The following is a 72,089-nucleotide window of genomic DNA, read 5'->3' as shown; positions in this document are numbered from 1 at the left end:
CCGCGGAGGAGAAGTACACCACCAAGTACGACAACGTCAACCTGGACGAGATCCTCGCCAACGACCGCCTGCTCAACAAGTACGCCCAGTGCCTGCTGGAGAACGACGAAAACAACTGCACAGCCGACGGAAAGGAGCTAAAGAGTAAGTTGCCTGTAGCGCCCGACAACGTTCACTACCTCCCATGTCCTGAAGAGCTTAGAAAATGCATAAATATTCACTGACAATTTCGATTGCAAAGTGAAGATTCTGTAACTAACTAACTTCAATTAGATGCAGAGACTGAGTGATTTTGAGAACTGTGTAAAACATAAAACAGAAGATACACAGAAAACTTGTAGTATTATGTTACTTGATAATAATGAAAAAGTAATACAGAGACGTAGTATGAAAAGATGACACATGAAACAGTGGAGAAAAGGCCTCTGTATAAAATGTGTAAGAGGTGTGTATACCACTCCTTCATTAACGGGTGGATAGCTTGGCGCTAGATGATTAAGGCGAAAAAAAAAAAAAAACATGAGGACTAAATCAGAAAAGACGACAGCTGACAAAGTTTTCCATTAAGTTACACTGTCGGGTGTGAAGTGTCGAAACAGCAGGTTTGCTGCTTCAGGGGTTTATAGGAATTTTAACGGTAGTAATAATATAAGGAACATGCTTCTGTCATGCAAATTGTCATCCCGCGGTAAGTGAGGACTAAAATTTTACAGACACCAGATTTGTATGGATGAGAAGAGGTTCTCCAAACAATTTTCTACGATAGCTGATAGAGGTAAACTTAGTAGGACATAAGAAAGGATCCTGAGTGGGTTGGGTTAAGGGGTAAGTGGTGACATCTCTGACCAAACAAAGTGTAGGTTTCAGATCGACAGGTTCGAAGCTCTCACGATGCACAGAAACCTGACAATGGATGGTAACGGGGAATAACATTCCTTGGCAGAGAAAGGATGTACCGATTTTGGCTGCGAAGAAAAGATCCAGTAATGTTTAATTGTTATTGAACATGGTCTTTAATGGCCATCATCGAACTTAAAAAAAATAATCGCAGCATTATCAGTGCCGTATATAAAAAAGAAAATTTTGGGGAGCAAAATAACTGATGATGGTCGAAGTAGAGAGGATATAAAATGTAGACTGGTGATGGCAAGGAAAGCGTTTCTGATGAAGAGAAATTTGTTAACATCGAGTATAGATTTAAGTGTGAGGAAGTCGTTTCTGAAAATATTTGTATGGAGTGTAGCCATGTATGGAAGTGAAACATGGACGATAAATAGTTTGGACTAGAAGAGAATAGAAGCTTTCGAAATGTGGTGCTACAGAAGAATGCTGAAGATTAGATGGGTAGATCACATAACTAATGAGGAGGTATTGAATAGAATTGGGGAGAAGAGGAGTTTGTGGCACAACTTGACAAGAAGAAGGGATCGGTTGGTAGGACATGTTCTGAGGCATCAAGGGATCACAAATTTATCATTGGAGGGCAGCGTGGAGGGTAAAAATCATAGAGGGAGAGCAAGAGATGAATACACTAAGCAGATTCAGAAGGATGTAGGTTGCAATAGGTACTGGGAGATGAAGCAGCTTGCACAGGATAGGGTAGCATGGAGAGCTGCATCAAACCAGTCTCAGGACTGAAGACAACAACAACACATAAAAAAGCAGCATGGAAGTTGTTTCAACTTGTAGTTGACATGCAAGAGACATTTCTTCTTCAGAATTTAATTCTTATGTAGAAACAGATTTTTTTAAGTGTGTTGCCGTCTATTGTGCAGATCAAATTCGCAACCAGAATTTCAGTAAACTTGCTGCTGCTATATAACCGTGAGGATTCAATTTGAAAAATATTTCACATTTATCCCTTTACTTAAACGAAGAAATGCTTTCCGTAGGCGTTACCACTGTGATGTTAGCTTGAATTATTGATGTACTGTACTGTACTGGTACGTTTATAAGAGCTCTAATTACAATGTTTTCATGCATTATTCATTTCCCTAATATAATGTTTGAAACACTTATGAAATATTAGCAGTATTTAGATAAAGCTGCTAGGCAGAAAGGAGATCCCCTATGTTTCCCATATGTTCCATCCAATACTTCGTTCCTGTATCACAATTATATTTTGACTATTTCTGTTCATATGGTTGTCTCTGTCTGTCTGTCTTTTTGGACATGCTTAGTACTATCACTTGACCTAAAGCACATACTTCTCTGCAGTACACCAAACATAAATAACTTAGAATTTGAAATTTCTAAAACACTGCTGATCGACTAAGGTTTCTTTTAAATATACCCTACTTCAGCTGTGACGTATCCGAAAGTAGAATTCATTGTTAAAGAATAAAGGCACTACGTTAGTTTCCATGACGAATAGAAAATGCGTACTGATTGGAAATACATAGCACAGTTGCAAGCAAAGAGTTGTAAGGACGGAGCGTTTTATTCACTAGTGAAATTACGAGACTCTACTTTGCATCTGACAAATTCTCAGGTTTACTCAATTGTTTTTCTGCCTGCAGGTGTCATCCCCGACGCCCTGAGCAACGAGTGCGCCAAATGCAACGAGAAGCAGAAGGAGGGCACCAAGAAGGTGCTGAAGCACCTCATCAACCACAAGCCCGACCTCTGGGCGCAGCTGAAGGCCAAGTACGACCCTGAAGGCACCTATAGCAAGAAGTATGAGGACAGGGAGAAGGAGCTCCACGAATAAAGGCTGTACTCCCATGTCTCTGTTGTATAAACGTTCTGTTATAATAAACTGTATTCTGTTACCACCCGCATTGTCTTTCAGGCAATAATTACTATTTACATCCAAAAACGAAAGAACCAGAGCTGCATTTATTAAAACCCTGAGAGATGCAAATTTTCACTCACCATAATTGTTTACCTGTAAAACATTGTCAATATTTTGTGTTTGTCTTGTGTGAGAAGAGACATCGTACAGAGCCTGCCAGCTTGTGTCACCTGCCAGCTTGTGTCACTGCATACCTAGACACGTTGCAAAAGAGGTTTAATATTGTTTTTCTGACACATGTCAAGGGCTTTCATAAAGTAATGCAATATTAACGCTGTGTATTCAAGTTTTTAATAGTAATTAATAACGCATTTCTTTCTGGGAGGAGGTTAGTTTTGTTCAGGATTCCAAACCGTCATATTATTACCCACATTATTGGCAACAAAAAGAATGTTTTTAAACATTATCTGAGTTCACTTCGATGGCGTTACTCCGCCTTAATGGTAGGGCCTATATGCCGTTATGGTATCACTCAATAGGTCGACGTCTGAGCCAATCAGTGTGTAAGCACTACCGACAGAGACGTCCAGTTGAGCAGAGAGTTGTTTGATTGTGATCAGTCGATCACCTTGAATGAGAGTGTCCGCACGCACCAATGCTGTAGGAGTCACAGCTGTGTGCGGCCGACCGCACGTTGGAGATCGGACACGTTTGCGCGACGTTGTTAGGATAATGACAGACGCCTAGCCCAATGACTCAATGTGCTTTTGTTCACTGCCAGGGGTCCGTAGACATTCTGCAAGCCGTTATGATGGTCAAAACGAACTCAATGACAGCTCTCTGCCTGGAACGCATCTCTATTGCAGACGCCATTTTGAAGGCTACTTACAGCGCCACCACTTATTTGAAATTCATGAAACTACAGGGGCTGCAGCTGGAAAATTTCACGAAGTGCCACCACTAACTTATCATTTTTTCTTCGTAAACTTTCAGAGAAAAAACTGTGTAGCGTTAACTATTGAACGTCCACTTACGAACATTGCTCTCATCGACATAAAATGCTACATGCAAATGACCGTTCCTGTTTTATCTGATATTTTTCTCTGTGACGTCAGCACAACTTATAAAGCGCTGTAGTCATTAATCATCTTTATAAAGAAGATAACATTAGTGGTCTTGGAGTCTCTCATGTAAGATACTCAGGTGGTTCAATGGATAATGTTAGTTTCGCTGTGGAGATGTCTGTCATACAAGATATAGAGATGGTTGCATTATACATCATCTGCATGCCACTGGTATCGGATTCCTACGACTCGTTTCCACATGTACATAGACAACTGTATAAAATTCCCATTATTAGTGTGATCTGAATTTAAGAAAGTTATTACGAAGTTTGAGTCGGAATCAGCAGCACAGAAAAGTGGAAAGTGGCTGTATGTATCAGTGCATTTGTGACTGGAACGAGAGTAAGCGGCAAGGGCGGCAGCAACGCGTTTTCTTAGTGTGGGTTGCCTATATCATGTGTAGGTATGCACTGAGGGGCAAACCTATTGTTCTCCTTTATTTGACAGGAAATTAACCTATTGTTCTCCTTTGATTGACAGGTCCTTATCCTATTGTTCTACTAAAAGGATCCTTGCTTTTGATAGACTAGCATTTGAGATATTCTTCCCCCCTCAGCATGCCCCCCTTCCCCTTGGGAAACCTCCAATACACACCATCCCCATCGCTGCTAAAGGGACACGTTCAGGTCTGAGTTACTGGAGTAGCCCCTCTTACTCTTATCAATTTGATTGGCTAATTAATTAAATTGATCAATTAATTAACCTCTCTCTGGTAAACCCCTTACACCCCCTGTTTGCCTCCCAGAAATTGGCGGGAAAAGGGCTCAGTTGATCGTTCATTTGGAGAGAATTCGATTGCAGTCTACGGAATAGTGTTAAAAAATTTAGACAATGTTTGGTATACTGTTTATTTAAACAATTTATGTGATTCAGGACAGTGTGTGGAATATAGTCTATTTGTTTAAAGAATTTTTCAGGAAATCTATCCCCCCCTCCCCGCCATCCCATCCCTCCTTCTTCCCCCAGGATCTCACAAAGGGATATTTAAGAGGTAAATTGTTAATTTATATAAAAAATAGTTTGCAGGGCTTACATTTCTCTTGTTCATCATTCTGTGCTGTTTGCAAAGATGCAGGTCTGGTAAGAAATAGTTAAATCGATCCCCATTCTTTTAATTGCGATCACACAGGAAATATTGTCATGAAACACCTATCACACATAATTACACTGTTAAAAACATTTCGATCGCGAAGCACTCACCGCCCACTGTCCCCTGTCCACTTGACTGCACAGAACGCCACCGCACACACTCCCAAGAGTCAGGATGCACATGCGACCCGACAGAGTGATGATGTGGCCGTCAGCTGCCGAATCACAAGCAGGAGTCAGGTCGGGTCCCACGAGCATCAGGTGTCAGCATCCCTTTCATACTTGACGCACCTGAGAAATACCTGTCATAACACGTGTCTACCTAGACACCATTGCTGGATCCCTGATGCATAGCCTTTGCACGTGCGGTGTAGCGTGACGTTCGTATAGAGGATCATCCACAGCGACATGTTTCAATAGCGGCTCACAGGTGCAGCTAAAAGGTTGTTAGGGGTATACTGACGCCACACGTCTATGTAAATAATAGTCAACACCTTTTGCAATGGGCTATAGAGACCTTTTGCAATGCTCCCCAGAATAACACAGGATACATTCCCGCTAGCGATCCTAATGGGACAGCCCACCAGATACTGTTGGTATGCTTCAACATGTCTTTGAACATTTGCTTTCTCAGAACTTTCCATACATACCTTGCTTCCATCTTGTTCGAACCAGTTTGTAGAGGCTCTTACGCCCCAGCACAAAGGACATCTTGCGAATGAATGGAGTATTCTGACTGGCTCTTACTGAATTTACCGTCCAAGTTACAGATGGTGCCATTGTGAGAGCACTGTCCGCCACTTTTTTCTGCAGACGAGACTTTCAGTGACAAAACTATTTTGTACAGATCGCCATATTGCACTGAATCTTAAACCCAGCAAAAGTAGTTTAAAGACCATCAAATACATCCCACTTACTCACCATGCCATTTTGCAGCACTGATGGAGGAAACTGCCGCCGTCAAAGTGGCCCATGACCACAGCTGCGGAAGAGCGTGTCGGCCAGAGAGAGTCCAACTGGCCGTGAATGACCCCACGCCCCAGGAGAACCTGAGTGGTAAGAGTTCGAAAAACACTCGTCGTATTGAATCTTCTCAAATGTGCGCAGAGTATACACGCGACAGACTTGGTCCCGATGGTGACTTAATGCAAACTTGGTCTTAGTTCACTATTCACCCATACAGCGGCAGCCGCGAGCTAAATTGCCATAAGCCAGAAGCTTTCGTGGACTTTCTGAACTGGTGCGCAAAAGGATGGGCAAGCCCCATCTTCGAACAAAAGCATCTGCTGAGATGGTGTTTCCTGTTCCGACCTACTTTTTTGATACTGTGCTTTCTACGGCTATCTCCAGACTCACAAGAACCAGGCGCATATTTATCAGTGTCACTACAATTAAATATTAGGATTGCTGCCACAGTCTGACACGGATCAATGTACGGGAAATGTCTCCTCTTGACGGCCGTGGTTCTGGAAAGATTCTCAATATCTATAGGCACATAATTTTCCATGTAAAAAATATCTTTCATTCCCCTTATGGCTATCGATGTGCTGAATCTATACCTACCTCACGATAGGACACACAGTAGGGACCACCAGACTCCTGTTCATATACCGTGAAGGTTGTTGTACAAAGGCTGGGTCAGTTCACCTCAGCACAAAGGCGTCACTGTTTATGGCCCCAACATGCTTGCTTGCTTTCTACACCCAACTCCAGCCTCTGGGATTACAAGAACACATGTATTTTCACATGATTTGCCAGAATATTATACCACTTACGCGATACTTCTCGATATCAGGCACATAGCAATATCGCTTGAATAGCAGTATCGTTTGCACAGTGTAATTCCGAAGATATAGACTGGAAATTATTTCTCTTAAAACCAAAGACTTAAGCGAGGTGCAGCATGCTGTAAAACACTGAGTTACTAGAAACTTAGCCCATCTGCGAAGATCTTATCGTGAACACTTGAAATAATAGAGGAAACTGATATTTCCACTCGCGAACACCGATGACGGCGATATAACAGATTCAAAAGTGAGTGGTGACATGCTTGCCTCCCACGCAGCAGGCCCGGGTTCGATTCGCGGCCAGGTTGGACATTTTCTGGGCTGGGTGTTGTCCTCATCATTATTTCCTCGCTATAAATGGCTCGCAAGTCACTCAATGTGGCATCAACGGAAATAAGAATTGCACTCGGCGGCTAAACTTCCCTGGATGGGGCCACCCGGCCAACAATGCCCCACGCTCATTTCAACAGATTCCAAATCATTCTTATAATTTAAAAGTCAACTAAGGTGTTTCTCGCGTGTAGAGAACCAGAAAACGTGTCTTCAACCCATCTTTCACCTGCTAGATGGGCACGACACGATCGATGTTCTCTCAACCAAATAAAGAAGGGAAATATGTAGAAGTAGTTAATCGGAAAAGGTCTCTTTAATTTTCCTGTAGGCAGTATCTATCTTACCCCTAGTGAGATAAGCCTCTACATGCTTACATTTGTCCTCTAGCCATCCCTGCTTAGCAGTTTTGCACTTCCTGTCGATCTCATTTTTGAGACGTTTGTATTCCTTTATGTCTGCTTCATTTACTGCGTTTTTATATTTTCTCCTTTCATAAATTAAATTCAATATTTCTTCTGTTACCCAAGGATTTCTACCAGCCCTCGTCTTTTTACCTACTTGATCGTCTGCTGCCTTCACTACTTCATCCCTCAGGGCTACCCATTCTTCTTCTACTGTATTTCTTTCCCCCATTCCTGTCAATTGTTCCCTTATGTTCTCCCGGAAAGTCTCTACAACCTCTGGTTTAGTCAGTTTATCAAGGTCCCATCTAATTAAATTCCCAACTTTTTGCAGTTTCTTCAGTTTTAATCTACAGTTCATAACCAATAGATTGTGGTCAGAGTCCACATCTGCCCCTGGAAATGTCTTACAATTTAAAACCTGGTTCCTAAATCTCTGTCTTACTATTATACACTCCTGGAAATTGAAATAAGAACACCGTGAATTCATTGTCCCAGGAAGGGGAAACTTTATTGACACATTCCTGGGGTCAGATACATCACATGATCACACTGACAGAACCACAGGCACATAGACACAGGCAACAGAGCATGCACAATGTCGGCAATAGTACAGTGTATATCCACATTTCGCAGCAATGCAGGCTGCTATTCTCCCATGGAGAAGATCGTAGAGATGCTGGATGTAGTCCTGTGGAACGGCTTGCCATGCCATTTCCACCTGGCGCCTCAGTTGGACCGGCGTTCGTGCTGGACGTGCAGACTGCGTGAGACGACGCTTCATCCAGTCCCAAACATGCTCAATGGGGGACAGATCCGGAGATCTTGCTGGCCAGGGTAGTTGACTTACACCTTCTAGAGCACGTTGGGTGGCACGGGATACATGCGGACGAGCATTGTCCTGTTGGAACAGCAAGTTCCCTTGCCGGTCTAGGAATGGTAGAACGATGGGTTCGATGACGGTTTGGATGTACCGTGCACTATTCAGTGTCCCCTCGACGATCACCAGTGGTGTACGGCCAGTGTAGGAGATCGCTCCCCACACCATGATGCCGGGTGTTGGCCCTGTGTGCCTCGGTCGTATGCAGTCCTGATTGTGGCGCTCACCTGCACGGCGCCAAACACGCATACGACCATCACTGGCACCAAGGCAGAAGCGACTCTCATCGCTGAAGACGACACGTCTCCATTCGTCCCTCCATTCACGCCTGTCGCGACACCACTGGAGGCGGGCTGCACGATGTTGGGGCGTGAGCGGAAGACGGCCTAACGGTGTGCGGGACCGTAGCCCAGCTTCATGGAGACGGTTGCGAATGGTCCTCGCCGATACCCCAGGAGCAACAGTGTCCCTAATTTGGTTGGAAGTGGCGGTGCGGTCCCCTACGGCACTGCGTAGGATCCTACGGTCTTGGCGTGCATCCGTGCGTCGCTGCGGTCCGGTCCCAGGTCGACGGGCACGTGCACCTTCCGCCGACCACTGGCGACAACATCGATGTACTGTGGAGACCTCACGCCCCACGTGTTGAGCAATTCGGCGGTACGTCCACCCGGCCTCCCGCATGCCCACTATACGCCCTCGCTCAAAGTCCGTCAACTGCACATACGGTTCACGTCCACGCTGTCGCGGCATGCTACCAGTGTTAAAGACTGCGATGGAGCTCCGTATGCCACGGCAAACTGGCTGACACTGACGGCGGCGGTGCACAAATGCTGCGCAGCTAGCGCCATTCGACGGCCAACACCGCGGTTCCTGGTGTGTCCGCTGTGCCGTGCGTGTGATCATTGCTTGTACAGCCCTCTCGCAGTGTCCGGAGCAAGTATGGTGGGTCTGACACACCGGTGTCAATGTGTTCTTTTTTCTATTTCCAGGAGTGTATAATCTATCTGATACCTTTTAGTATCTCCAGGGTTCTTCCATGTATACAACCTTCTTTCACGATTCTTGAACCAAGTGTTAGCTATGATTAAGTTATGCTCCGTGCAAAATTCTACCAGGCGGCTTCCTCTTTCACTTCTTACCCCCAATCCATATTCGCCTACTATGTTTCCTTCTCTCCCTTTTCCTACTCTCGAATTCCAGTCACCCATGAGTATTAAATTTTCGTCTTCCTTCACTACCTGAATAATTTCTTTTATCTCATCATACATTTCATCAATTTCTTCACCATCTGCAGAGCTAGTTGGCATATAAACTTGTACTACTGTAGTAGGCATGGGCTTCGTGCCTATCTTGGCCACAATAATGCGTTCACTATGCTGTTTGTAGTAGCTTACCCGCTCACCTATTTTTTTATTCATTATTAAACCTACTCCTGCATTACCCCTACTTGATTTTATATTTATAACCCTGCATTCACCTGACCAAAAGTCTGGTTCCTCCTGCCACCGAACTTCACTAATTCCCACTATATCTAACTTTAACCTATGCATTTCCCTTTTTAAATTTCCTAACCTACCTGTCCGATTAAGGGATCTGACATTCCACGCTGCGATCAGTAGAACGCCAGTTTCTTTCTCCTGACAACGACGTCGTCCTGAGTAGTCCCCTCCCGGAGATCCGAATGGGGGACTATTTTACCTCCGGAATATTTTACCCAAGAGGACGCCATCATCATCTAACCATACAGTAAAGCTGCATGCCCTCGGAAAAAATTATGGCCGTAGTTTCCCCTTGCTTTCAGCCGTTTGCAGTACCAGCACAGCAAGGCCGTTTTCGTTAGTGTTACAAGGCCAGATCAGTCAATCATCCAGACTGTTGCCCCTGCAACTACTGAAAAGGGTGCTGCTCCTCTTCAGGAACCACACGTTTGTATGGCCTCACAACAGATACCCCTCCGTTGTGGTTGCACCTACGGTACTGCCATCTGTATCGCTGAGGCACGCAAGCCTCCCCACCAACGACAAGGTTCATGGTTCATGGACAGTAATTCTCTGTTAGTCCACTGTCGAAGTTAGTGCGAGCTCTGAGTTCCCTTATTTTATTACGATGATAGTTTCTCTCTATGTAGGTCGGCGGCAACAAAATATTTTCGTACTCGGAGCAGAAAGTAAGTGATTGAAAATTCATGAGAAGGTCCCGCTACAACGAGAAACGCCTTTGTTTTAATGATACCGGCACCAAATCCTGTATCATGTGCGTGACACTCTTTCCAGCATTTGTCGATAATAGAAAACGTGCTACCCTCCTCTGAACTTACTCTATGTACTCCATTGTTGCTATATTTCAAAGATATCACATCGCGGCAGCACTATTTCAAAAGGGGAAGGACGAGTGCAGTGCAGGGAATCTCTTTAATAGATCTTTGCATCTTCCCAGTATTTTCGATTTGGTTAGATGCACACTGAAAAAAAAATCATTTCAATAAGATGACGTTAATCCATGCCGACTAGCCAGACGAATTGTTTATTTGGGAATTTGAGGTTTTTTAATTTTTATTCAACCCAAATAATTTGCAAGCTTCTCATGGTGTTCACGTTCGAACCAGTGCAATCCAAATATTCCAAAGAAAATGAAGTTTTTCAACATTACAGATTAAAAAAAAATTTAGGCATCTATCATGCATGAAGTAATGCTGCGGAGGCCTGCCAGACAAAGTAAAATGTATAAATGTGATACTTCCGAGTTATGAAACATAAGCTTCTCTGTTACCACAATAGGTTATGAAACGATAACACATGCTGTACACTAGACAATGTCACACCGAAGTGGTGTCATAGTATAGTGGGACGCGATTACTACGCACATCTGGGCACTTTTTTGCGATTTACGTGATTTTTTCCCCTCCGAACGCAACTTAATAACTTTTCATGAACAATGCTCAATAGCTAGTGTAGAAAATCTTGCTCTCTCCCGAAAAATAATGCACTTCGAAGCAGAAGATAAGCACTTTCACGAACGGTTAATTTTACTTCCCGTATATTATACACTACTCGCCATTAAAATAGCTGCACCACGAAGATGACGTGCTACAGGCGCGAAGTTTAACCGAAAGGAAAAAGATGCTGTGGTATGCAAATGATTAACTTTCCAGAGCATTCACACAAGGTTGGCGCCGGTGGCGACACCTACAACGTGCTGACATGAGAAAAGTTTCCAACCGATTTCTCATACACAAACAGCAGCTGACCAGCGTTGCCGGGTGAAACGTTGTTGTCATGCCTCGTGTAAGGAGGAGAAATGCGTACCATCACGTTTCCGACTTTGATAAACGTCGGATTGTACCCTATCGCGATTGCGGTTTATCGTATCGCGTCATTGGTGCTCGCGTTGGTCGAAATCCAGTGACTGTTAGCAGAATATGGAACCGTTGGTTTCAGGAGGGTAATACGGAACGCCGTGCTGGATCCCAACGGCCTCGCTAATCACTAGCAGTCGAGATGACAGGCATCTTATCCGCATGGCTGTAACGGATAGTGCAGCCACGTCTCGATCCCTGAGTCAACATATGGGGAGGTTTGCAAGACAACAACCATCTGCACGAACAGCAGCATGGACTATCAGCTCGGAGACATGGCTGCGGTTACCCTTACGCTGCATCACAGACAGGAGCGCATGCGATGGTGTACTCAACTACGAACCTGGGCGCACGAATGGCAAAACGTCATTTTTTCGCATGAATCCAGATTCTGTTTACAGCATCACGATGGTCGCATCCGTGTTGGTGAACGCACATTGGAAGCGTGTATTCGTCGTCGCCATACTGGCGTATCACCCGGCGTGATGGTATGGGGTGCCACTAATTACACGTCTCGGTCACGTCTTGTTCTCATTGACGGCACTTTGAACAGTGGATGTTACATTTCAGATGTGTTATGACCCGTGGCTCTACCGTTCATTCGATCCCTGATAAACCCTACAATTCAGCAGGGTAATGCACGACCGTATGTTGCAATTCGTGTATGGGCCTTTCTGGATACAGAAAATATTCGTCTGCTGCCCTGGCCAGCACATTCTCCAGATCTTTCACCAATTGAAAACTTCTGGTCAATGGTGGTCGAGCAACTGGCTCGTCACAATACGCCAGTCACTACTCTTGATGAACTGTGGTATCGTGTTGAACGTGCATGGGCAGGTGTTCCTGTGCACGCCATCCGAGCTCTGTTTGACTGAATGCCCAGGCGTATCAAGAGGTGGTTGTTCTGGGTACTGATTTCTCAGGATCTATGCACCCAAACTGCGTGAAAATGTAATCACATGTCGGTTTTAGTATAATATATTTGTCCAATGAATACCCGTTTATCATCTGCATTTCCTCTTGGTGTAGCAATTTTAATGGCCAGTAGAGTAGTTTAATACTTCCAGCACTTCTCTATTTCGTAGTAATATGTGTGCAGTAATTTTGTGTTTCATACCTCTTACTAAAATGACGCCTTCCTTGGCACTGCGTAATCGATGTCAACATCTTTGACTGCGACTCCAAAGTACGTGCGACACGATCGGAAATAAATAAACAACTGACTGCACCGCAACAACACTGATAAGTGGAGGGGACGTCTGCGCGACGTCTGTGAATATTCATGCTCAAGTCGACACAGGTGCAGTGCTGCGGCCGGAACAAAATTTTGTACAGCCTTGTTTTATAGTCATTTAGACAACACTCGAGGGTGACTACTCAAAAATACTGAAGTCTGAAAAGGAACACCCTAGTGAGCATTGCATGTTCCTGCCAATGTCTTTCCCCATAACGCTGGTGTTGAGCCCCTGAAAAGCTGTTATGGGAAGTTATTTGGAAACACTATATTATTCTACTGTGTTTTAGAATTGTAACAAAATGCCTTACGCCTCGTTGGAGTTATTGTCGCTGCCTTATATGGGAGAGACTGTGGGTACGATCGTTCAGGGCAAACATTCATACATATATGTTTTGACAGATATGGTAAGATTGTATTAGGTGCTCTGGCTGACGTATAGTAGATTCGTTTTTAAACCTGGATGTGTTTTTAAATTGCCGTCAATCCAGATGTTGCCTCAGTGCAGTTTCATTACATTTTAATTTTATGACAAATATCTTGGGCCATGTTACCTGGTTCCTAGTTTTAATTGACAGTTATGGTCTTGAATTTTGCCTTGACTGAAAAGAGTTGGTTTGTTATAATAGTGGCACAACGATGAAGACTTTTCCGCAGCATGCGTTGGTTTGGAGAGTTCTATCAGAATTGTCTTCGGACTGAAGGTCGCAGCCAAAACAACATACCTTGTTCACAACATACTACGTCCTGAGAGCCGATGTCTATGCACTGTTCAGTGATGTTTCCAGTTTCCATTCAGGAAATCAATGAATAACAGCCACAGCAACTTACGCATTCATACTTTACAGTAATGTTACTGGGAAGAAGTGTTGGCGGATACACTTGGACATGCAGTAATAATCTCACCTGCTTCAGTGAATGTCTGCAGCTCGCGGACCTATCCTATACGTGTATTTTTACATTAGACACAGCCTAGAATTCTGCCAGAAGTCTTCTGCACTCTTCAACTTCGTCCAGTTGGCGGTGGTTGATGCAGTGAGACAATTAGATGAGAGAGAGCTGACACACTGTTTTCTTTGACGAGTAATTAATCGCACATCTGGTTGAGGAATCCAGATCTATAGCTGGTAAACACAACAGGATGTATGCTGTGTATCGCAGCTGTCTGAAGTGACAATTTTTAAACCATCAGCTATCGTTTTGGTCATGAACGACAGTTACCTGCAAATACAAATAGCGCTGCGCTACGGAATCGATGTCCAACAGCCCCATTCCCTGAACTTCCATCAGGACAATGGAAGTCACAATACAGTCCGAAATCTCCAAGAACCCATTTAGGTAAAGAATTACGGAAGGAAATGAGTCCATGCCAGTCTCTTAAAGAGATTTAGTGAACATGGTAATATATCTGTTTCAAGGAGGGTATTTAAATGTAACCTCTTTCTGTCACTAGCTAAAGCATAATGTTACGAACCACATCCAGGAAAATCTTGCATTATATCAGTTGTGGAACACCTTTCCCCGGTATTTGCTACAGTTTTGTAAATATTTGATATTGACAGATCGACTGCACTTGCCTAAAGTACAGCTAAAGACACGGAGACTGTTTCATTTTTCTCTAATAAAGTGATGGAAAAAACCATTTTAGAGGCTAGTTCGTAGACTGGCATACATTTAGTAACTGATACAGAAATCCAGAATAGTCGAGGAAAATAATTTACAAGAGTGCACATAAAATACACAAATCAGCAGGGAGGAAATATGCAAATAAACTTGAAAAAATGAAAATGTATGTGCCATCTTGTACACAGACTATTCTAAATAAGGAAAACATTCTCTGGCCAAGATCAAATGTAATTTTTAATTTTGTTTACATTTGCAGACTTTGAAAAAAACTTGTTGTCGTCATTTGATCTTCGGAAATTCTCATTAACATGCATACATGCCACCAATACAGCGAGAAAGAGAAAAGTGTTCGCTTTCTATTGGTGTTATGTGCTCACGTCAGTAAGGATTTCTGAAGATCCGATGATGACAGCAAGAGTCTGTCAAAAACTGTCATTTTAAAATAAAATAAATGCAGCAACCGAACTTGGTTGCAGAGGATTTTCCTGTTCATCAGTGAGAGATCTCTCCATTCGAACCACTGCAACCTAAATTTTCCAAACAAAATGAATTTTTCAACGTTACAGATTATAAAGTAAACTTATAGGAATCCATAATATATGAGGTAATGCTGCGGAGTTCTGCAAAATGAGCTAAAATGTACTGATGTATTACTTCTGAGTTATGGAACATAAACTCCTCTATTACCTCAAAAAGTTATGGTACGAAAACACATTCTGTGCACTAAAACACGTCAGACCACAGTGGTGTGACAGTACAGTGGGAGGCGATTACTACTAAACATATCGCTCTGGGCCTAGTCCTGTGAAATCGTCCTATTGGCTGTGGTGGCGCCAGAGCCTGCAGATGGTGGGTGGCAAAATCTCATTGAAGACAATAAATGATAACGTTGAAATGGTTCGGGGCCGTAGTCATGTAATAGTTTTTAATTGAAAGTTCCTCCATTTGACTGTATACGTCGTTTATTCTGATGTACAATAATGAATTCGGCCTTTGGCTATTTTCAAGTACGACAGTTCTGGGCATGATCAGACGTCTATAAACGAAGTCATCGTCGAAATATGTTAAATATAATTAAATGATGAAGTTGTGACAGCATAAAAACGGTACTATCTTGACAAAATGTTACCTTTTATTTCTGCCATACATTTTCTGAACGTGTTCTCGTTTTTATGCTGTGGCTCCTGCATTATGTAACCATATTTAATATGCAGGTTATTTCGACGATGGCCACTTTTATAGAAATGTGATCATGACCAACAGTGTGATATCTGAAAATGCGAAAGGGTCGAAATCAAGATTGTACAATAGAAAAAACCAATCTATACACTCAAATGGCGGATCTTTCATTAAAAAAAATAATTTTAACTGTTACCATCTTTCATCTGGAGGAGATTATCGGTAGGAAGTGTTAGAGCCTGTGTACTGACAGTATGTGGCGACCTTCCTTTCCATGTAAAACTAGATTCATAAGTCTGTAAATGCCTGTACGTATGAATTTTGTTTCGTTCTTATTCTTAAACTGTAATATTATCACAAGGCCAATTTTCTCGTAAGAGTTACCCACACATAAATAAAACTACTACTACTACTAATAGCTTTTGCAATCTTTTAGTCGGATCTGAGACGCTATGTGGAAGTAGTTGTACAGGAGTAGTAGCAATTTTAAGTGGGCCTAGGAGGCCAAAGAGAGGCTAGAAGACGGTTAATAAAGTGATTTAATAACATAGAGCGCAGAGAATATATCTTAGCCCGTCAATAAATACTTCGGAATAATCCAGTGAAGCAACACGTCACATAATTTGTGCCATGAACCATAAACCGGTAGAGTGTATGAATTCTGGACACAGCTAGAGGTTGAACTTCGAGTTACTCTACGACCTCTCCGAGGGCGGGACGAAATAAATGATTCACCTAGTCAGATAACACGTACGCTGCTGCAGCAAATTGTGAGAGGGTATGGAATGTCAAATTCTGAAATACTTGAAGTTATGCTTCTCAGTTAATAAGTGAAAGCTCACCACCCACTAACCGGAATGTCGATATCACAGGAGAAGAAGAATGAAAGATAAAAGCGCATATGGTGAATGCTTTGCATACTCGCAAAAGATGGATCAGTTACAACTGACATTCGGAAATATTAAGGAAAGCGTACGTGGATGGCTGTAAACTGGAATGGAAAAACACGCCACGCTGGTGACGCACGAACACCTCCCAGGACGGCAAAGACGCGTGCAGTTGCGTGGTGGGGGACCCGCCTGCTGTATATATACTGGCAGCAGGAGAGTGTTGGCATCAGCTGTGAACCCCGCACTGCAGACTCACCTCCCAGCAGACATGAAGGCCGCCCTGGTACTCGTCTCGGCACTGGTCATCATTGTGGTCGCCGCTGCTGAAGAGAAGTACACCACCAAGTACGACAACGTCAACCTGGACGAGATCCTCGCCAACGACCGCCTGCTCAACAAGTACGCCCAGTGCCTGCTGGAGAACGACGAAAACAACTGTACGGCCGACGGGAAGGAGCTCAAGAGTAAGTTGCCTGGAGCACCCGATAACGTTCACTACCTTCAATGCTCTGATGAGCTTAGAAAATGTATAAATATTCTCTGACAATCTCGGTTGCAAAGTCAAGATTCTGTAACTAACAAATTCGATGCAGAGAATGAGTGATTTTGAGAACTGTGTAAAACATAAAAAAAAGATACACAGAAAACTTTTGTAGAACTGTGTTACTTGATAATAATGAAAAAGTAATACAGAGACGTAGTATGAAAAGATGTCACATGAAATAGTGGAGAAAAGGCCTCTGTATAAAGTTTCATTAACGGATGGGTATCTTCGTGCTAGATGATAAAGGTGGAAAAGAACGATGTGGGATTGTCTTGTAGAAGTTGTTTAGGATTCTATCTGATACGTACACGTAGTGAGTGTATTAGTGATGAGTCGTACTGAGAACTAAGAATAGACGATAGCTTACATAGTTTTCCGTTAAGTTACGTTCTCAGGTGTGAAATGTCAAAACAGCAGGTCGTCGTTTCAGAGGTTTATAAGAATTTTAACGTTACTAATAATATAAAGAATCCGAAAGTGTTACTGTCATACTAATTGTTACCCTGTAGTAAGGGACTACTAAACTTTTATGGGCATCAGTCCGGGATGGATGTGAAGAGATTCTCAAAACACTTTTCTACGGTAGTTGACAATAGACGTAGGACATAAGAAAGGATCCTTAATGGACTGGATTATATGGTGATATCTCTGCCCGACAAAGTATAGGTTAGAGATGGACAGGTTTGAAGCTCTCACGATGAACAGAAACCAGACAGCGGATGGCCACAGGGAAGAAAAAATCTTGGCAGAAAAACGACATACAGATGTTGGCTGCAAAGAAAAGACCCAGTTATGAGTAATTGTTACTGAACATGGTCTTTAATTACCATCATCGCACTTAAAAACAATAATCGCTGCATTATCAGTGTCGTATAAAAAAAAAAGAGCAGCATGCAACTTGTTTCAACTTAACTTAATTCTTACGCAGGAACATAACTTTTCAAGAGTGTTACCGTCTGTTGTGCAGATCAAATTTGCAACCAACTACGTCAGTGAACTTGCTGCTGCTATATAGCTGTAAGGATTCAATTTGAGAAACTTTTCTCATTTATCCCTCCACTTAAATGAAGAAGTGCTTTTTGTGGGCGATAATACTGTGCTGCTAGCTCGAATTATTGATGTACCATACTATACTAGTACGTTTATATGAACTCCAATTACATTGTTTTCATGTATTATTCATTTCCCAAATATAAAGCTTGAAATACTAGGAGGATATTAGGAGTGTTTAGATCAAGCTGTTGGGCAGAAAGTAGATCCCCTGTGTTTTCTATATGTTTCATACAATACTTATTTCTGTTCATTTCTGTAACTGTCTATGGCTGCGTATCATTTTGGTCTTGCTTAACACTATCATTTGACCTAAGGCCCATACTTCTGTGCCGAACACAAAAAATAAATAACTCAGGAATTGAAATTTGTAAGAAACTGCTGAACCTCTAAAGTTTGTTTTAAGTATGACCTACTTCAGCAGTGAAGCATCTGAAGGTGGAATTCATTATCAAAGTATAAAGTCACTATATAAGTTTCCAGAGCGAATAAAAATTGTGTATCGATTGGTAGTACATAGCACAGTTGTAAGCAAAGACTTGTAAGCAAGAAGAGTTTTATCCACAAGTAAAATTAGTAGACTCCGCTTTACATCTGAGAATCTCTCAGGTTCAATAAAATGTTTTTCTGCCTGCAGGTGTCATCCCTGACGCCCTGAGCAACGAGTGCGCCAAGTGCAACGAGAAGCAGAAGGAGGGCACCAAGAAGGTGCTGAAGCACCTCATCAACCACAAGCCCGACGTCTGGGCGCAGCTCAAGGCCAAGTACGACCCAGACGGCACCTACAGTAAGAAGTACGAGGACAGGGAGAAGGAACTACACCAATAAGCACTGTACTCTCGCGTTTCCGCTGAATAAATATTCTGTCGAAATAAACTACCTTCTGTAATTACCCGAGTTGTCCTTCCAACAATTGTCAATAATTACATCCAAAAATGAAAAAAATCTGAGTTGCATTAATTAAAAATGCTGATAAATCCAAATTAGACTCTCCAGAATGGTTTACCTGTAGAATTTTGTCAATACTTTGTGTTTGACTTGTGTGAGAAGAGACATTGTACAGAGCCTGCCAGGTTGTGTCACTGCAAGCTAGACGCGTTGCAAAAGAGGTTTAATATTGTTTTTCTGACACACGTGAATTGCTTTCAATAAGTAATGCAATATTAATACTGTGTATTCAAGTTTTTAATAATAATTAATAGCGCAACACATTTCTTTCTGGAGGTTAGTTTTGTTCAGGATTCCAAAACGGCATATTATTACCTACTTTCTTGGCAACAAAACAATGTTTTTAAACATTATCTGAGTTCACTTCGATGGCATTACTCCGCCTTAATGGTAGGGCCTATATGCCGGTATGGCATCACTCAATAGGTCGATGTCCGCGCCAACGAGTGTGTAAGCACTACCGACAGAGATGTCCAGTTGAGCAGAGAGGTGTCTGATAGTGGTCAGTCGATCACCTCGAATGAGAGTGTCCGCACGTTCCAACACTGCAGGAGTCACAGCTGTGTGCGGCCGACCGCACGTTGGAGATCGGACACGTTTGCGCGACGTTGTTACGACGATGACAGACTCCTAGCCCAATGACTCACTGTGCTTTTGTTCACTGCCAGGGGTCCGTAGACATTCTGCAAGCCGCTATGTATACCTTACATGCTCTGGCTTTGACCAAAACGAACTCAAAGACAGCTCTCTGCCTGGAACGCATCTCTATTGCAGATGCCGTTTTGAAGGCTATTTACAGCGCCAAAATTTATTTGAAATTCGTGAAACTACAGGGGCTGCAGCGGAAATATTTCACGTAGTCTTACCACTTAGTAGTTTTTCGTAGTTAATTTGGCGAGAAAAAATGAGTAGCATTAAGTATTGAACGTCCACTTACGAACATTGCTCTCATCGATATAAAAGACTACATGCAAATGACCGTTGCTGTTTAATCTGATATTTTTCTCTGTGACTTCAGCACAACTTGTAAAGCGCTGTAGTCATTAATCATTAATATAAAGAAGAAACATTAGTGGTGTTGGTGTCTCTCATGTAAGATACTCAAGTGGTACAATGGATAATGTTAGTTTTGCTGTGGAGATGTCTGTCATACAAGATATAGAGATGGTTGCATTATACGTTATCCGCATGCCACTGGTAACGGATTCCTACGACTTGTTTCCACATGTACATAGACAACTGTATAAAATTCCCATTATTAGTGTGATCTGAATTTAAGGAAGTTATTACGATGTTTCAGTCCGAATCACCAGCACAGAAAAGTGGAAAGTGGCTGTATGGATCAGTGCATTTGTGACTGGAACGAGAGTAAGCGGCAAGGGCGGCAGCAACGCGTTTTCTTAGTGTGGGTTGCCTATATCAGGGGCTGGTGTGCACTCAATGGCAAACCTATTGTCGTTCTCCCGAAATAAAACTATTGTTCTCCGTTGATTGACAGGTCCTTGACCTACTGTTCTACTAAAAGGATCCTTCATTTTGATTGACAGGTGCTTGACCTATTCTTCCCCCCCCCCCTCTTCTTCCCCCCACAGGAAACCACCAACCTACGCTGTCCTACTCGCTGCTACAGGTACATTTTCAGGTCTGAGTTACTGGAAGTGCCCCTCTCACTATTATCAATTTGATTTACTAATTATTTAAATTGATCAATGAATTAACCTCTATGGTAATTACCCTCTCTGGTAAACACCCTGCGCCACCCCCACCATACCTCCTGGCAATTGGCAGGAAAAAGACTCGAGTTGATTGGTAATTTGGAGGGAATTCAATTGCAGTGTGTGGTATATTGTTTAAACAATTCAGACAATGTGTGGTTTATTGTCTATTTAAACAATTTATGGGATTCAAGGCAGTGTATGAAATACAGTCTATTTATTTAAATAATTTTTCAGGAAATCTATCCCCCCCTCCCTGTCACCCCATCCCTGCCTCTATCCACTGGATCTCATAAACGGAAATTTAAGGGGTATATTGTTAATTTACAAGAAAAATTAGTTTGCTGGGCTTGAATTTCTCTTGCTCATCATTATCTGCTGTTTAAAAAGATGCAGATATTGTAAGAAATAATTATATCGAATGCTCTGTTTTTAATTTCGATCATACAAGAAATATTGTCATGAAATACCTATCACAAATAATTACACAGTTAAAAATCTTTCGATCGCGAAGCATGCACCGTCCACTGTCCCCTGTCCACTGGACTGCACAGAACGCCACCGCAGATGCTCCCAAGAGTCTGGACGTACAGGCGGCCCCCTCAGAGTGACGATGTGACCGTCAGCTGCCGAAACACAAGCAGGAGTCAGTTTGGGTTGTTACACGTGTCTACCTGATCACCATTGCTGGAGCCCTGACGCATAGCCTATGCACCTGTGGTGCAGAGTGATGTTCGCTTAGCTTAGTGGATCATCCTCAGCGAGATGTTTGCATAGCGGCTCACCCTCACAGGTGTACCTAAGAGGTTGTTTGTGTTATACTGACGCCACATGTCTATGTACATAACAGCCAAGCCCTATTTCGATGCGCTATAGAGACCTTTTGCATTGATCCCCAGAATAACACAGAAAATATTCTTCCTAGCGATCCTAATGGGACAGCCCATACATTACATATCGGTCTAATACCGAAAATCTGAATGTGTCCCAGAAATAGTTAACAGTCGCTTTTGTTGTTTTTGTAGGATCTTTCATGATGTCTCAGCTTGTATGCATGGAAATTCTTGTCCTAACAGGACCTGTTTACGAAAATAGCCCAGAATAACACAGACTGCATTCTTCTGATAGTCCTAACGTGGCATCACGTGTTCCCTTCCTGGAAATGGTGATACCATACTTTCAACATTTCTCTCACAAACGGTAAAGGTTCTCACCGCAAAAACCTTTATCATATCTAATCCTAAAAACATTCTTGTTGTTTGGAAAGAGAGCACTGTCTAAGCATAGACAGGGAAATCAGAACAATAATGCAAACAGAATTCGAAACACTGTCCTACAGAAAACAAAATTGGCGAGAATTTTTGGTGTCCTACAGCTGCTGGTCTGTAGATGTCCTAATGCTACAGTGGCGGATGAGTGACACCATCCCCACCAGATATTGATAGTGTGCTTCAACTTGTCTTTGAACACTTGCTTTCTCAGAACTTTCCATATATACCTTGTCACCATCTTGTTTGAACCAGTTTGTAGAGTCCCTTATGCCCCAGCGCAAAGGACGTCTTGTGAATGAATGGAGTATTCTAATTGGCTCTTATTGAATTTATCCGCCAAATTACTGATTGTGCCATTGTGAGAGCACTGTGAGCCACGTTTTTTTCTGCAGACGAGACTTTCAGTGACAAAACTATTTTGTACAGATCGCCATATTGCACTGACTCTTAAACCCCGCAAAAGTGGTTTACAGACCGTCAAATACATCCCACTTACTCACCATGCCATTTTGCAGCACTGATGGAGGAAACTGCCGCCGTCAAAGTGGCCCATGACCACAGCTACGGAAGAGCGTGTCAGCCAGAGAGTGGCTAGCCGGCCGTGAATGACCCCACACCCCAGGAGAACCTAGGTGGTAAGAGTTCGAAAAACGCTCGTCATCTTGAATCTTCTCAAATTTGCGCAGAGTATACACGCGACAGACTTGGTCCCGATGGTTACTAAATGCAAACTTGGTCTTAGTTCTCTATTCACCCGTACAGGGGGAGCCACGAGCTAAATTGCCATAAGCCAGAAGCTTTCGTGGACTTTATGAACTGGTGTGCATAGGATGGGCAAGCCCCAGCTTCGAAAAAAAGCGTCTGCTGAGATGGTGTTTCCTGCTCCGACCTGCTTGTTTGCTACTGTGCTTTCTACGGCCATCTCCAGACTCACAAAAATATTTGGAACCAGGAACATATTTATCTGTGTCACTACAATTAAATATTAGGATTGCTGTCACAGTCTGACATCGAGCAATGTACGAGAAATGTCTCCTCTTGACCGCCGTGGTTCTGGAACGATTCTCAATATCTATAGTACACATTACTCTCCACGTAGCTATCGATGTTTCGAATCTATACCCCCCCTCACCATAGGACACACAGTAGGGATCACCAGACTCTCGTACATATACCGTGAAGACTGTTATACAAAGGCTGGGTCGGTTCCCCCAGTACATATGCGTCTCTATTTCTGGCTCCAACATGCTTGCCCCAGGCTCTGGGATTACAAGAACACATGTATTTTCACATTATTTGCCAGAATTTTATACAATTTACGCGATACTTCTCGATATCAAGCACATAGCAATATCGCTTGCATAGCAGAGTCGTTTGGACAGTATAATTCCGAGGATATAGACTGGAAATTATTTCACTAAAAACCCAAAAATAAGCGAGATGCGGCATGCTGTAAATCACTGAGTAACTAGAAACTTAGCCCATCTGCGAAGATCTTATCGTGAAAACTAGAAAAAAATAGACGAAAATGATATCTCCAGTCGCAAATACCGATGTCGGTGATATAACAGATTCCTAGATGAGTGGTAACGTGCTTGCCTCCCATGCAGCAGGCCCGGGTCCGATTCGTGGGCAGGTTGGAGATATTCACCGCTCATGGGCTGGGTGTTGTGTTGTTCTCATCATCATCATCATTTCCTCGCCATAAGCGGTACGCAAGTCACTCAATGTGGCATCGACGGAAATAAGACTTGCACTCCGCAGCTGAACTTCCCTGGATGGGGCCACCCGGCCAACAATGGCCCACGCTCATTTCAACAGATTCCAAATCATTCTTATAATTTACAAAGTCAACTAAGGTGTTTCTCGTGTCTAGAGAACCAGCAAACAAGTCTTCCACCTGTCTTTCATCTGCTAGATGACCACACCATAATCGATGTTCTCTCAACCAATTAAAGGCCAGAAATATGCAGAAGCAGTCAATCAGACAAATTACATGGGAGGGAAGAATGATCCAGGGCAAACACACATTCACATTAAATCTTCTCAAATTTCCACAGAGAACACACGAGATTGCGCAGGCTGCCCAGTACATAATCAGTATTAATTCGCTATTCAGCTGTCTAGAGGACAACACAGTTATGTCAGCTACATTCCTGTACCCAAACCGGTCTTTCCATTCGGACGGCTCCTGCCGTCTGTGGGAAACGTGAATCATTCCCGCCACAGATCACCGCCGCCGCGCGCCACGCACCTCCAGACAGAATCGTCCTAGGAAATCGGCTACACATATATTTGATCACTGTACTTGCAATTAAATATTACGGTCACAGTCGCATTTGGACGACATTCACAATGAACGAACTATCGTAAATACACCTGCTGACGGCAGTGGCTCTGGAAATAGAGATATTTGTACCATTCTTATGACTTGACATACTTTCCCTAGTAGAAAAAAAAAACAAAAAACTTTCATTCCCTTTGCTATCGCAGTATTCAAGATCAAATACTTACCTTCCTTATAACCGGTCATAGTCATTTCCTTTGCACATGTTGGAACACACACATTCTTACTTTTTAAGCTAGATGCTCAAGGGGAACCTATCACACATCACCTAATATTAAGTATAATACTTCGCCAATAACTGATTCCTGGCGACTAGAAACAATACTGAGCGAAAATCAGCAATGGGTGCACATGTGCCATAAGTTTTTCCTGCGAGTGTAAGAGTCTTACAAGCCGCCAGATGTTAAAAAAACACGATCGCAGCATCCATGTTACTGTCACAAGCGGTTTTGTTTCACAAGTATACATGTTAAACGCTATACTGGCTTTATAAATCAAGGTACTGCATTACCTACGGATGAAGTGGTTTTTCCAAACAAATACCACGACACTGACTATAGACAATGATCGCCGGAGTGTATATTATCAGACCAACAGTGCGGTTACACTTCGCCGACCGTGCAATCTCGTAATAAAATCATCAAATTTAGAAAGTGATTCGGCTAAGGAATGCGGTATGAAGCCGGTATTTGCAACTCCCTCACGCCGCCGCTAGATATTTCTCCAGTGTTTATAATGCTTTCTGTCTCGATGCTATGTCATAGGTTTTGTGGTATATCCACTGGGTTATAGGCGATGGTTGATTGAGAAAGATCACAAACAGTAGAAGGTGTGCTGATTGAGGTCGTAAGAAATGTGCACTAGCTTTTCAGATCTCTAGTGCTATGCTTTCCAGTAGAAATGATGTCTGTAATTTGGAATCGTCTTTCAACCAAGTACCTGCGTTGGATCTTATGGAGAAGTCTTTTAATGATTAGAGCCACTAGTGTATCATGCAACTGCTGCCATTTCTGCACCATGTGATTGTTCCAGGTTAAGTCGGAACTGAGCAGAAGTCGGAGAGAGCTTTATCTACCTCCTTCTGCAACCCGTGTAGAAATAGATTTACCGGAATTAGTGCGACAGGACCGTGTTTTGATCATTCGGTGGAAATGGGAACATGCTGCAGCAGCTCCGCCAACAATGTACGATATGTAAGGTCTGCGCCAAATGAAGCCTGTTCCTGCAAGACGACCGAATCGTGCCTCGGGCATGGATGTGTGTGATGTTTTAGGATAGTTAGGTCTAATTAGTTCTAAGTTCTAGGCGACTGATGACCTCAGAAGTTAAGTCGCATAGTGCTCAGAGCTATTTTTGACATAATCACCGTTTCTGTCGATGTATTTTTGTAGATTCTGTGGTCGTTTTTGTATGCCCATGTCATAGCAACTCGAAGCCATGCTGTTCAGAAAGTTATGAACCTCTTCTTTCACCTCATCGTCGGAGCTGAATCGCTTTCCAGCCAAATGTTATTTTTACTTAGGGAACAGGTGATAGTCACTCGGCGCCATGTCAGGACTATAGGGTTGGTGGTTGATTATGTTCCACTGAAACTGTTGCAGGAGAGCAACGGTTTGCCGAGCGATGTGTGGTCGAGCGTTGTCATGGAGAATGCGTACGCCGTTGTTCAACATTCTTCTTCTCGGGTTCTGAATTGGCTGTTTGAGTTTTTTCAGAGTCTCACAGCACCTGCCAGCATTAACTGTGGTCCCAGTGGGCATAAAGTCGACCAACAATATCCCTTTCCGATCCCAAAAAAACGGGTGTGTTGACTTTACTGGCAGACTGTGTTTGTTTGAATTTCCGCGACTTTGGCGAAGGATACCACCACTAGTATTAGGTGTAAAGTGGTATGGCCAGATTTCGTCACCTGTGACAAGTGGGTCCATAAAGTTGTCCTGTTCGGCTGCAAGGCGGCGAAGAAATGCGCGGGAAGCATGAACTCGTTGCCGCATGTGGTCCTCAGTCAGCATGAGTGGCACCCATCTTGCGCACACCTTCTGGTAGTTCAATGTTTCCGCTAAAATTCTGTGAGCGGTGCTTTGGGAAACCTCAGGAATCAATGTACAGAGATCATCCGGGGTGATCCGCCGATCTTCACGCTTCCTTTGCTCAACCTTCAACACTGTCTCCTCAGAAATTGACGATCTCCCGCTCCTTTGTTCGTCGTGAATTTCGGTCCGACCATCTGCAAACTGTCTACATCACTTACGAACATTTTGACATCCATGCACGACTCACCACATATTTCCGTCAATTGGCGATGGATTTCAATCGGCGCAGTGCCCTTTGCGTTCAAAAACCGAATAACTGCTCACAGTTCGCACTTGGCGGTAACATCCAGCAGGAGCTCCATTCTCAACGGCTGCCAAGCCAAGACTGAGCGCCTCAGCGCGGCGTGCGCAAGACTACACACAGCGCGTGAAGATCTATTCATAACACTGTAATCAACTGCCACAGAAAGAGAGTTCTGTACTTATAAAAAAATAGGAGACCTTAATTTTGGGATTACCCTCGTACATACAGGTACTACAGTCCGAAGCAGATCCGAGTCGTTCATGGCCCATTCACGTCTATCACCCCAACATGCTATCATCGTTATTCTGTACCATCCAACAGAGAAAAATTACGAACTATAAAAGCGCTGCTTACTTCATCTGATAGAGAACTCAATATATCGAAAACATATTCCGTCTGCATGCTGGCATCGAGCACTTGTGACGATCCTATTAATTATACAAGTACTCATCCATTGCACAGACCAGTGCAAAGTTTCATCACCTGTACTGTAGGAGAATGACCTCATCCCACAGACTATACTATAAGTCGCAAGAGATGCTCCCTGTGACCCAGTGTCATTGTCGGAAACATTGTTTTTTTCTGCTGTAACACGCTTTTTACTATGCCAACATTTTGTTTTTTCCGCCAAAACATCAAAGTCGGTCTCAGTTTCTAAACTGACACTAACACGTTCTGATCCATTGCCTCTCACAGAAAACTAGCCGTTGCATGGCGTGAATAATGTTCATGCTGCTGCTACCATAACACACCACACACACTGGATGATTTTAAATAAAAGAAGTTACAACATAAGAAAACTGCAAGAGTTTGGCGGCGTTGTCGAGTCTTTCCAAACTGCTGTTTGAAGGTGATTGACGACCTCTGAGCCACACGGAGTAACCACGCAGTTTCAGGCGTCATGTCATGGACTGCCTGGCCCCTCCCGACAGAGATTCGAGTCCTCACTCTAGCATGGGTGTGTGTGTCGTTCTTAGCATAAATTAGTTTAAGTAGTGTGTAAGTCTAGGGACCGATGACATAAGCTGTTTGGTCCCTTAGGAATTCACACACATTTGAACATTTTTTGATGACCTCTACATTTAAACTCATCCGTCACGGTGATGGGATAGCTGATGACTCTGTGTTGCGTTTCGATTGATTCCTCATATTGCAGTCATGTACATGATCACTGATTTGGTGCTAGCCATCCCTAGAAGGTTTTGCCCCTCCACCAAAATTCTTTCTCCATTTCAAACAAGCTCTTTCTCTATTTCAAACGAGCGATGTCAGTCAGTCATTGTTTGGTAACCAAAAGCATACCAGTGGACACATAGGATGAACAAGACACCGCCGATGTACTGTAATAATAAGCATCACAGTTCATAGCGATCTGTCTCTTGGCAGATCGGAGTCGCAGGGCATTCTCGCAGTCTTAGGATAAAATTAGAGACTGAAAGATCCCCTTGCACTGATCAATCCGCCCTGCAACGCCATTACCAGTTTAATCTGAAGCTAACCAGAAGCAGGCCGCTACATTCTGCATCTCGTGAATGAATTAATGCTTGCCGAGTGCTCACTTATCCAAGTGCACAGATTTCTGCAGATGCGCCCATGTCGAAGAGGTTAGCACCCCATATCTTAGTATAGTAGTAAATTTGAAAGTTTTGTGATGTAATAGCAGGCGGTTAAGAAGAACAATAAACGGGTGCTTTTTATGCATGATGGAGCTCCAGACAGATGGAGTAAGAGGCATTCTACATAAATTAACTACGATATCTATTTAGAGTATTGTTCTATGGTCTGGGGTCAGTACTACGAGGGTATTGGGAAGATAGAACATAAACACACGTTCTCCCAAGGCTACACGGTTCTGCACTTAAAACAGGCTATAATGTAAGGTCGCTTCAGTTTCCGACCTATTAGTCATGTGGAATAGAGCTCTGTTAATATTTCAATGTAAGAAATATATTTCCAGCGCATGACATACATTATTCTTGCAGGTTTCTTTACGATAAACTATGGTAACAAACTGTAAAATGAAAAACTACTTCCTTAAGATGTCTGTGTGATACTTGCACACCGTAGCTATCCAGAGATGTATTGCGTCCACTGTTGACATCCGATCACGGTTGAGAAATTATACTATGCTCGCATCAGTCCTATATAAAATGATCGTTAGTAACGGAGAATACCTCTTACAAGGAAACAGATAAACGCATAGCAGCGGTGTCCGGCATGTGAAATTACACGTCATGCCGCCACTAACTCTGTAAACAATACATCTGTCAAGCAAATGTATACACGGGGACTACAGTGCCTCACATTCACCTATCGCTAACTTACTATCAACTTAGTTATGAAACTGAAGTCTCGATTTTTATACCCAAGATGCGACAGGGGAATTGAGTAAATCACATAAATATTCGTTCATTAAGAGGAATGTGTCGAAATAGGGTGGTCGTATTTCATCTGTTTTTTGTTAACGATCGCAAGAAGACAGTGCTCTAAGTCACACACAGAACACGTGGTTGTGTACAAGTCGAATACAGGCTACGTCACACGACTGTAGCATCCTGACAGAACGACGGAAAAGAATGGTCAGATGACCTACTTCTCTAGAATGCATCATCAGTCTGCCATTAAATCGTACACTGTTACAGACCTATCTCAACCGATCACTCCGTCCACTCTCAGTTATCCTTTAACGCAGACGCATGTAAGTTTTGAACCAGATGGTTCTCTGTTTTCCTGAAAAGCGTCGAATACAGTAGTCAACTCGTGTGTATCACCTCAATAGACATACAGTAGAACGCTGGCTCGACAGAAAAAAGTAAATGCCTCCCTTGTTCCCTTCGCTTCCTTGTCGACGCTTTCTTCTATTCCTCCTGCTGTCGCATGCTTGTTCTCATGTACAAGAATTGTTCTGCTCCAACCAGAAGACATGCAAGCACTTCCTCAATTTCGCCGCATTTCGATGTATTTTACCTCAATTTATGCGTATTTTCCAAGGAAGTGCTTTTTCATCCTATGTGTCCACTGGTTTGCTGTTGGCTACCACATATTGACTGACTGACATCGCTTGTTTGAAACAGAGAAAGGACTTCTTTGAATGGAGAATGAGATATGGTGGAGGGGCAACACCTTCTGGGGATGGCTAGCACCGAAACAGTGATCACATACACGACTGCAGTATCGAAACGGAACACAGAGTCATCAGCTATCCCATCACTGTGCGGATAAGCTTAAATCTAGAGATCGTCAGTCACCTTCAGACAGCAGTTTGTTAGGTCTCGCCAACGTCACCGAACTCTTCCAGTTTTCTTGTGTTGTAACTGTCATTTACTTAAAATCATTCAGTGTGTGTGGTGTATTATGGTAGCTGCCTATAAGCCAGTGGATATATCACAAATCCTGTGACATAGCATTGAGATAGAAAGCATTACAAATACTGGAGAAATATCTAGCAGCGGCGTGAGGGAGTTACAAATACCGGTTTCATAATGCATTCCTTAGCCGAAGCACTTTCTAAATTCGACGATTTGATTACGAGGTTGCACTGTCGGCGACGTGTTACTACACAGTTGGTCTGTTAACATACACTCCAGCTATCATTGTCTACATTCAGCATCGTAGTATTTGTTTGGAAAACCCACTTCATCCCGACGTAATACAATACCTTGATTTATAATGATAATAAAGCGTTTAACATGGATACTTGTGAGTACCTATAGAAATAAAACCGCTTGTGATGGTAACATGGACGCTGCGATCGTGTTTTTTAGCATCTGGCGGCTTGTAAGACCCTTACATGTCTCTTTATAAGATATAGTGGTGCCACCCGCAGGAAAAGCTTATGGCACATGTACACTCATCGCTGATTTTCGCTCAGTATTGTTTCAAATCACCAGCAATCAGATAGTGGCGAAATATTATAAATAATATTAGAGGATATGTGATAGGTTCACCTTGGGCATCTGGCTTACAAAGCAAATGTCTTTTTGTTCCAACATGTGCAAAGGAAATGACGATGTCCAGTCGTAAGGAAGGTATGGATTTGATCTGGAATAGTGCGATAGCAAAGGGAATGAAAGTTCTATTTATTTTTCTGCTAAGGAAAGTATGTCAAGTCATAAGAATGGCCGGCCGGTGTGGCCATGCGGTTCTAAGCGCGTCAGTTTGGAACCGCGTGTCCGCTACGGTCGCAGGTTCGAATCCTGCCTCGGGCATTAATGTGTGTGATGTCCTTAGGTTAGTTAGGTTTAAGTAGTTCTAAGTTCTAGGGGACTGATGACCTCAGTAGTTAAGTCCCATAGTGCTCAGAGCCATTTGAACCATCATAAGAATGGTACAAATATCTGTTTTGCCAGAGCCACTGCCATCTGCTGGGGTATTTACGATACTTCGCTTATTGTCGAATGTCGTCCAAATGCGACTGTGACCGTAATATTTAATTGTAAGTACAGTGATCAAATATATGTGTAGCCGATTTCCTAGGACGATTCTGTCCGGGGGTTCGTGGCGCGCGGCGGCGGTGATCTGTGGCGGGAATGATTCACGTTTCCCACAGACGGCAGGAGCCGTCCGAATGGAGAGACCGGTTTTGGGTACAGGAATGTAGCTGACATAACTGTGTTGTCCTCTAGACGGCTGAATAGCGAATTAATACTGATTATGTACTGGGAAGCCTGCGCAATCTCGTGTGTTCTCTGTGGAAATTTGAGAAGATTCAATGTGAATGTGTGTTTGCCCTGGATCATTCTTCCCTCCCATGTAATTTGTCTGATTGACTGCATCTGCACATTTCTCGCCTTTAATTGGTTGAGAGAATATCGTTTGTGGTGTGCTCATCTAGCACGTGAAAGACGGGTGGAAGACACGTTTGCTGGTTCTCTACACTCGAGAAACACCTTAGTTGACTTTGTAAATTATAAGAATGACTTGGAATCTGTTCAAATCAGCGTGGGAATTGTTGGTTGGACTGCCCCATCTGGGAAGTTCGGACGCCGAGCGCAAGTTTCAGTCGATGCGACATTGGGTGATTTGCGTGTCGCTTACGAGGGTGGTACGATGATGAGGACAACACAACACCCAGTCCACGAGCGGAGAAAATCTCCAACCTGGCCGGGAATCGAACCCGGGCCCGGTGCATAGGAAGCAAGCACGTTACTACTCAGCTTTGAATGTGTTAAATCATCGACATCGGTAATCGCGAGTGGGAATATCAGTTTCCTCTATATTTTTACGAGTTTTCCCCGTAAAGATCTTTGCAGTTGGGCTAAGTTTCTAGTTACTCAGTGGTTTACAGCATGCTCCACCTTGTAGTGGTACTTGAATTACGTAACAATTACGGCACCTCAACTCAACCTCTCGATACCAGCGATATTCTAATGTGTTTCTGTTAACTACTTAACATATTTCTGAGACAACATTCAGATTTGATTTCATTTGTGATACATCGATATGTTTATATTGCAATGATATTATTCTTATGTGTATGCTTTCTTTTGTCACTATGATCTTTGACGTACTTGTAACTCTGATTTTATGGGCGCGTAAGCGATTATTGGTTGGTTGCTAGAGAGTCGGACCTTGAAAAAGTCAAGTTTTGGATGTCATGTTGGAAAGACACATATTGTCGTCAGCTTATAAAATGTGAACTTTAACAGTGAGGAAGATGTTTTCAAGTATGATTTGTATTGTGAAGTGATGTTTGTGTGTCACGTGACATTGCAACAAAAGCAATAAAAAGGAAGTGTAACTTAAATTCGGAGTGCTAATTTTTTTTTTTTACATCAATATTGTGCTAACTTTGAAAGGTTTAATCTCCAAGAATGGTTTGTGAAGCGCATCTACAAAACTTTTGAATATAGCAGAATAAAACCTAGGCCTCTTTGCATCCGAGCTTGGAATCATCACCACCTAGATTTTCGACGATTGAGCCATGATTTTACAACGAAACCAACGTGGGAAGATGAATGCCTAGTTTATTCATTATTACATGAAATGACTTAATTAACTGTGCTCTAATGACACCTGCCACATAATAACTTTGTTGTTGCCCGATAATGCAGTATTTAGCAGCGTGAGCAACACTACAATCATTATTAAATTTTGAACTTTGTTGTGGTAAGCTTGTTAGAACCTCATTTAAGTTTTGGGTTTCTAAAGAAATAATTTTGCAGTATGTATCTTCAGAATTACAGTGTGCAAATGATACTGCTATGCAAGCGGTATTACTATGTGCTTCATATCGAGAAGTATCGCGTAAATGGTATGATATTCTGGTAAGTCTGGAGTAAGGTGTAGAAAGCAAGCAAGCAAACAAGCAAGCACGTTGGAGCCAGAAACTGTGTCGCGTTTGTGCTGAGGGGAACCGACCCAGCCTTTGTACAACAGTCTTCACGGTATAACGGTATTTGTACGAGAGTCTGGTGGTCGCTACTGTGTGTCCTATCGTGAGGGAGGTATAGATTCAGCACATTGATAGCCGTAAGGGGAATGAAAGATTTTTTTTCGCGGAGAATTATGTGCGCTATAGATACTGAGAATCATTCCAGAACCATGACCGTCAAGAGCAGACATTTCCAGTACATTTCTCTGCGTCAGACTGTGGCAGCAATCCTAATATTTAATTGTAGTTACTCTGATAAATTTGTGCTTGGGTCCAAATATTCTTGTGAGTCTGGAGATAGCCGTAGAAAGCATAGCAGCAAGCAAGCAGGTCACGGCCAGAAACAGTATCTCATTAGGCACCTTTGTTCGTAGCTGGGGCTTGCCCATCCTTTGCACACCAGTTCTGAAAGTCCAAGAAAGCTTCTGGGTTATGACAATTTGGCTCACGGATCCCACTGGACGGGTGAATAGTGAACTAACACCAAGTTTGCTTTAAGTCGGCATCAGCACCAAGTCTGTCGCTTGTATAGTCTGCTGAAACATGAGAAGATTTAATACGACAAGTGTTTTTGAATTCTTACCACTCAGGTTCTCCTGTGGTGTGGGGTCAACCACAGCTGGCTGGATTCTCTCTGGCTGACACGCTCTTCCGCAGCTGTGGTCATGGGCCACTTTGACGGTGGCATCAGCGCTGCACAGTGTGGGATGGATTTGACGATCTGTAGACCAGTTTTGCGGGGTTTAACAGTCAGTGCATTATGGAAATTTGTACAAAATATTGTTGTCAGTGAAAGTCTCACCTGCAGAAAAAAAGTGGCTGACAGTGCTCTCAAAATGGCACCATCACTAATTTGGCGGGTAAATTCAGTAAGAGCCAATCAGAATACTCCATTCATTCATAAGACGTCCTTTGCGCTGGGGCATAAGGGACTCTACAAACTGGTTCAAACAAGGTGGAGGCAAGGTATCTATGGAAAGTTCTGAAAAAGCAAGTGTTCAAAGATAAGTTGAAGGAGACCATCAATCTCTGGCTGGGATGCTGTCACTCATCCGCCCCTGTGGCATTAAGGCATCTCCAGACCAGTAGTTGTAGTAGACCGAAAATTCTCACAATTCTTTTTTCTGTAGGACAGTGCTTCGAATTCTGTTTGCGTAATTGTTCTGATTTCCCCGTCATTGCTTAGACAGAGCTCTCTTTGCAAACAACAAGAATGCTTTTACAATTATCTGTGTTTTCGGAAGTATGCTCAGACGTGACGAAGGTTTTCGGTGGCGAAAGCGTAGTTTCTGAGAGGTATGTTGAAAGAAGTACGTCATCACGTCTTGCTTTCCAGGAAGGGAACATGTGATGCCTCGTTAGGACCATCAGGAAGAATGCAATCGGTGTTATTCTGTGTTTTTTCGTTAAAAGGTCCTGTTAGGACAAGAATTTCCATGCATACAAGTTAAGACATCACGAAAGCTCCTACAACAACAACAAAAGCGACCGTTAACTGTTCCTGGGACACTTTAAGATTTCCAGGAAGGGATTGATATGTTATGTATGGGCTGTCCTGTTAGGATTGCTAGGAAGAATGCATCTTGTGTTATTCTGGGGAGCATTTCAAAGGATTTGTATAATCCAGAGTGATCCACCATGCAAACATCTTGCCGAGGGTGGTCCGCTATGCGAACATCTCGTTGGACTGCAGGTACGAAGGCTATGCGTCATTGCTCCAGCAACGGTGCCTAGGTAGACACGTGTTTCTACAGGTATTTCTCAGGTGTATGAAAGGGATGCCGCCACCTCATGCTCACGGGACCCAAAGTGACACCTGCGCATGAATCGGCAGCTGACGATTGCTGCGTCGCTCTGCGGGTGCCGCCTGTACGTCCAGACTCTTGGGAGCATCTGCGGTGGCGTTCTGTGCAGTCCAGTGGGCAGGGGACGGCGGGCGGTGCGTGCTTCGCGATCGAAAGATTTTTAACTGTGTAGTTATTTGTGATAGGTGTTTCATGACGGTATTTTTTGCACGATCGGCATTAAAAGAAGGGCTATCGATTTAATTACTTCTTACAGGACCTGCATCTTTGCAAACAGCAGATAATGATGAGCAAGAGAAATCCAGTCTCCACAAACTGATTTTTTAAAATAAAGAAACAATATAACCTCGGATTTCCCTTCGTGAGAACTTTCCTCTCCATGAGATCCTTCCTCTCCACTGCAGAGCCGCCAATTTCCACTGAGGAGGGGAAGTGGAGAGGGGTGGGGGAAGAGGGTCAAGATCGGGTAGCAGGAAGCGTGGATCGATTTCCTGAAAAATTCTTTAAATAAATACATAAATAAAATATATTCTATACACTGTGTTGAATCCCATAAATTGTTTAAATAAACAATACACATTGTCAAAATTGTTAAACAATATTCCATACATTGCAATCGAATTCCTTCCAAGTTACCAATCAACTGAATCTTTTTCCGCCAATTTCCGGGTAGGATGTTGGGGGAGGGGGCAGGGTGTTTAGCAGAGAGGGAGATGTTAATTAATTGAGCAATTTAATTAATTACTCAGTCAAATTGATAATAGTGAGAGATGCTATTCCAATAACTCAGTCCTGAAAACGCACCTGTAGCAGCGAGTGGGACAGGGTGTGTTGGATCTTCCTTGGGGGTGGAGGGGGGAGGGGGATGAGGGGGGGACATAGATTAAGGACCTGTCAATAAAAAGGAAGGATCCTTTTAATTGAATAATAGGTTAAGAACCTGTCAAACAAAGGAGGCAATATGATAATGACCTGTCAATCAAAGGAGAACAACAATAGGTTTGCCCCTGAGTGCACACTTGCCACTGATGTAGGCAACCCACATAAAAAAAGGCGCTTGTGCATTTGAAACATCTCATTTTACTTTATCATCCCAGTATTTCATATATGATCAACGTACAGTAGTAATTCCTTAGTTACAAGATACAGTAAGAGATCTAAAAAAATATGTGTACTGGAACTACAGTAAGTGACGAGCCAAAACATTATGAGCATCTGCTTCATATCGTGTATGTCCATCTTCAGACCAGAACAGATCAGAGGTTCTGTGTGGCTCGGATTCGATTACTCCTCGGTGTCCTTCTGGAGGTATCTACATCACATGTCTAAGCAGAGGTCAAACATTTCCTGTACATTATGGGTCAGTAGCTGGCAGCCACACGTATTCCATGGGTTCAAATGTATCGATTTTCGTCAAACCATATGCCTGAGTTCGCTCTCTCTCTCTCTCTCTCTCATTTTCCTCACGTCACGACTCCTCGAAGCACCATTCTGACCTTGCGACATACTAAGTTATCCAAGTTATCCTGCTGGAAGATGCCATCGCTGTAGGAATGGATATTATCCGGCTGATCCCGGCGGAGGTTCGAGTCCTCCCTCGGGCATGGGTGTGTGTGTGTTTGTCCTTAGGATAATTTAGGTTAAATAGTGTGTAAGCTTAGGGACTGACGACCTTAGCAGTTAAGTCCCATAAGATTTCACACACATTTGAACATTTGATCATTTTTGCAGGGCGCACAAACTCAGCAGAGACGACACCCAACAAAGGGAGCATGCGTAGCTAGTTAGGTAATGTTTATTCGTCCATAGATCATTTCGAAAATGGTATCAGGCGCGGCACGCCATCTGAATTGAATTTTTTTAAATTAACTAATTTGTGCATTTAGCAATATTATCTGTGTTGCGTAGGATTTGGGCGGAGTGGACTTTGGGCTAGAATTTGTGCAGACAAGGGCCCAGTTTAACAACTAATTTGTTAAACATAAAAGATATATCTTGACATGAGAGAAGTGATAACAAAACAGAATTAACAGCCCAGTGCAGTTCTTGAAGGTAGGGCTCAACAAGAAAAATAACAGGGTAGAATACCTTTTGAAGCAATGGAAACAAAATTCATATTGAATAGGGTCAAATGTAGTTTACAATAATAGCTGACTGTATCTAGGCCTGGGACGCAAGCGGAAAAACGACAATAAAAATTAATTTATGCAGTTAACCATAGAAGACAACTCTCCTCCTCCTGCATAGGCCATGATGGCCCAAAGGTACCGACTGGCAGCCATGTCATCCTCAGCCCACAGGCATCACTGGATGCGAACATGGAGGGGCATGTGGTCAGCACACCGCTCTCCCGGCCGTATGTCAGTTTCCGAGACCGGAGCCGTTACTCCTCAATGAAGTAGCTCCTCAGATTGCCTCACAAGGGCCGAGTGCACCCCGTTTGCGAACAGTGCTCGGTAGACCGTATGGTCCCCCATGCAACTGCCAACCCAGCCCGACAGCCCTTAACTTTGGTGATATGGCGGGAACTGGTGTTACCACTACGGCAAGGCCGTATAGAAGACAACTCCCTTATTTAATTAAGGCTACTTACATTAGGACGCAACTAAATAGACATAGATCAGCCGGAACATTATGATCACTAACCTACTGTCGATATAATACCGTCCTGGCTGTAGCATCGTCACCTGGCGAGGAATTACTACCAATCAGACATACGCAAGGTGCATGTAGTATCAGTGAACGTGCTGTCCGTATGAAAAATGGGGACGACGCTCGATGTATCTCAGTTTGACAGAGAGCAGATTGTAACAGCCTGGAGGCTCGGCACGAACGTTTCAGGAACTACACGACTCGTCGGATATTCAAGAACAAGGCCGTGAATCCGTCGTCTTCCAAGGGAAGAGGTCCCTAATACCTGTACTGCAGGATAGAGACATGCTGGCGGCCGCTCCATTATGGGCTGGGGAACATTCAATTGGACATTAAAAACTGTAAAATGATAACCAGTATTACATTCTAAAAATTGTGTTTTTAGAGTTTATGCATAATTATTATAAAGTTTATTTTATGAATATGAAATTCCATCTAGACGAACTAGAGTCAAGTATTTATATAGTTATAGTCATCGCCTTAAGGGGTGCACACAGATTGCCCTATGGCGGCTTCGGCGCGAGACGCGAATAACTGATCCGGACAGCAGACATATTGTTCCATGATTTCTTTCGTAAAAGGGACAACATACCTACTCAAAATAGCAGTTTGAATTGTTGAAATATTCCGTTATAACTTGTGAACTGTTAGGAGACCAACTGTTCAAACAAATTTCGGGGTTGTAGAAGGTGTCAAAATATCGTGCGATGAATTAAACGACGACGGACTGCAAGGCCGAAATTTGTTTGAACTTCCAAATCTCCGGGAAAATTTTAAAATTCACAGGAGACCAAATGATACAAGACAGCATCCACGGCGGGACTACCCTTCGACTTCCATTTGAAAACTTCTGGGGTTGTTTGTCAGCATCGGGAAGACCCAAACTATCCACACGTCCACTCGTTCTAAAACACCTTGAGTTTTGTGTTAACTTCTATTTAATTTCGGTCCTCGTAAAGCTCTGTTAGAAACAGTACGTTTGTTTTATTTCTGTCGTGATGTGTTAAGTGAGTTGGAACAGTGAATGTATTCTCTCGAAACTAAGAAGAGCACCAAAAGTGGTAGCTACATTTCTAATTAGCCTATAATTATCTCTAAATTTTCTAGCAAATACTATGCGGATCAAAGATGCATAGACACTTAAAGTTCTATTATCACTTATTTTCACTCTTTGCACCAAATAATGAATTTGTTGAAATGTCGAAATATGTTACAAATTATAGAAGCTTTATGTTTAATAGCACAATTATACAAGCTCTGTTTCTAGACATATAAAATAAAATACAATTTTGTTATTCTATTCTTTATTATTTTTTAATACTGTACTTGATGGTTGCTGAGCTAAATGACAATTCTTATTTTAGGTTTCACGATTTAACTTGCGTAGAGTACACACAGTACAAATATTGAACTTTTTTGGCAGACATTACAACTGTATTATTTATCTTTTGCGCTATATAGACTACAAATGTTTCAGTTTCTAAATGGACCTGGATCCCTATTTAGTCTGGCAGCCCAGGACGTTTGAGAGGCTTAATGCGTCTCTAGTGTCAGTCGAACTTCCAGTGTTTAATATTCAGCTGTGGTGCAACTGTCGTGGAGTTCATCAGTGTTTGTGTCAAACTGTATCACACGAACAGAGTTGTGAGTGTGGCAGCAGGACTCGTAGAGGGATCTGCCAGCGAGGGAGTTGCTGCAGCAACACAGGTACGAGTCGGTGTGCGAAAGCAGCTGCACACATCCCGCAAGCATGGGATTACGATCAACCAGTAACGTGAGAGGGAATCCTGAAGTACCACCGATCAGCCGAACAGGACGGATTGGACAGGACACCTGAGTAGCCATGAGCTGGTCGGCGGCCGATAAGGAGACTGTGCTGTCGGATCTGTGGAAGTACGGAACGCCCACTGCAGTTTGCTGCAGGACACTCTGTTCCTGGCGGTTCCTGGGATGCACGAATTGCGGCAGCGACTTGAGCTGTGTGAGGTGTTGCTTTACAGAGCTTCCTCATTTCTGGTGGAAATTGTTGTTAATTCTCTCCTTTACACTACTAGGATCGTCATCAAAGGTCACTATTTATTATTGCCTGCTTGTCACGCATTGTGGTGATAGATTATCGGTGATTATGAGTATTTATATTGTAATTAGTTAGCCAGTTGTGCTGCAGTGCTCAGTCTACCATGGGTTACCTCTTTGTGCCTTTTTTCCAAGTGATATAGGGAGGTCACTTCAAAGTAAAGCAAAACATTAGATATTTTGGTGCTTTAGTTACACTGCTGCTGTAATTATCGCTGAGATTTCTTTTGCAGTGAGTGAAATGTGAATATTAGTGTTCCCTTGTTTTGCCTTATAATTCTGTTTTCGAAAAAATTCATGCTCACCCCTTCAATCTGCGTCAACATTTTATTTCCGCATGGCCGCTCTGCAAACCACTCTTAAGAACCTGGAGGAGGGTTCATCGAACCACCTTCAAAGTAATTCTTTGTTATCCCACTATCTAACATAGCGCGACCTCTGAGTTACCCTATTCTATTACGATGATCGTTTCTCTCTATGTAGGTCGGCGTCAACAAAATATTTTCGCATTCGGAGCAGAAAGTAAGTGATTGAAATTTCATGTGAAGGTACCGCTACAACGAGAAACGCCTTTGTTTAATGATACCGGCAACAAATCCTGTATCATGTCCGTGACACTCTTTCCAGCAGTTCTCGATAATAGAACACGTGCTGCCCTCCTCTGGACTTACTCTATGTACTCCATTGTTGCTATATTTCAAAGATATCACATCGCGGCAGCAGTATTTCAAAAGAGGAAGGACGAGTGCAGTGCAGGCAATCTCTTTAGTAGATCTTTGCATCTTCCCAGTGTTTTCGATTTGGTTAGATTTACTCTGAAAAAAAAAAAAAAATTCTTCAAGATGACGTTAATCCGTGCCGACTAGAGTGACGAATTGTTTATTTTGGGAATTTGAGGTTTTTTAATTTATTATTCAACCCAAATAATTTGCAGACTTCTCATGGTGCTTAGGTTCGAACCAGTGCAACCCAAATATTCAAAAGAAAATGAAGTTTTTGAACCGTACAGATTATAAAAAAAAACTTATAGGTATCCATCATGCGTGAAGTAATGCTGCGGTGGCCTGCCAGACAAACTAAAATGTACAAATGTGATACTTCCGAGTTATGAAACATAAGCTTCTCTGTTACCACAAAAAGTTATGAAACGATAACACATGCTGTACACTGGACAACGTCACGTCGCAGTGGTGTGATAGTACAGTGGGACGCGATTACTACGCACATCTGGACACTTTTTTGCGATTTATGCGACTTTCCCCTCCGAAAGCAAGTTAATAACTATTCATGAACAATGCTCAATAGCTAGTGTAGAAAATCTTGCTTTCTCCCGAACTATAATGCACTTCGAAGCAGAAGATTAGCACTTTCATGAGCGGTTAATTTTATTCCCGGTATATTATGGTTTAAAGCTACCAGCACTTCTCTACTTCGTAATAATACGTGCGCAGTCATTTTGTGTTTCATACGTCTTACTAAAATGACGCGTTCCTTGGCACTGCGTAATCGATGTTAACATCTTTGACTGCGACTCGAAAGTGCGTGCGACACGATCGGTAACAAATAAACAACTGGCTGCACTGCAGCAGCACTCACCGACAAGCGGAGGGGACGTCAGCCCGACGTCTGTGAATATTCATGCTCAAGTCGACACAGGTGCAGTGCTGCGGCCGGAACAAAATTTTGTGCATGCCTTACGCCTTATTGGAGTTATTGTCGCTGCTTTATATGGCAGAGACTGTGTGCACGATCGTTCAGGGCAAACATTTATACATATATGTTTTGACAGTTATAGTAACATTGTATTAGGTGCTCTGGCTGACGTATAGTAGATTCATTTTTAAACCTGGATGTGTTTTAAATTGTTGTCAATCCAGATGTTGCCTCAGTGCAGTTTCATTACGTTTTAATTTTATGACAAATATCTTGGGCCCTGTTACCTGGTTCCTGGTTTTAATTGACAGTTATGGTCTTGAATTTTGCCTTGACTGAAAAGAGTTGGTTTGTTATAATAGTGGCACAACAATGAAGACTTTTCCGCAGCATGCGTTGGTTTGGAGAGTTCTATCAGAATTGTCTTCGGACTGAAGGTCGCAGCCAAAACAACATACCTTGTTCACAACATACTACGTCCTGAGAGCCGATGCCTATGCACTGTTTAGTGATGTTTACAGTCTCCACTCAGGAAATTAATGAGTAACAGCCACAGCACTTACGCACTCACACTTGACAGTAATGTTACTGGGAAGAAAGGTCGGCGCATACACTTGGACATGCAGTAACAACCTCACCTGCTTCAGTGATTTTCTGCAGCTCGCGGACCTATCTTATATGTGTATTTTTACATCAGACGCATCCGAGCCTAGAATTCCGCAAGGAGTCTTCTGCTCTCTTCAGCCTCGTCGAGTTGGCGGTGGTTGATGCACTAAAACAATTAGATGAGAGAGAGTTGACGCACTGTGTTCTTTGCTTTGACGAATAAGTAATGGCACAGCTGCTTAACGAAACCAGATCTATAACCGGTAAACACAACAGCCAGTCACTAAAGGATGTATGCTGTGTATCGCAGCTATCTGGAGTGACGTTACAGATTATAAAGTAAACTTAGAGGAATCTATAATATATGAGGTAATGCTGCGGAGTTCTGCTAAATGAACTAAAATGTACAGATGTATTACTTCTGAGTTATGGAACATAAACTCCTCTATTACCCCAAAAAGTTATGGTACGATAACACATTCTGTACACTAGAAAACGTCAGACCACAGTGGTATGACAGTACAGTGGGAGGCGATTACTACGAAACATATCGCTCCGGGCCTAGTCCTGTGAAGCCATCCTATTGGCTGTGGTGGCGCCAGAGCCTGCAGATGGTGGGTGGCAAAATCTCATTGAAGACAATAAATGATAACTTTGAAATGGTTCGGGGCCGTAGTCATGTAATAGTTTTTAATTGAAAGTTCCTCCATTTGACTGTATACGTCGTTTATTCTGATGTACAATAATGAATTCGGCCTTTGGCTATTTTCAAGTACGACAGTTCTGGGCATGATCAGACGTCTATAAACGAAGTCATCGTCGAAATATGTTAAATATAATTAAATGATGAAGTTGTGACAGCATAAAAACGGTGCTATCTTGACAAAATGTTACCTTTTATTTGTGCCATACATTTTCTGAACGTGTTCTCGTTTTTATGCTGTGACTCCTGCATTATGTAACCATATTTAATATGCAGGGTATTTCGACGATGGCCACTTTTATAGAAGTGTGATCATGACCAACAGTGTGATATCTGAAAATGCGAAAGGGTCGAAATCAAGATTGTACAATAGAAAAAACCAATCTATACACTCAAATGGCGGATCTTTCATTAAAAAAATAATTTTAACTGTTACCATCTTTCATCTGGAGGAGATTATCGGTAGGAAGTGTTAGAGCCTGTGTACTGACGGTATGTGGCGAACTTCCCTTCCATGTAAAACTAGATCCATTAATCTGTAAATGCCTGTACGTATGAATTTTGTTTCGTTCTTATTCTTAAACTGTAATATTATCACAAGGCCAATTTTCTCGTAAGAGTTACCCGCGCATAAATAAAACTACTACTACTACTAATAGCTTTTGCAATCTCTTAGTCGGATCTGAGACGCTATGTGGAAGTAGTTGTACAGGAGTAGTAGTAATTTTAAGTGGGCCTAGGAGGCCAAAGAGAGGCTAGAAGACGGTTAATAAAGTGATTTAATAACATAGAGCGCAGAGAATTAATCTTAGCCCATCAATAAATACTTCGGAATAACCCAGTGAAGCAACACGTCACATAATTTTTGCCATGAACCCTAAACCGGTAGAGTGTATGAATTCTGGACACAGCTAGAGGTTGAACTTCGAGTTACTCTACGACCTCTCCGAGGGCGGGACGAAATAAATGATTCACCTAGTCAGATAACACGTACTCTGCTGCAGCAAATTGTGAGAGGGTATGGAATGTCAAATTCTGAAATACTTGAAGTTATGCTTCTCAGTTAATAAGTGAAAGCTCACCACCCACTAACCGGAATGTCGATATCACAGGAGAAGAAGAATGAAAGATAAAAGCGCATATGGTGAATGCTTTGCATACTCGCAAAAGATGGATCAGTTACAACTGACATTCGGAAATATTAAGGAAAGCGTACGTGGATGGCTGTAAACTGGAATGGAAAAACACGCCACGCTGGTGACGCACGAACACCTCCCAGGACGGCAAAGACGCGTGCAGTTGCGTGGTGGGGGACCCGCCTGCTGTATATATACTGGCAGCAGGAGAGTGTGGGCATCAGCTGTGAACCCCGCACTGCAGACTCACCTCCCAGCAGACATGAAGGCCGCCCTGGTACTCGTCTCGGCACTGGCCGTCATTGTGGTCGCCGCTGCGGAGGAGAAGTACACCACCAAGTACGACAACGTCAACCTGGACGAGATCCTCGCCAACGACCGCCTGCTCAACAAGTACGCCCAGTGCCTGCTGGAGAACGACGAAAACAACTGTACGGCCGACGGGAAGGAGCTCAAGAGTAAGTTGGCTGGAGCACCCGACAACGTTCACTACCTTCCATGTTCTGATGAGCTTAGAAAATGTATAAACATTTACTGACAATTTCGGTTGCGAAGTGAAGATTCTCTAACTAACCAACTTCAGTTAGATGCGGAGAATGAGTGACTTTGAGAACTGTGTAAAACATAAAAAAAAGATACACAGAAAACTTTTGTAGAACTGTGTTACTTGATAATAATGAAAAAGTAATACAGAGATATAGTATGAAAAGATGTCACATTAAACGGTGGAGAAAAGGCCTCTGTATAAAATGTGTGAGAAAGATCACAGAGATGTGATTACACGCTATTTCATTAACGGGTTGGTATCCTCGCGCTAGATGATAAAGGTGGAAAGGAACTATGTGGGATTGTATTGTAGAAGTTGTTTAGGATTCTAGCTGAGACGTATATGTAGTGAGTGTATTAGTGATCAATCGTACTGAGAACAAAGAACAGACGATAGCTTACAAAGTTTTCCATTAAGTTACGTTCTCGGGTGTGAAATGCCAAAACAGCAGGTAGTCGCTTCATAGGTTTATAAGAATTTACTAATAATATAAGGAATCCGAAAGTGTTACTGTCATACTAATTGTTACCCTGTAGTAAGTGACTACTAAAATTTTGCGGATATCAGTTTGAGATGGATGAGAAGAGATTCTCAAAGCATTTTTCTACGATAGTTGATAGTAGACGTAGGACGTAGGACGTAAGAAACGATCCTGAGTGGCCTGGATAAAATGCTGACATATCTGCTAGAGAAAGTATAGGTTAGAGGTCGACAGGTTTGGAGCTCTCACGATGGACAGAAACCAGACAGTGGATGGCCACAGGGAAGAAAAAATCTAGGCAGAGGAACGACGTACAGATGTTGGCTGCAAAGAAAAGATCCAGTAATTTGTAATTGTTATTGAACATGGTCTTTAATGACCATCATCGAACTTAAAAACAATAATCACGGCATTATCAGTGTCGTATAAAAAAAGCAGTATGGAACTTGTTTCAAGTTGTAGGTGAGCTAAAATACAAATTTCTTCATCAGAACTTAATTCTTACGCAGGAACATACCTTTTCAAGAGTCCTACCGTCTGTTGTGCAGATCAAATTTGCAACCAACTACGTCAGTGAACTTGCTGCTGCTATATAGCCGTGAGGATTCGAGAAACTTTTCTCATTTATCCCTCCAATTAAATGAAGAAGTGCTTTTTGTGGGCGATAATACTGTGCTGCTAGCTCGAATTATTGACGCAGCGTACTATACTAGTACATTTATATGAACTCCAATTACATTGTTTTCATGTATTATTCATTTTCCAAATATAAAGCTTGAAATACTAGGAGGATATTAGGAGTATTTAGATCAAGCTGTTGGGCAGAAAGTAGATCCCCAGTGTTTTCTGTATGTTTCATACAATACTTCGTTCCTGTATCACAATTATATTTTACTTATTTCTGTTCATTTCTGTAACTGTCAATCTTTTTGGGCTTGTTTAACACTATCATTTGACCTAAGGCACATACGTCTGTGCAGAACACAAAAATAAATAGCTCAGAATTTGAAATATTTAAAAACTGCTGAACCTCTAAAGTTTGTTTTATGTATGCCCGACTTCAGCAGTGAAGCATCTGAAGGTGGAATTCAGTATTAAAGTATAAAGTCACTATCTAAGTTTCCAGAACGAATAAAAATGGCGTATTGATTTGTAGTACATAGCACAGTTGTAAGCAAAGACTTGTAAGCAAGAAGAGTTTTATCCACAAGTAAAGTTAGTAGACTCCGCTTTACATCTGAGAAGCTCTCAGGATTACTAAAATGTTTTTCTGCCTGCAGGTGTCATCCCCGACGCCCTGAGCAACGAGTGCGCCAAGTGCAACGAGAAGCAGAAGGAGGGCACCAAGAAGGTGCTGAAGCACCTCATCAACCACAAGCCCGACATCTGGGCGCAGCTCAAGGCCAAGTACGACCCCGACGGCACCTACAGTAAGAAGTACGAGGACAGGGAGAAGGAACTACACCAATAAGCACTGTACTCTCGCGTTTCCACTGAATAAATGTTCCGTTATAATAAAATATATCATGTAACTACCCGCGTTGTCTTTCATACAATTATCAATAATTACATTCAAAAATGGAAAAAAATCATAATTGCATTGATTAAAAACGCTGATAAATCCAAATTAAAATCTCCAGAATGGTTTACCTGTAGAATATTGTCAATACTTCGTGTTTGCGTTGTGTGAGAAGAGACATCGTACATAGCCCGCAGCTATGTGTCAATGATAATCTAGACGTGTTTCAAAAGAGTTTTAATAACGTTTTGCTGACACATATGAAGGGCACTCAATGGGTAATGCAACATTAACACTGTGTACACAAGTTTCTAACAATGATTACTAACGCAATGCATTTCTTTCTGAAATGAGGACGGTTTTACTCTTAATTACAATAAACCGTATAGTTACCTATTCTGTTGGCTACAGAACCCTGTTATTAAACGTTCAGTGCGACGGCATTATTCCGCCTTAATGGTAGGGCCTACATGCCGGTATGGTATCACTCAATAGGTCGACGTCTGAGCCAACGAGTGTGTAAGCACTACCGACAAAGACGCCCAGTTGAGCAGAGAGGTGTCTGATAGTGGTCAGTCGATCACCTCGAATGAGAGTCTCCGCACGCACCAATGCTGTAGGAGTCACAGCTGTGTGCGGCCGACCGCACGTTGGAGTTCGGACACATTTGCGCGACGTTGTTACGACGATGACAGACTCCTAGCCCAATGACTCACTGTGCTTTTGTTCACTGCCAGGGGTCTGTAGACATTATGCAAGCCGCTATGTATACCTTACATGCTCTGGCTTTGACCAAAACGAACTCAATTACAGCTCTCTGCTTGAAACGCACCTCCACTTCAGATACCATTTTGAAGGCTACTTACAGCGCCACCACTTACTTGAAATTCGTGAAACTACAGGGGCTGCAACGGGAATATTTCACGAAGTCCCACCACTAATTTAACATTTTCTTCGTAAACTGGCCGAGGAAAAAAAAATACTGTGTAGCGTTAATTATTGAACGTCCACATACGAACATTGCTCTCATCGACAAAAAATGCTACATGCAAATGACCGTTGCTGTTTTATCTGAAATTTTTCTCTTTGACTTCAGCACAACTTGTAAAGCGCTGTAGTCATTAATTACCTTTACAAAGAAGATAACATTAGTCTTGGTCTTGGTGTCTCTCATGTAAGATTTTGAGGCGGAACTATAGATTACGTTAATTATGTTGTGTATATGTCTGTTATAGAAGATATCGAGACGGTTGCATTATACTTAACCCTAGGACGACAAAGCCTTTTTTTCTAACTTGGATGCCTAAGGGGGGAGGGGGGGGGGGAGGTTCGGCGAGCCCATAGGTATTAAGTAAGTTTACTGACGAAAAATTACAACTTTCAAAATGGTTTATGCATTTTAACTAAGGCATCGGTTTATAAATGTTGTTAAGTGCTATTAATATTGGATTGAGTGAATAAAAATTGACATATTACAATACAAAATACAGATGTGTTCATATACAATAGACTACTCTGAGTCCTCAACTTCAAGGCAGCAGACACACTTCACAATTTCTTCTGAATGTGTGTTACACACATGTTTATGACACTGTCCACAATACTGTTTTGGTTTACTTAGATTGTTGTACTTGTGCTTCTTTGTTTTAGCTTCTCTTACACAAATATGATACCGACCTTTCCCTGCAGAAGGCTGACGTGCTTCTGTTGTCACTTCTTTGATTTTCTTTTGTAGAATAGTCTCCATTAATTGAACAATTTGGTTAGACAACCCTCTTGCATTGGCATTTCTGTCTTCTACCTGCAATTACACTAGTTCCATCCCAGCTTGCAGAAGGTAAAGTTTCCGTTTGTTGTTTTTCTTTTCATTCCATCTTGGATGTTTCTGGATGAATATTGTGGTTGCATTGATAGCACAAATGTCGATGAGAGAGTAAAATACAGATAGAGGACATCTCTTTCTTCCTCTCTTACAGGTGTACATATGTGCCATTTGATCAATGGTATCAATTCCACTTTTAGTGGAATTATAATATGCATTTATCTCGGTTTTATTCTTCTCTCCTCCAACAGTGCCTTTATCTTGGTGCATTGTTGACAACATCAGTAAGTTTTTACTTGGTTTCGTTTTTGCTATGTAGGGCACCAAAGTTACTGGAGGCCTACCTGTTGATGCGTCTCTGAACAAGAACACTGATGAATATAGCTCTCAATTTGACGTGTTCTTCGTTATGTCTGGAATATGCTTCCTGTTTGACTGGAGGGCTCCTACTGTAGTAACTTTGTAGTCTTGGTATAACTCTTCCGCCAAATCCACCGACGTGTAGTATCGCTCTGTAGTAATATTTCGACGAGTATTTTTCACAGGTGCTACCAGATGTTTGACGACAGCTGCTGAACCCTGTTCTTCTTTCGACAAATTCCGAACATTACCTGCGTAGGGTTCCATATTCGAGACATATCTGTCAACTGCATCGGACATCATGCGTATAAGGATGCCATACTTGCCCGGTTTATCATTCATAAATACTTTGAAGGGGCAGCGCCCTCTAAACAAGCTGAGCATCTCATCAATGGTGAGGTGGAACCCTGGTTTATACAGTAGTGGAAACCTGTCATTCACTTTGTTGAAAACATCACGGATTGCTGTGGACTTGTCTGCTTACGTTCTTAGCTGGCGGGTACTTTTGTCATCAAGTTCCTTGAAACTTTCTCTTGCCATAATACCCTTGTAAACTGGCCGACTCACTAGGTCTGACCAAAGATCGTGTACACTGACAGAATTGTCCTTATTTGCCCCCATAAGTATCAGGATTCCTATAAAGGCATACAATTCTTTCTCATTAGTCAGAGTAACATTTCGCCTAACTGCCTCTTCATTTGAATGTATTAGTTTTCTTTCATGATGTTAGGCGTAAGAAGTAACTTCAAGGCTTCTCCAGGTGAATGGCAAACACCAGCTGGAGTTACTCCTGCCTGCTCTCTTACTATATTAGCAACAGACCTCCGAAGAATTCTAGGCTGTGTGGTTACGTACATTCTTCCAGACTTGGCCACAATAACATCCTGATGGTCACTGCCTGAAGCTGCGCTATTTTCATCTTTTCTAACATCCACATCACTTTCCCAATCTGAATCATACTCCATAGCACCATCCTCATAGTCACTTTCACTCCCCGAGTCAGAATCTTCATCTAAAATTTCTTTCAGAACTCTTTCTAAAGACGAGTCGCGTATTCGTTTAGTCATTTCTAAGTCTGGGTGTGAACAGTAGGGAACTGCACTAACTCACTGCAAGTTTACAAGATAAATAACAGCTGATCCTACTAAGGGAAATTTTCTATAGCATGTAAGCCTAAAGGAGGGGGCGGGGGTTGTTGGACCCATAATAAGTTTATTTATTTTTTGTTTCAAAGCAGGAATTTTCTATAAAATATATTGACACTAACGTTTCATAAAATAGCCAACAAACAATAACTCAAAGGGAATGTGGAGTATGAAAGTTATTTGGGCAAAAGCAGAGGACATAAAAAAATTGTGCGTTCAACGAACCCCCCTCCCCCCCCCCCCCCCCAGGCGTCCTAGGGTTCTGCTAGCCATTGGTATCCGACTCCTACGTCTCGTTCCCACATGTACACTGACAACTGTTTCAAATTCCCGTTATTAGTGTGACACGAAATTTTGAAAATAATCACGATATTGGAGTCTCTACAGTCTGTATCAGTAGCACGGAGCAGTTATGTTTTGTTAACGTGGAAAGTGGCAATATGCATTTGTGACTCGAACGAGCTTGAAACAACCCATTTTTCCTTATGGTCTCAGTATTTCTTATATGATGAGAGTGCAGCAGTAATCCGTCAATTACAAGAGACACCAAGATGCGATGAAAAATATGCGTACCGACACCGCAGTAAATGTGTTTATACACTCTCGAGCTAAAGCGTTATGACCATCTGCTTCATATCGTGCAGGTCCGCCTTCGGACTGGGATACTGTTGTGTACATAGTTCCGCGTAGTCAGCGCGTACACAACTTCCCCACTAAAGCGCGCCCCGCTAAGCACAACAGCGCAGGTGCAGCGCTCGTCCGTCTCCGCTCTACGAGATGGCGCTGCCATAAAGACGGACCAAATTCTGCTTCCGCCGATCCGCGTATTAATATGTAGCGCAGCCAATGAGATTGCTGCTAACGTAGAACCTTTTCTCCTCGCGGATCACACTCGCGCAGTGATACCTGAATGCGCGAGGTATTATAACGAGTGTACAGACCTCCGATCAGTCTGCATTTGTCTGCATCAGTCTGCATCAGTCTATAGTCAAGTTTCAGTCTGCGCCTAATAAGATTGTCATATTCCTGTACATAGCCACGAAGAGAAATGTATAGACACTTTGTCAAGCATCAGAGATGTGAGAATAAGATTAACGTACCAAGACCAAAGGAACTTCAGATTGTCAATTTTAACAGCATCCAGAATCAAGTTACGTAATCTCTATATTTTTTATTATTTTAATAAATGTGTGTGAAAATTAATCAAGTTCTGTTGAAAGTTGGTCACCGTCAATCTGCTACTCTAAGCGTGCAAGTGGCATTTCTATCGTCTGACCTAACGGCAGAAGATAAACACGCCACGATAAGACCACGAGACATATTGCTGACACTCGCCTACTTCGTTAGAGCGACAAGTCAAATAATCTGATGGTGTGTGTACCGAAGGTCTTACAGTACGCACACCACAGATACAGCAGTGGTTCTGTGTGGCAGGGATTCGATAGCTGTTTGGTATCCTTCTGGAGAGGTCAAATAGTTTCCGTACCTTATGGATCGGTAGTTTGAGGACTTGAAGCTGGCAGCCAGATGTATTGCATGGTATTGAGATCAATCGAGTATCGCGGCTAGAGCATAAGCATGAGTATACTATATAAAATTATAAACAGCCGACCAATTGCAATGGATAAAGAATTCTTTACCTAGATTTCAACAAATTTAAATTTGTCTTCTTCAGAAGGTGGCAAATTAGGACATGGATCTTGTAGAGCTCACAATCGGTTTCCATTAATCCACGGTCCGTTCTCGATGGCAGTTTGTATATTCCTGACGTTACCAGAACGTGAGTGATCTGTAGTATAATGAAGTCTGGAAAAAATCCAGAGGCAAGGCTGGTAATAAAGTATTTATTAAAATGACCGGTTTCGATACAGCTACAATACCATCTTCGGATTTTCAACTTTACAATATATAAACTCTCCGTAATTTGTGATATGACATGGTGTACAAAGCGTAGATAGTGGAGATTGTATGAATTGTAAAGTTGATATTCCAAAGATCCTAACATAGCCTTACCGAAACCAGTCGCTTATATAAATACTTTACTAGCAGCTTTGCCTGTCTGGATTTTTCCAGAGTTCGATCACACTGTGTCCACTGCACGTGTAACTGGGAATGCCGTTAAGCCAACATGCGAATACGCAGGCGTCGTCGGCTGTTGAGCCCCATGCTCAACAGCGTGCACTGAACGGAGTACTGTGAAACAACTGTGCCTACACCAGCGTTATTCACTGTCTTCAGATCTGCCACATCTCGCCGCCTATCCTACTATACAGAGTGAACAAGCATCCGACTTGCACTTTATGTGATGCTGCGTGGACATGCAACACGTTGTCGCCTAATCGTGGCCTTACCATCTACCAGCCACTCCACAAATGCTTACAAAATTAACACGCGAACAGCCGACGAACTTTGCTCATTCCGAGATGCTCATTTTCAGGCAGTGGGCCGTAACTTTTGTCAGTGTCGATTATGTCAAAGAATATTCTCATGTTTTCTCATTTACGGCCGTATCGTGGCTAGAAAGATATTCTATTCGTCTCTACACAGCTTAAATAATTTACTTAGCGCTTCAACTATCCACATCACAATCAAGCTTCAGTAAATCTCGCAATGGATACTGGTTTTAACGTTTGGCTCGTGAGCGCATATTTTCGAGGGCTTTACTGCTAAAATGTAACACGGGGAAGTGGAATAGAAGACAATCGAAAACAAAATGAAACCATACAAAATAGTTTCAGACAGTAAGGTCCAAAAAATCAGCAGAGACAACACCCAACAAAGCGAGCGTGTGTAACTAGTTAGTTAATGTTTTTTAGTCCATAGATCATATTCTGATTGGTATCAGACATGACACGCTATCGGAATAAAAAAAAAATTAAAATTAACTGATTTGTGCACACAGTAATATTATCTTTCTACCGTAGAATTTGGATGGAGTGCGCTTCGGGCTAGCGGTTGTGCAGGCAACAGATGTTTAACATCTAATTTGTTAAACATAAAAGATTCTTCTCGACAACAGAGAAATGATAACAAAACAGAATTAATAGCCCAATACAGTTCTTGAAGGCAGCGGTCAACAAGAGGACAACAGGGTAAAGTACCTTTAACATAATGGAAACAAAATTCAGTCAGAATGGGGCCAAAAATAGTTTATGGTATTGTAATATCTTACAATATCTAGCTCTTGGCCACAAACAGAAAAACGAGAGTAAAAATTAAATTATGCAGTTAACTGCAGGGAAGCAAATGCAAGACAACTCTCTGATTGAATTAAGACTACTTCCGTTAGCACTCAACTAAACATATACAGAACAGCCAAAACATTATGACCACCAGCATACTGTCGATATAAACCCGTCCAGGCGATAGCAGCGTCAGCTGGCGAGGAATGATTGCTGCTCAGATACACGCATGGTACGTGTATTATGAGTGAGCGTGCTGTTCGGGAAAGCGCACAATCTGCCTGAGTTTGACCGAGACCAGATTGTGATGGGCTGTAGCCTTGGCACGAAATTGTCGGAAACTGCACAACTTGTCGGGTGTTCGAAGAATACCGTGGTGAGTGTCTTGAACAGGGGGTGAAATCAAGGTGAAACCACGTCCAGATGTCGTATTTTGGGCGGCGGTCCTTTATTGTATATCTCGGACGTCGAAGGCTGGACAGATGATGAACTGTGGTGGAAAGAACATCAGACTTTAAAGGTGAGCAGAGTACAAAAGTGTATCTGAACACACGGTGCGCCGAATATTCCTAATGATGGATCCCACAGCAGACGACCAAGCATGTGCCAATGTTAACACCATGACATCGGTGACTACGACCGAAATGGGCACGTGACCATCGACACTAGACGTTGGCGCATTGCCAGAGCGCTGCATAGTCGAATGAATCCATGTACGTTCTTCATCATGCAGATGGGAGATCGCGAATTCTTTGTCTTCCAGGGAACAACTCATTGACAGCTGCACTTCGGGATGGAAACAAAGTGGCGGCGACTTCATTATGGTCCGCGGAATATTCACGTTGGCATCCATGGGTCCAGTGAAGCTCGTACAAGGCACCATGGCCGCCAGGGAGTGTCGCACACTGGTTGCAGACCATGCACACCCCTTCATAACTTCCATGTTTGCCGACGGCAGTGGAATTTTTCTACATCATAACGCTCCAAGTCACAACGCCAGGAGTGTGACAGAATGGTTTGAGAAAAACAGTGGCGAGTTCCAGTTGACGTGCTGGTTCCCAACTCGCCAGATCTTAACCCGATGGAACACGTCTGGGATGTGATTCAACATGGCGTCAGAGATCATCACCTGCCCCTCCCTCCAATTTACGGGAACCAGGTGAATTTTGTGGTGCGAACTCCGTCCAGTGATCTACCCAGATCCCATTGTTTCCACGAAACGATGCGTCGCCGCTGTTATCCGTGGCAACGTTGGACATATTGGCTATTAGGTAGGTGGTCATAATGTTCTGGCTATCAGTGCTGGTCTATGCCTAACCCCTTATGGTCACTAAAGCAAAGCTACTATCAACCATTTACAGGATTACCTATGCAAATTTATCAATATAGTTTTCTGTACAATATGACAGACAGAACAGGTCTTACAGGGTAAAACAACAAGATAAATGTCGATACAATGGCTTTAACAAAATCGTTCACCCTCACAGTGTTATAATAAAAGATCTTATTCTGCATAACTGCACGTATAAAACCAGTCACGTTCAGACAATGCAAATAACAAAATCAGTATCGCTCTCGCTTAAAGATAACATCCACACACTCAGTGCGCCTTCACATACTTATCCGTAACCGACGCACTGTGCCCATAGATCTATCGTTTGTAATATTACTGGTCATCTGATACACGGAATGCACCACGTGCGCTTCACTCTACACTTCGTTACATCACTCGCCCGATCAAAATACAGCTGTCGGCCTCTAGAGCACACAGTTAGAGCTCCTCCTGTGATCTGGAAGCCCCTGTCGCCTTCCTCTCGCCCGGAAAAAGACACCAACCGCTCCACTGGGTTGCTTGTATCCACAAAGTGGCCATGCCCCGCACTGAGGTCCCACAGACAGATCCTTAGTGAACCAACTTGGAGGAGGCTTCTCATGTTTGGCTCTCCACCAATTGACAGCCTCTAACTGCTACACAGGAAAGCACTGGTCTTCATGGAGGGGTCAGCTTAATGGTACGCACGGTGTCAGCGACGACTGCGGGCCGCCGTCCCTTGCCGCCATCGTAATGAAGTCCGCCGTGCACCGCTGCTCGCAGTTCAAGGCCCGACTGCTCTGTCTGGCGCGCCCTCTGGTGAGTCCAAGACTCTGACATGATTGCCGGTCAGCCCAAAATCCGTTTTGTATGAATGCATGGTGTCTATTCTTTCGGCCGTGTCCGACGGAACAGGCACCGCACAGGATCCGCAGCTGTGATATAATGTAAATTGAAAATGGAGGGGGGGGGGGGGGAGGAACTAAATGAAAGGAAAGGGAAGGACTAATGATATGACGTGCATCGAGACTTTATGCGGAATCGCAGCGACAAGTGAAAACGGCCATCTAGGCGAATCAATTATACACAGCGCCCCACACAAAACTATTATGCCTCACTACCGATTAATCATATCTGTCGAATTACTTATGAAGAGGTAACAATGTGTCGAAATGCCCATGGCCATCACTTCCAGCAACGCTTACGAACATGTACTTCATGCTTTTTGTGTTACTTTTTTAGTTAGTTCATTGCTACTTGAATCTCAGTCGTGAGGCGCACCGGTTTTATGCGCAACACCCTCTATGAATGTGTGGTCTTTGTTCTTTTGGACATGTCCGAAAGAACAGACACCACGCATTCATACAGCTGATCCGCCTTGATGGGCGACCAGTCCACAGGTCCACTGCGGATGCACATTTACGTTCATCCTCCACGGAGTATCTAAAATTAGCTAGCTTGGAGGACATAGCAGAAGATCTGTGTTCGAGTGCCAGGCCGACACACATTTTCACTTGTCGCCTCTGATTCCACATAAAGTCCCAATGCAGTTCTACATCTACATCTACATACATACTCCGCAATGCACCGTACGGTGCGTGGCGGAGGGTACCTCGTACCACAACTAGCATCTTGTGTGTGCGTGTGTGTGGTTTGAGGTTTTCGGGCGCTGAACAGCGTGGTCATCAGCGCCCAAACGCATAGAAACAGGAACACATGCAGTGAAGGGACGAAGACGGACAGCGAACAAGGAGAACGGCTAAAAGACACAGACCTGACGCAGTTACAAATCCTCACATACAGAGGCAAAGCAAGTGGAAAAGAAACGCACTAAAAAAGGAAAGGAAACACAAGGAAAAGAGAACAGAAATCGAAGTGAAACAAGTAGGTAATCGTGACTGGCGGACCTCTAACCTAAAACCTGGGTGAGCCAGTAACCCAGCAGCACATTAAAATCCTCTCCCTAAAATCCGAGGCAACAAATTGGACAGGGCAGAAAACCGTAAGACCTTAACCACAGTCGTTGCGTCGTCTTGTAAAATAGAGGGCAAATCCGGTGGCAAGGAAACCACCGCCCTCTGGTCAGAGAATAAAGGACAGTCAAGTAAAATGTGGCGGACAGTAATCTGGACGCCACAAGCACTGCAGATTGGGGGGTCCTCCCGCCGGAGTAAAAAACCGTGCGTTAAGGGACTGTGCCCGATGCGGAGGCGAGTGAGGAGAACCTCATCCCGCCTGCATGACTGGTAGGACGTACGCCATGGCCGCGTGGTGGCCTTGACCAGACGCAGCTTATTTTAACCGACTGCCAGCCACTCCTCTTCCCATTGACGCATAACACGAAAACGCAAAAGGGAGGTAACAGCATGGAGGGGGACGGCACATTCAACAACGTGAGGGAGGGAACATGCATCTTTGGCAGCCACATCCACCAGTTCGTTTCCCCTAATACTCACGTGCCCCGGCACCCAGCAGAAAGAAACCTCCTTCCCCTGCCGTTGCAGGTGGATTAGGGCATCATGGATGTTCTGGACGACCGTATCCGCTGGGTACAAGTGTTGCATGGTCTGAAGGGCACTCAGGGAGTCGGAACAGATGAGAAACTTAAGACTGGGAACACATCTCATCTGCTCCAATGCCCGCAAGATCGCAAACAATTCGGCATCAAGGATGGTAAACGCTGCAGGAAGCCGTAACTTGACGACTCGATCAGGGAAAACAACAGCACAACCCTGTTTAGAGCCATCCATAAATACTGGTACATGGTCGGGATGCTGGTTTAAAATATCGTAAAATAAGGAGGTAAAAACAAACGCAGGAGTGCAGCTCCTCCGGTACTCTGACAAGTCTAAAAGGACGCTGGGCCTCTGGAGCAACCAGGGAGGCAGGCGGGTAAAACCCTGGAGTTGGGTTGCCACACACTCCACACCAATGGACTCAAGCAAATGCTTGGCACGAATCCCAAATGGTCTCGTTGCCCTTGGACGACTGGAAAAGAGACGTTCCATAGGCGGTCGGGTAACAATAGGGTATGCAGGGGAGGTAGGACAGGCAAGGAATTGACACACCCGTCGCACCATGAGGAGTTTCCGCCGGATGGCGAGCGGCGGTTCCCCTGCCTCAGCACACAGGCTGGGGATGGGACTGGTACGGAAGGCACCAGTAGCCAGCCTGATACCCTCATGGTGTACTGCGTCAAGAATCTTCAGATACGAAGGCCTCGCTGACCCATACACAGTGCATCCATAGTCAAGACGCGACCGGACGAAAGCCCTATAAAACTGCAGCAGACGCGCCCGATCTGCTCCCCAGGACCGATGGCTCAGACACTTCAAAATATTCAGCGCCTTCAGGGCCCGCACCTTGAGGTCTTTAAGGTGCGGCAACCACGACAACTTGGAATCAAAAGTGAGGCCCAGGAACCTCACAGTGTCTCTAAAAGGAAGAATGGTGTCCCTCAGACGCAATTCAGGGGAGGTAAAAGCACGTCGAGAACGATTAAAATGAACACACACACATTTGTCTGCAGAAAAGGTAAAACCCGTCTTCGCAGTCCATGCCTCTAATCGCTTTATCGTAAGCTGCAGCTGTCGACTAGCAGTGACAAGACTGGAGGAAGAACAGAAAACAGCAAAATCGTCCACAAACAAGGAGCACTGGGCAGGACTTCGGATAGTGGACGTGATACTGTTAATGGCGACGGCAAAGAGGGTGACACTTAAAACGCTTCCCTGAGGAACACCATTCTCCTGCACGTACAAATCAGATAGCACATTACCAACCCGATATCGAAAGAGGCGGCGGGAAAGAAAGGACCGAATGAAGATGGGGAGATGGCCACGAAAGCCCCACTGATGGAGTTGACTGAGGATAAGGCGGCGCCAAGTAGTGTCATACGCCTTATTAATGTCAAAGAATACACCTAGACAATGCTGGTTACGTAGGAAGGCCTGCTGGATGGCCGCCTCAAGCAGGGTCAAGTTGTCTATAGTTGAACGACATCTCCGAAAGCCACACTGAGAGTGGCTAAGGAGCTGCCTGGTCTCGAGCAGCCAAACCAGGCGACGGTTGACCATGTGTTCCAATGTCTTCCCGACACAGCTCGTCAAAGCAATACTCCGATAACTACTGGGGTGCATTCGGTCTTTTCCCGGTTTGAGGAGGGGAACCAAAATCGCCTTCCTTCACGAGTCAGGGAACGTGCCGGACGACCATATCCTATTAAAACAATTCAGGAGAACTTCCTTGGATGGCAGCAACAAGTGCTGCAGCATGCTGTACAGGATTTGATCATCACCTGGCGCAGTATCATGAGCCACAGACAGCGCCGAATCCAGTTCCCACATTATGAAGGGGTCGTTGTAGGGTTCAGAATTTGGAGACCGGAAGTCCAAGTGATCCCTCTCGATGGCAGTGCGGTAGCGGCAGAAATTTGGATCACAGTTAATAGTGGCAGTAGACTCGGAAAAATACATGGCCAGTGTCTGGGCAATGTCTCTCGGCGCCGTGAGTAGACAACCCTGATGCAGCAATGCCGTGACAGGTAGTTGGCTGCGTTTCCCGGAAATCCTCCTGGTGGCTTCCCATACTTTTGTAGAACTAGTGGAGCGGGAGATGGAGTTCAGGAACGATTGCCATGACCGTCGTTTGCTCTCTTTAATGACTCGCCGCGCCTTGGCCCTTGCCACCCGCAAGGCCGCAAGATTGTCAGCTGAGGGACGGCACTTGAAGCGGCGCAGAGCTGCACGGCGGGCTCGGATGGCTGAGCGGCACTCAGTGGTCCACCAAGGGACAGGGCGCCTCTTGGGATGACTTGAGGACCGTGGGATCGACAATTCAGCAGCATGGGAGATCACGGCTGTAACATGGTCGACCCATTCGTGGACGCTGGCACGGTGTTCCAAAACAGCTAATTCGCTGAAAAGTGTCCAGTCAGCTCTGCAGAGGTGCCACCTGGGCGGCACTGGTAATGCCACAGTCTCATCCAGGAGGCGAATCCAAAGGGGGAAGTGGTCACTAGAATGGAGGTCAGCGGCAACCTCCCACAGAGAAGAATCCGCGAGTGCTGGAGAGCAAAAGGAAGGTCAATAGCTGACGACGGCCCGGAAGCAGTACAGAAATGAGTGGGAGCACCAGAGTTGAGGATGCACAGTTCTTCGGATGCCATGAGGCTTTCCAGAATGCGACCCCTGGGGCAAGTAGTCGTAGAGCCCAATAAGACATTATGAGCATTGAAGTCCCCCAGAAGGAGAAATGGGCGGGGGAGTTGGGTAATATGGTCTGTGAGAGCCTCAGAGTCTATTGCATCCTGAGGCGGTAAGTAAACGGAACAGATTGTGAGCCTCCGCCCCACAAGAAGGTCAACTGCAACTGCTTGCAAGTCCGTAACGAGAGGGAGCTCAGATGAGTGGTGCATGTCATGGACAAAAACCGCAACACCACCCTTTTCCTTTCCCCCGTCATATCATCGTTTCGATACACGGTATAGCCCCGTAAAGAAGGAGCATCAGTGGCCCGGAAATGTGTCTCTTGGAGACATAAGCACCAGGGGCGCTCTCGTACAAGGAGTTGTAATTCGGCCACATGCTTCCTGAACCCATTCAGGTTCCACTGTAATATGGGAGCCAGTGATCAGGGTGGCTGAATTTTCACCCTGCCCCTGTGCTTTGGAGGAGAGCCCATACTGGCCGGAGATTTATTCCTGGGGCGAGAAGATCGCCCCTGGTCGACATCAATGTCCATCAGCTCCGATGGCGACCCAAGGGAGATGTCAGATAGTACGATGGCATCGTCATCGAACTGACCCTGACTAGTCTCCTCAGGTGGCAAAACCTTCACTTTCGGCGTCTTCGTCTTGGGGGGCTTAGAATGCAGAACCTTGTCAACAGTTGGAGCTTTACTCGCCTGGGCAGAGGGTGCCATATGGGGAGGTGCAGGAAGTACCCCAATGTCAGCAACCACGGCCTTGTCCGACGTTATGGGGAGAGCTGCAGGTTGCAAAACAACCGCAGCAGCACAAGTGCACTGGCAAATGCAGATATTAGTACTGACACTAGCAACCTCCGTTTGTGTAGCAACAGTGGCCAACTGTACCGGTTTCTGCAGAGTGGAAGCGAAAGATGTTGTAAACACAGGAGGCTGCATGGCCTTAAAGAGCTTCTTGGCCTCACCATAGGGGATGCGCTTAGATGTTTTGATCTCCTGTATCTTCCGTTCCTCGAGATAGATGGGGTAGACCCGGCTCCAGACAGGGTGACTCCCAGAGCAATTCACGCACTTCACAGGCGATGAACAATCGGCTCCTTCATGGGCCGGCTGACAACATTTACCACAAGTGGCTATCCCATTGCACCCCAACGTAGTATGCCCAAAGCGCTGACATTTAAAACAGCGCATTGGGTTGGGGAAATATGGCCGTACTGGCAAACGTAAGAAACCCGCTTTAACATGCTCTGGGAGTCTCGGGCAATTGAACGTGAGAATAAACGAGTCGGATTTGACTAGGTCCCCATCGACTCGTTTCATAATATGCTGCACGTCGACAATACCTTCGTCAGCCCACTCAGATTTCAACTCGTCCTTGGGGATATCCACCAAGTCCCTACATGTCACAACACCCTTACTATAGTTCAAAGTGGAGTGGAGCTCGGTCTCGATAGCGTACTCTCCGATACAGGTTGCTTTCCTAAGAGAAGTGACTTGACGGGAACTAGAAGTTTCAACTAACAGAGTCCCATTGCGCAGACGCTTCACAGATTTCAGTGTTCCTGCAATTCCCTCAAGACCCTTGTGGATGTAAAAGGGAGAAACTCTCTCAAAGCTACCTTCCTTCCGTTTGAGAATCAAAAACACATTCTGGATATCAGCATGTGCTCTGTTACGACAGTCTGATAAATCTCTAATAACACTAGGCGCTGGAGGACTCCCAGCACGAAGTCGCTTTTTTCATTGGGTGTGTTTTCCTACCAGTGGCCCACCCAATCCACTGGTAGGGGGAAACGTAGAGGTCGAAGGGTCCATTGTGGTCCCACGAGCAGCTAAGGAACTAAAGGTCCGCTCAGACAGAGCCTCGCGTGCCTGAGTAAGCCTTATACAACTGGGGTGCGGCAGGTGCCCCAGAGGTTGCCCGCTTGCGACTGTTCCACCCCAACAGCCATGCATCTTATAGGCGCGCAGCACACCGTAAGATTGAGGGGTTTTTATAGAGGTTTACCTTCCTCGCAATCCAAGCCAAGATTACCATTCCCCGCCGCACACAACATTCCACCGCTGCGCCATGCGGTGGTCGCTGAAGCATGTCCGGGGGGTTATGGTGACAGGAGACTGGCGGCGCTGACCAGTCCCCAGCTCAGGACCCCGGGGTCGCCAAGCCCGTACCCAGCAAATGAATGCTGAGCCCCTTCGGGGAACTAGCATCTTCTCTCCCTGTTCCACTCCCAAACAGAACGAGGGAAAAATGACTGCCTATGTGTCTCTGTACAAGACCTAATCTCTCTTATCTTATCTTTGTGGTCTTTCCTCGAAACATAGTTGGCGGCAGTAAAATTGTACTGCAGTCAGCCTCAAATGCTGGTTCTCTAAATTTCCTCAGAAGCGATTTACGAAAAGAACGCCTCCTTTCCTCCAGAGTCTCCCACTCGAGTTCCTGAAGCATTTCCGTAACACTCGCATGATGATCAAACCTACCAGTAACAAATCTAGCAGCCCGCCTCTGAATTGCTTCTATGTCCTCCCTCAAGCCGACCTGATAGGGATCCCAAACGCTCGAGCAGTACTCAAGAACAGATCGTATTAGTGTTTTATAAGCGGTCTCCTTTACAGATGAACCACATCTTCCCAGAATTCTACCAATGAACCGAAGACGACTATCTGCCTTCCCCACAACTGCCATTACATGCTTGTCCCACTTCATATCGCTCTGCAATGTTACGCCCAAATATTTAATCGACGTGACTGTGTCAAGCGCTACACTACTAATGGAGTATTCAAACATTACGGGATTCTTTTTCCTATTCATCTGCGTTAATTTACATTTATATATATTTAGAGTTAGCTGCCATTCTTTACACCAATCACAAATCCTGTCCAAGTCATCTCATATCATTAGTTTCTTCTGTTTCCTTTCCTTTCCTTTCGTTTCCTTTCCTTTCCATTCCTTTCCTTTCCTTTCCTTTCCTTTCCTTTCCTTTCCTGTCGTTTGTCTCATCTCCGCCCTCAATTTTCATAAAACGTATCATAGCTGTGGATCCTGCATGTTGTCTGTTCTTTCGGACATGTCAGAGAGAACAAAAAACATGCATTCATGCATCGTTGGGCAAAGAATCCACAAATTAGTGAGCATGAAAGAAATGGATGAGGGTTGCTGATAGGTGGCGCTATGCGGGAATGTGAGTCGAGCGGGATGCATGCCGAGATATTCTGCGCATTTGCAATAAACACTGAGTACAGGTGGGGCAGTGATTAATGCAACTGCCTGGTAAGCAGGAGGTACCAGGTTTGAGTCCCAGTTCGTTAATCATGTTCTCACGTCGCCTCTGATTCCGCGTTAAGTCCCGATGCAGCTGAAATCACTGGTTCCTTCTCTTTCCTTTGCTTTCTTCTACCTCCCTATTTAATTTTCATGACAAAATCCTTTCTGACACTGCCCCTTCCAAGCTCAGTCTCCAAGCTCTCTACCCTGTCCACCCTCTGGTCCACCGGATTCAGGACTGACTCCACTTGCTCCACTTGTGGGGCGTCTCTGTGGCGTTCCTCTGGATCCCAGGACATGTTGGTATCTGTGGAAATAAGGCGGCCGATATAGCGGCCAAGGCTGCAGTCTCTCTTCTTCGGCCAGCTATTCGCATGATTCCCTTCGCCGATCTAGGGAGTGTTTTATGTCTTCGTGTTGCTCTTTTATGGCACGCACATTGGCGAAACTTCCCAATAATAAATTGCGGGACGTGAAAGCTCTTCCCTGTGCTTGGACCTCTTCCTCCCGAACTCGTCGTCGAGGGAGGTAATTTTAACTAGACTCCGGATAGGGCACTGTCTTTTTAGCCATCGACATCTTTTAAGCGGCGATCCTCCCCCACTTTGTGCTCACTGCTCTCAACTGTGGACGGTGAAACACCTTTTACTTGAGTGCCCCTATTTTACTCCGTTACGCGCCCGTCTACAGCTGTCGCCTGATATATCTTCCATTTTAGCAGATGACACGCAATCAGCCGATCGCGTTCTCGAGTTCATTAGTGCCAGTGAGATGACGTCAGTAATTTGAAGCTCTTTTTGGGGACAAACAACCCCCCTTCTATAGTGGTTTTTTAAGCTTTCCTTCTGATTTTGGTTTCCCCACTTTTTTGAGTTTTGCTCCCATTGCTGCTGGTTTCCAGTTTCGTTTTTTAGCTTTTCCGAAGTCACAGAGCGGGCGCTAATGACCGTAGCAGTTTTGCGCCCTAAAACCACAACAAAAAAAAAAAACACATCAAAGTTTTTCTAACACTATTTATTTGTATCACATCACTGTACACTGTGCACACTAAACACACACACACACACACACACACACACACACACACACACACACACACACACACACTCAGCTGGCATCAGGATCTTCCATTATGTCGCCATTCTATTGAATTCTTCGTATTGTCCCCCTGCCCTGTCTTTTAAAGCTGTTTTTCATACCACAATGAATAAAATCTTGAGCTCAAGAAATTGGAAAATATTTAGACTGGTTCTTCTCAAACCCTGGGCACAGTATTTTACAGTAACAGTGATTAAATTAGAGCAGTTTGTTATAGAATGATAATTGTTTATCAATAAATAAATTGTTATTTTTTTAGCACATGCTATTCTGTGTTATCTAAAACAATCCTTGACTTTGTAGTACGAGCTCTTTTCTAGGTACGCTTTAACTGACTTTTCAAGTATCTAGATTTTAGTTGTCTCTTTAATCTCGTTGGGCAGCTTATTGTACAGTTTTACGCCCTTACAAATGGCAGATTACTATTACGCAGAGCCTGTGAACGAGTGTTACTGTCTTGAGCATCTACGGAAAGAGACAGGGCAGTGAAGCTACCACTAGAAGCTAAATGGTTGGACTTCCACGACTCTTCACACAACGCGGTGTTCGGAGGTTTGTCTGCTCTGTAAAATAGAATAGATGGTGATCTGTCGCATCTCGGCCTAGAGAGCATACCGTTCATGCACAAGTGTTTCGGAGCACACCGTTCATCGTACATTGTTTAACATGGTGCTCTGCAGCATACTACCCCCACATGTTCATATGTTGACCCAACGGCGACCACCGAACAGTGGAAACCTGTTGGCTCTTCGGGTGATTCACATTTTTGCTACTCTAAGTCGATGGTCGCCTCCTCAAACGCAGTCATCTAAGTGAACGACGAGTCGAAACGTGCAGCGCTCCACGGACGCAGGCTGGTGGGAGCAGGTTTACGCTGTGGGAGACATTCTCGTCCGCTTGCATGGGACCTGTGGTAATAGTCGCGGGCACTCTGACTGCTGAGAACCACCTCCACGCCCTTCATGCTTGATGTCTCCCCCGGCGGCGATATCATCTTTCGGCAATACAGTTGTCTGTGTCTTGGAGCCAGAACCGTGCTACAGTGGTTTGACGACCACTTTACTAAACTAACGTTGATGTCTCAACTACCAAATTCGCCTGATGCAAATCCTATGGAACCCATCTGCGTCACTGTCGGGCCCACGTACACAAATCAGCGGCCCCTTATTTACGCGTATTACAAGACCCGTGCGGAGACATCTGATGCCGCACACCTCCACAAACCTATCAACAAACTGTCGGATCCCTGATACACAGAATTAGATACGTATTTCGTTCCACAGACGGACAAACCAGCTATTAAGCAGGTGGTCATAACGTTTTGGCTCGTCAGTGTATATTAGTTTGGTCTGATTCTTTTCTCATGTTCATGAATGCTGCTGTTTGTAAGTTAATTGTTGATGTTTTCTTCACGTGCCTAACAGATGGTGATACACTCACTTTGTGCTGTGAGTGCCCCAAGCTGGTTTAACAGATAATTACGGGCAACTCGGTTACTATTTTCAGTTATTACTAGAACAACCTTTTCTCTAGGTTGAAGGCAGCGTCCATCTTTTCTTAATGGGACCTTCAAAAGAATTAGTCCATAGCTAAAGGCGGAGCATGTAACTGTAAAGTACTGCCTTGGTTTAATGCGGCCCACAACGAATTTATCTCCAGTACCAATCTTTCCAACCTCTTAGCAATTGCAAGCTACTTCGTCAATTATTTGCTGGATGTATTCCAATATTTGTTTTCCTCTGCATTTTTTACACTCTGTTACATATTGTTAAATATTGAGGGCAGAGCTCTTAAGGGCATAGCATGCTGATGACTTATTTTTTTGTAGTGTATTTACCAGTTCTTTGGACTTCAGATGACACTCAATATTAATTACTAAAAATTTAGTGATTACGATAAAGTATATGAGATATTCATCCATACCTAATTTTACGCAATTGTCTTCCCCTTTTGAGCAGCTGTAGCTGTTGAAACGCCCCTAGTGAGAAAAAAATTCCCTATCACAGATCTCTCTTAGTACAATGGGATGCCTCAAGGTCGAAGAAAAGAAACTGTTGTGTTGTTTGGGAAAAATGATTAAGCAAATATTTTTATATTTTTGCATTAAAAACTCTACTGACATGTAAATAGGACACACAAATATGGAAGGCAATTTGTATAACGTGCCACTAGAGCAGAGAACTGTATCTAAGAAAGACATGGATGACAAGAGTGACAGGTAGAGGGAGAGGAAGGAAGAGAGAGAGAGAGAGAGAGAGGGAGAGAGAGAGAGAGAGAGAGATAGAGAGAGAGAGAGAGAGAGAGAGAAAGATGAAACATAAATCTGAGCTACAGGACGGGTTCAAGCGCCGGTAACGATCTCATCTCAAGGTTACTGATAAGGACATCTGGTGTCGGGCTAGACATTTACGTTTTTTGGAGCCCGACTCCCTCTCTCCTGGTGAACCACTGCGAATTAATCAGGGCCACCCAGTGGAGCAATCCAGAAAATTGTGTCACGTGACATAGCAATGGCTGGAACCCTCTCCTCACCCCTCTGGACGGATGAGGACCATGAACCCCTTCCCCATCTTCGTCTTTTATAACTGGGACAATAGTGTGTGAGGGTTTACTCAGGAGGGGAGAGAATGTGTCTATTTTTAATGATAAATAGCGTTAAGTCACGTCACTTGAGTTCTATTTGTTAATATCAATATTACGTGACACCAGCAGAGGCCACACCCAGACAGATATGTAAATTCTCGCATTTGTACGTATTTTTCGATATTTGCCTCTGGAGCATAGGGAGAGTTTGTGTCTATATGTTTACAACAATTACGTCACTCTAAGTCTATTTGTTTGATATTTCGACGCAGCAGCAGAGGCCACACCCAGACAGAAAATATGTAAATACTCTTAGTTTTACGTATTTTGGGTATTTTTGTCAATTCTACGTATTTTTACAGGACTATTCGCAATTTTACGTATTTTGTCGTGTCGATGTCATGATGTTCTCAGGCAAACACAGCGTAGAATTAGATATCACTGTTACTAAGTAAGGCACGCCTCCCATACTCCATCTTTCATTACTGGAGACGCTCTGGAGCTGTGTTGTACAGGGATTGACTGTGTCTATTTCTTTATAAGTAATTATATCGCTCTAGGTCTAATTGTTAATGACAATATTACGTGGCCCCCCACCTAGCCAGATATGTACGTTCTCTCAGTTTTACATATTTTCCTCAATTTTACGTATTACAGCGTTTCCCACAATTTTATGTATTTTGTCCAATAAAGTAACACTGTTTCCGATGTCAGGTCGGCGTCATGATCCTCTCAATTTTGGTCCCGATTTACGTATAACTACCAATGTGTGACGTCGTAGTATTAGAAACGACAAAACGACCACGTTGGTAGAAATGATGAGGTCATATATAATTCTGGAAGACAAAGATATTGTATAAGACATACCACGCTACATGACTATAACCGAAGATACATTTAGCACACATCTAAAGAGAGGCTAACCGTATCTGCACCAACCCCAGCGAAAATCACGCCGCCTGTTCGAGGGCAGATCACCCTACGCTCAGAGTCCGACGCGACGGGACAGAGCCACGAACGTCGATGATCGCGAACATAGTGCCCAGGAATTGCCGAGAGAGCTGCGGTCGGTGTCAGGCTATGCTGGCTGAAAGATCTCACGCAGGCGGTAACAACGGCAATCTGATCCCAAAGACATAGGTGCAAATACACACTATTCTTCTCATATACACTCCTGGAAATTGAAATAAGAACACCGTGAATTCATTGTCCCAGGAAGGGGAAACTTTATTGACACATTCCTGGGGTCAGATACATCACATGATCACACTGACAGAACCACAGGCACATAGACACAGGCAACAGAGCATGCACAATGTCGGCACTAGTACAGTGTATATCCACCTTTCGCAGCAATGCAGGCTGCTATTCTCCCATGGAGACGATCGTAGAGATGCTGGATGTAGTCCTGTGGAACGGCTTGCCATGCCATTTCCACCTGGCGCCTCAGTTGGACCAGCGTTCGTGCTGGACGTGCAGACCGCGTGAGACGACGCTTCATCCAGTCCCAAACATGCTCAATGGGGGACAGATCCGGAGATCTTGCTGGCCAGGGTAGTTGACTTACACCTTCTAGAGCACGTTGGGTGGCACGGGGTACATGCGGACGTGCATTGTCCTGTTGGAACAGCAAGTTCCCTTGCCGGTCTAGGAATGGTAGAACGATGGGTTCGATGACGGTTTGGATGTACCGTGCACTATTCAGTGTCCCCTCGACGATCACCAGTGGTGTACGGCCAGTGTAGGAGATCGCTCCCCACACCATGATGCCGGGTGTTGGCCCTGTGTGCCTCGGTCGTATGCAGTCCTGATTGTGGCGCTCACCTGCACGGCGCCAAACACGCATACGACCATCATTGGCACCAAGGCAGAAGCGACTCTCATCGCTGAAGACGACACGTCTCCATTCGTCCCTTCATTCACGCCTGTCGCGACACCACTGGAGGCGGGCTGCACGATGTTGGGGCGTGAGCGGAAGACGGCCTAACGGTGTGCGGGACCGTAGCCCAGCTTCATGGAGACGGTTGCGAATGGTCCTCGCCGATACCCTAGGAGCAACAGTGTCCCTAATTTGCTGGGAAGTGGCGGTGCGGTCCCCCACGGCACTGCATAGGATCCTACGGTCTTGGCGTGCATCCGTGCGTCGCTGCGGTCCGGTCCCAGGTCGACGGGTACGTGCACCTTCCGCCGACCACTGGCGACAACATCGATGTACTGTGGAGACCTCACGCCCCACGTGTTGAGAAATTCGGCGGTACGTCCACCCGGCCTCCCGCATGCCCACTATACGCCCTCGCTCAAAGTCCGTCAACTGCACATACGGTTCACGTCCACGCTGTCGCGGCATGCTACCAGTGTTAAAGACTGCGATGGAGCTCCGTATGCCACGGCAAACTGGCTGACACTGACGGCGGCGGTGCACAAATGCTGAACAGCTAGCGCCATTCGACGGCCAACACCGCGGTTCCTGGTGTGTCCGCTGTGCCGTGCGTGTGATCATTGCTTGTACAGCCCTCTCGCAGTGTCCGGAGCAAGTATGGTGGGTCTGACACACCGGTGTCAATGTGTTCTTTTTTCCATTTCCAGGAGTGTAGGTACGAAACGAGGGTTTCTATGCTTTCCGATACCTAGTTTCGACTACGCTTCAAGGTCATTGAACTACATACAACCCGTACACGAAATGCTTGCGGTTTGATCGTAAATAGGACAATTATTAGACTTTTCTGTGTTGGCGAATAACACAAGCAAATATTCTCGTACAAAAACTCTACTAATTTCTACATATGAATTTACACACAGAAAACAACCTTTTCTTTATGTTTGTTTAGTGTAGTTTTGATAACATTCAGGTTAATTTTTAATTTATAATTTAAATCTTTGATGGACTCTGCTAATTCTTTCTCCCCCCAGTAACTTGACAGGTACAGAGAAGGTATCATGCCGAATTCCAATGTGTATTTAGTTTTTTCCCTATAACTACCTGTTTTATAGCTTCAACAGCTATTTCCGGTCCTTCCTGCAAATCTTCTAGCCGAGAGCACTTTGGGAGTTTAATGTTACCTCTTATCTCTTGCGTAACACAATGATTACAACACTCCATGTCTTTCTGGGTGTACACCGTCATCTCTTCTACGGAATTTCCGTACAGAATTTTAAGTTTACAGCTTTTGCAAAGGAATTAACATTAAATATTTTTATTCTGTTAAGTTTTAAGCTCTGCAGATGGTTGTTCTGTCGCGAGGTGCACAGCACCTAATGTCACCATCATTTTCAAGCAGATCTGGGTGGGAATGGAGCTTTATAAAGAGAGTTTTTCGTATGTCCTTTAATGTAGTAAATGTGCTCCACGCCATCCGTTTTCGCCAGAACTCCAGCATGTGGCCACTTATAACTGATGTTAACGGTAAACGCTGAAATTTTATATTCCCCAGTCGTTGCCAGGTTTTGCCATGTACTATGTTTAAAACCAGTACTTAAATCTTGTTTGTACATCCGCAGTAGCTTTTTCTTTTTCCAATAGCAGTTTATATACGTCTTTTGTGGCAACTGACTTAACAATATACTCCAGTTTTCGATTTTGGCTTCGATCTCTCCCATTTCCAGTTTTCTTATTCGTACACACACCGCATTAACTGCACTTAGAGGCGTATTTTCTTGAATGAAGACCGGCTTATGTTTGTGTGATACATTTATTCTTTTTCTTAGTACTTCTGGAATAACATTGTTTGTGGCCACCATTTCTAATTCGGTGATATCTGTATCACCCGATATTGTGGAGAACACGACGTGACGAAGCAAGCTGGGCTATTTTTTCTTCCTCTCTTGTTTTGCCAGCTGCCACTTAAACTGGTTTTTTCATTGTTGAACTAATTACCATTAACACACGTGAGTATAATCTGTATTTTTATAAAAGAGAAAGATTGGCCCTCAGCTTCTGTGCATAGTTTTAGGTATGTAATTGATTCTAATTTATTTTGACTGTTTCTAGTGCGTATCTTTTGTTACAGGGCGAAATCAGTAACTTTCGTAACTTAAATTATATTGCTGACATATGAGCAAATATAAATTCTGTAATAATTGTAAAGATTTGGAAGACGAAATGCTAGTATTCCTAAAATATTTATTTGGCTCTAGTCGGAAACATATTAGCAAAACCAGCCCTTAATTGATTGGAAAGTATTTCACAGTTTTATCAAAAGTATTTTTACCGTAACTATATTTGTTAATTTCACGATTTAAACAAATAACTACTCTTGTAGTAGAAGAAACTGTTAAAAAGAACCAATTTTTCAATGTATACAGTTAATTTAATGAATTAAATTTTAATTGTAATTTCTGTGAGTTTAACTTCGAACAATGGGTAGTTTCAGCACCTATCATTGTGATGATATATAAGGTCCCGATTTTGGTCACGAGACAGTCTGTCCACGGCCGAATTTAAGACGAGGAACCTGTGTTGGTTAGTACTACAACAATGCTTCAACTTAACTGTGGAATAAGTGTTAAACAATTAGGCCTGTGTAAAAACAATGACAGTGTCTGCTCCATACGTACCTGATTATTCTTCAAGAACCGTGAACTTTGTGGTTAGGTTTTACTGCTCATAGACGTTCAACAGAAAGCTATTGAAGCAGTATGTGGAGGTTCGCCTGCAAACTATTAATGAAGCTTATGGAAAATTTGAACAATAGTGCACTGGCCATACATACATAACTGTGTAACATTGGGGGGTTGTGCAAACTGAAAGTAAAGGTACTGTGAAACGCAACTGTGCGTCTATCGGCTACATTAGTTACTGTAGTCAGTGTCGGAATCCATAACCCATTTTTCAGCCATTGTAGCAACACAGTACGTCGACACTGAGGACAATCAACGACCGAAGAAATAAAAGCAGGTGGAACCGCTACAACGATACTCGACTGGGAGTAATATGTTTTCTTCCTGCTGTAATATACCACTTCTGTGTATTACTTATATCTTCTTTGTTGGAGTAAGTATCAAGAACCTCCACGTTTTTTACTGGCAGATAATTAAGACCGAATGCAGACAGGAAAGAGTTTATAATCTTTTCTCTGTCTAGAATGTCTGGTAGGTTTGTTTGTACACCAGTCAAAAAAATGGCTCTGAGCACTATGGGACTCAACTGCTGAGGTCATTAGTCCCCTAGAACTTAGAACTAGTTAAACCTAACTAACCTAAGGACATCACAAACATCCATGCCCGAGGCAGTATTCGAACCTGCGACCGTAGCGGTCTTGCGGTTCCAGACTGCAGTACACCAGTCAATTTTCGGGTTTGCTTATTACCACAACAGACAAACCTCAAAACGTTGTTTTACACTTTACAGCAGCTGTTCTCTAAGTTAGTTATCTGGCACCACATGGATGTGAGTGGCACACAGCACAACGCAGCAATATGTAAACAGTGTTTGTTAGAATTTCGAACACTTAAACAGTGTCACGCAAGATCAAACACATGATCTATTCTGTAGTTTTATATTGTAGCCTCCAGTCTAGTCATACCATGGTTTTTAGCCAAGGTGGACGTAAAAGTTTCTTGTATTGGCATGTCTGGGCACTTTAAAAATTCTATAGGGTGATTACCGATAACTTTGTCCACGCCTGGTCTTGTGATGAATGGTTGGTTGGGCTTGTGATCTGACATATAAGTTTATTATAGATCTTTACTCTAAAATTAGAGGTCATCCACTTCAAACATTCCA

The 72,089-nt window shown here is 43.7% G+C and overlaps 2 protein-coding genes across 2 annotated transcripts in view; both read left to right on the top strand.

The window, feature by feature from the left end:
- Nucleotides 1–2,774, top strand: part of LOC124798063 (ejaculatory bulb-specific protein 3-like) — a 2,876-nt gene extending 102 nt beyond the window's left edge. The window contains exons 1-2 of the mRNA XM_047261291.1: nt 1–144; nt 2,520–2,774. The exon at nt 1–144 is cut by the window's left edge and continues 102 nt beyond it. Of these exons, the coding sequence (XP_047117247.1) occupies nt 1–144; nt 2,520–2,710 (335 nt within the window). The 3' untranslated portion in view covers nt 2,711–2,774. The remainder of the gene's footprint in view (nt 145–2,519) is intronic.
- A 14,082-nt stretch (nt 2,775–16,856) lies between these two features.
- Nucleotides 16,857–46,411, top strand: LOC124798927. Its single transcript, XM_047262460.1, has 4 exons — nt 16,857–17,096; nt 18,864–19,050; nt 44,056–44,306; nt 46,157–46,411. The coding sequence occupies exons 1-4, from the start codon at nt 16,901–16,903 to the stop codon at nt 46,345–46,347; spliced, it is 825 nt and encodes a 274-aa protein (XP_047118416.1). The 5' UTR covers nt 16,857–16,900; the 3' UTR covers nt 46,348–46,411.
- The last annotated feature ends 25,678 nt before the right edge of the window (nt 46,412–72,089 follow it).

The sequence above is a fragment of the Schistocerca piceifrons genome, chromosome 5 (genome assembly GCF_021461385.2).
Source record: "Schistocerca piceifrons isolate TAMUIC-IGC-003096 chromosome 5, iqSchPice1.1, whole genome shotgun sequence".
Taxonomy (NCBI): Eukaryota; Metazoa; Arthropoda; class Insecta; order Orthoptera; family Acrididae; genus Schistocerca; species Schistocerca piceifrons.
Note: the sequence above shows the minus strand (reverse complement) of the source record. Positions and strands in the feature narration are given on the sequence as shown.

Bases quoted from the DNA above. Each gene is read 5' to 3' on its own strand.
- LOC124798927 (XM_047262460.1), top strand. From the start codon at position 16,901: ATGAAGGCCGCCCTGGTACTCGTCTCGGCACTGGTCATCATTGTGGTC. The intron at 17,097-18,863 runs GTAAGTTGCCTG...TTCTGCCTGCAG, and splicing joins CGACGGGAAGGAGCTCAAGA to GTGTCATCCCTGACGCCCTG. The intron at 44,307-46,156 runs GTAAGTTGGCTG...TTCTGCCTGCAG, and splicing joins CGACGGGAAGGAGCTCAAGA to GTGTCATCCCCGACGCCCTG.